Source organism: Sinohyriopsis cumingii, chromosome 5 (assembly GCF_028554795.1).
Source record: "Sinohyriopsis cumingii isolate HCF-2022 chromosome 5, ASM2855479v2, whole genome shotgun sequence".
NCBI classification, from domain to species: domain Eukaryota; kingdom Metazoa; phylum Mollusca; class Bivalvia; order Unionida; family Unionidae; genus Sinohyriopsis; species Sinohyriopsis cumingii.
The window spans coordinates 111,240,141-111,312,229 of NC_142965.1; the positions used below are offsets into that span (position 1 = coordinate 111,240,141).

Here is a 72,089-nt window from a genome sequence, read left to right on the forward strand (position 1 = left end):
TATTGCAAAATTACATTTGACTAGGTTTCATACGCAGCAGGTCCCTGTATATAGGGAGAGTGTCTTAGCGTCAGAGTATTCATTCCACTCTCAAACGATCAAGAAGATGGAAGAGTCAGCACAGATCGACCTGCTGGTCAAATGTATGCTAAAAGTCATACGAAAGCATAATTCACAGGCGAAATTGGCAACAAAACTTACTCTTTTGGTCGTTGATTTGATGAGAGTCATACGAAAGTGTGTAAGTGCTGATGAAGTTTGCTATATCTGCAAAGGTAAATGGGTATTTGTCTCCAGAATACCTGCTTCGTCTAAGAAAGAGAGACAAAAGTCAAGATACCTAATATCGTTGTCAGGAGAAAGGACACTGGGATTCAGAGTACCGTACGAGAAAAGAGAAGAAACAGAAACAAGACGAAAAAGAGAAGAGGGATTCAGAAGAAAAAGACATTGAAGATGAGGAAGAACTTGTGCCAATGAAGACATGGAAATGGAAAAATTGACAATGTGAGCCGATGCGTTGGCCCTGATGTGAAATTTCATACTACCTTCTAAAAGAGAATAGACCAGAAAGAAAACGTAAGTGTCTGTTGGTCTTGACATTGTATAATAAGGATGGCGTGTTTTGTTTTTACTCACACTTTATGAAATTGTGCTCTTTCACCTCTCTCTATCCCTCTGGATCATGTTTTAGTTAGAATTGAAATGGAAGGATGTTTTCCTTCACGCACGCTCTTTAGGCATGCAAGTCGGTAAACAATAGTCAGTCTATTCATCCGTCATTTTGTGTCTTGATGTTTCCTAAATCACACATTGATGCCATAAAATAACGGGTTAAATGGGTTTTGTAGTGTTGGGAGTGCGGGGTGGGGTGTAGGTGTTTGGCAGAGTTGGTCATTGCAGGTGAGGGCTTAGGTGCTTTCAAAAAACTTTTTTCTTCTTCACTCTGTGTTGATGGAATATAATTGGTTATTTTCTTCACTCTCTGTTGATAGTATATATAAAGGGTTATTTCTTCACTCCGTGTGGATAGTGTATAATGGTTTTCTTCTTCCCTCTGTGGTGCTTGTGTGTGTGTGTGTGTGTGTGTGTGTGTGTACGTTGTGTAAATCGTATATTTGGTTGTTTTTTTTTCTTCTTCCTCCCGAGTGTGGATAGTATATTTGGGGTTTGTATGCGTTCGCGTACGTTTGTGTGGATAGTTTATTTGGGGTTTGTATTATCTCCCTTCTGTGTTGATAGTATATTTGGGGTTTGTTTCTTCCTCTTCCCTCTGTGTGTGTGTGTGTGTGTGTGTGTGTGTGTGTGTGCTTCTTTCTTTTACATTGTTTCAGATCATACAGTCGTAATACAGATTTACCCCATAATCTCGAAAAGAAATAACATTCCATTGCCTATGATATGTTAGTCAGTTAGCAAAAAAAAAAAAAACAGAAGTGAGTCTATAAGCACATGATTTCTTTATCTTGGTTAGAAAGTGTGACTCTAAGCCCTTCGTTTTCGTCGCCTATCAAAATTTTTTAAAATAGTGATGGTCAGTAAAAACTGAGTGAGTGTTTCTTTTAGGTCTGTGCGGTTTTATTTGTTGTTTTTTTTTTCTTTTTGGTGATAATATGGATAATGTAAGTTCGGGTACAACGAAATTAAAATAATTAGACCCAGAACTCGGTGTGGTGGGAAGAAATATACGCAGCAGCAGCGGGAGCAAGAAATGCAGACCCAGCTAGTTAGCACTCCACCCACCTCGAGACCACAAATAACATCTAGTCAACAGCCGACTATACCTAACAAACAACCCACCCCGGAAAGAATGGTGGCAGAACAAAGGGCCAATTATGTTAGACAAACGGTATGGCAAACTCAGACTCAATTATCGGAGGCACTAAGTTCTTCTCTCACTCCGCTCCGATACTACAGGCAATCCCAGCTGAAATAACAACCACAACAACAATAACAGCGACAGACATCACAGCAGCGGATTTGAAACTATCTACCTCAACTGAAGAATTAGTATCAGAACCAGAAGAGGAAATAGAGGCGGTTGAGGAGGAGGAGGGGGACGCTGACCCTCGTTGAGAAGTACACCGAAATGGGGCTACATCAAGCATTGTATGACGTCAACAAAGCAAGACAGTGTATAAGAGCCATACAATACGTTGCCTACAAATCTCTAGACACCTTTAAACCAAGACCTTCTCAATGGGGATTTGGGGTCAGAGTTCTCCCCCAATTCTACAGACAAGCCTACACTGGATACCCCCTCAGTCAACTGGTAGAAGCCGCTGCTTACATTGTCGCCCATCATGGCTACGCATTTCCTGATATCAAGAATCATGAGACTAGGAGTGCGGGAAAGATCGTGAGGGCGAAAGAGAGACGTGGTACCTTCTAGCAGAAAAAACAGCCCTTTTTAGGGCTGCAAAAGATTGCCTTTTATTAAATAAGGAACCATATTTGGCTTGGTATCCCTCATTGACTAAACTATTTTCGAAACAAGCTTGACCCATTGGAACACCGCAACAAACTTAACTTGTCAAACCTAACAGTGACAAAACTGGTTTATGTCGCTTAGACATATTAATTTAAATAAGACCAGCATGGTTATTTTTATGTATACTAAGTACTAATATTAGATAGATACGTTAGGAAGTAGGACATTTAACAGACTCGTTAGATCTGAACTAATTGCACAGGTGGAAAACACATTATTGGTACTTTTTATTGTCCATTAGCAAAAACGGGACTTGATCTGAAATAAGTACGGGCTGGCGTTTTGGGGAGTACTTAACATCCATCGCTGGCTTGCTGAGCACCTTTTTTCCTCCTTTACCACGCTCGTACATCGTACACGTGGCAGAATGTGGAACGATTTCCACCTGCCACACGCCCATGTGTCCTAATGTGACGTTATCGCTACCGACCAAACGTAGCGGGCTTTACATACTGCTCGGGTTGACACCTGAGGCATTTCAAACCAACTAAGAAAAATGAGTGTGTGGTGAGACTATTCCCACTCATGTTTAAAGCCTTTCCGTCAGGTTGTTAAGGACTAGTTAGTCCTACACCTTGAGTGGCTAAATTTAAAAGTAGTCTGTGAGTACATAAAAGCCTGGGGGATGAGGCTCTCTTTCCTTCCCCGGAAGTAATTAAAAATCACGCGGTGCGTGATTAAACCAGTGATACATGCTCCATTGGAGCGAAAATCACTTTAATTCAAGTAAGCAAGCAAGCAAGTTCGGGTACCGTCTCTAGCACTCTTGATGACACCAACAGTCTGGGTTATTTTCTTTCTTGCAAGCCCCTATGTTCCACTTCTGTTTGTGATAATAACTTGTGATGCTTCACATTTTCTTAAGTGGAAATCTTTATAAGCCGTACAAAATACAAAACTTATATGACTTTGGCTTTTGACACTTGCACAGACTCTTCACTTTATAAGTGTCACGAGAAAATTGTATATCCAATTTTTACCATTTTCCCAAACACGCACACACTTGCAGCTTGACCAGAAATATGTACATCTTGTTTTGTGGATAAGTCACAGACAAGTCCAAGCATATATAGGTGATTATAAACGTTAGGAATATCCCCTCATTTTTTCAGAAATATCAAAGCTGTTATGTGCATTTTCCCTTTTACACTGTATATTAGTGCTTAGATTTGTTCCAAAAAAGAAAATAGAAACGAAACAATTTAAAAAATAAAATAAAATGAATTTTGAATTCAGATTTCTCTCTGTTTATAATTTTTTCGAGTTGATGGTGCATGACGGATTACATTCGCCTACCTTTCCAAAGTGAGAGACATTTCTTCACATGTCATTGCCTTTGTTAAATTCGGTTTAGTTGGTTAGTTATCGTTAATCTTTAATTTTTTGATGCATTTCTTTTTTATAGAAGATTTAAGGATTTCTGGTGTTGTAACGGTATTTATGTTGTTCAGTCTGTTGATGAAATTATCTATAGCAAAGTGCTTAAGATTTTTCAGTTTTTTATTTATTTCAAGCCCTACAAAAGGAGACCAAGTTTGTCTTGAAAGAGGATTGAAACTCTAAATTACACGGGCGTGAAGGAAAACATCGTTATGTTTATTCTAATCATGCTTGCCGTATCTCTTTGTGTTTTAGAGGTCATATTTCTTCTTAAGTAAATACACGCATCAATAGACAGACAGATTGGGTCATCATCCTTGAGTTTCACTGTACTTTAGGTTCTTTACTTCATACAAACCCCAAATTTATTAGTTTGAAGAAAAAAAAGATAACATGCTCCTCAATACTGTAACACGTCTGTTCTGACTCTACCGATGTGAGTGTGAGTGTTTATGTTAAAATGTTTAAGTAAGATATAAAAAAATTGTCAGCTTGAAAACGCGAACCAATACTGTCACACTCAGTATTTTGATGTGGTAAGAAGAAATGGTACAATACACAAAGAGGGCTTGTAAGTTCACATTCCAGTCTGTCTGCACTGTAATGGTAACAACGCAAGAGCGTAGGGATTATTATGCCACACAGTCTTAGAGCAAAACAATGCATCACCCGTTGCAAGCCATTTCATTGGCTATACTTATTTTCTTACCGCGTTCACTTCGAGTTGACTTGAGTAGCTATTCACACAGTGACGAGAATGGCCATGCTTTACTGGGTCTATCCTATAGGCGATTTATATAAAAAGAAATAGTTAAAAAAATTAAACTAATGCACGGACAATGGTATCATGGGCCATCCCATGGAAATTGTGTCCGTCTTATTGCAAAATACATCAACATTTAATTTAACCGTGCAGATCGCTAGAACAAACCTCTAATAATACACATTTTGAAAAGTGTTGTGTGACACGGATCGCCATTGTCGCTTGGTGTCTGCTTTTTTCTTCGAAAAGAGATCGTTTCGTCTTGACTATAAAAATTTAATTTGACTAAGTTTTACGCACTACTTGAACGCATACATTTCACGTTGTAGGTGTAAGCCGTCGTTCTCAGTTTTCTGGAAGTTCGTTTTTGCGTTTCTCAGATGTGATAGTATTTTTTATGGACCGAACGAAATTTCTTTTGGCGTGAATCAGGACTCGTGGTTTTGTGGCACAAATGGAGAGCATTGATTAAAGCTCAGTTATGTCGTCTTCGAAATCGCTGACACGGATTTTAGCTAACACTTCAGGTCTTGTGTGAGGCGACACGGCACGTCATTGCCTTTTACTTTCTCAATGAAATCGTTTCATCTTATTGCAAAATTACATTTGACTAGGTTTCATACGCAGCAGGTCCCTGTATATAGGGAGAGTGTCTTAGCGTCAGAGTATTCATTCCACTCTCAAACGATCAAGAAGATGGAAGAGTCAGCACAGATCGACCTGCTGGTCAAATGTATGCTAAAAGTCATACGAAAGCATAATTCACAGGCGAAATTGGCAACAAAACTTACTCTTTTGGTCGTTGATTTGATGAGAGTCATACGAAAGTGTGTAAGTGCTGATGAAGTTTGCTATATCTGCAAAGGTAAATGGGTATTTGTCTCCAGAATACCTGCTTCGTCTAAGAAAGAGAGACAAAAGTCAAGATACCTAATATCGTTGTCAGGAGAAAGGACACTGGGATTCAGAGTACCGTACGAGAAAAGAGAAGAAACAGAAACAAGACGAAAAAGAGAAGAGGGATTCAGAAGAAAAAGACATTGAAGATGAGGAAGAACTTGTGCCAATGAAGACATGGAAATGGAAAAATTGACAATGTGAGCCGATGCGTTGGCCCTGATGTGAAATTTCATACTACCTTCTAAAAGAGAATAGACCAGAAAGAAAACGTAAGTGTCTGTTGGTCTTGACATTGTATAATAAGGATGGCGTGTTTTGTTTTTACTCACACTTTATGAAATTGTGCTCTTTCACCTCTCTCTATCCCTCTGGATCATGTTTTAGTTAGAATTGAAATGGAAGGATGTTTTCCTTCACGCACGCTCTTTAGGCATGCAAGTCGGTAAACAATAGTCAGTCTATTCATCCGTCATTTTGTGTCTTGATGTTTCCTAAATCACACATTGATGCCATAAAATAACGGGTTAAATGGGTTTTGTAGTGTTGGGAGTGGGGGGTGGGGTGTAGGTGTTTGGCAGAGTTGGTCATTGCAGGTGAGGGCTTAGGTGCTTTCAAAAAACTTTTTTCTTCTTCACTCTGTGTTGATGGAATATAATTGGTTATTTTCTTCACTCTCTGTTGATAGTATATATAAAGGGTTATTTCTTCACTCCGTGTGGATAGTGTATAATGGTTTTCTTCTTCCCTCTGTGGTGCTTGTGTGTGTGTGTGTGTGTGTACGTTGTGTAAATCGTATATTTGGTCGTTTTTTTTTTTCTTCTTCCTCCCGAGTGTGGATAGTATATTTGGGGTTTGTATGCGTTCGCGTACGTTTGTGTGGATAGTTTATTTGGGGTTTGTATTATCTCCCTTCTGTGTTGATAGTATATTTGGGGTTTGTTTCTTCCTCTTCCCTCTGTGTGTGTGTGTGTGTGTGTGTGTGTGTGTGTGCACAGTCGAATATACAACATAAAAATAAGAAAACACTTAAGATTTATTGAACTGAGTAACTTTATTGCATAGTTTATTATAGACCAGTGTTATATATATATAACAAAATTATATACAGGCCTGTTCAGTACAAGGGAGGGGGTACTTAGGATCCCGTCATGAACTCAGATATTAAAATAAGAAAAATATTTTAACAATAAATTTTAAAATGTTATCCTTGCAGGTGTCTAAATAATGGTAGATTACTACAGGCTTGATATACAAAACTGTACAAAGACGTTTGCATAAAAAAAATAACCTAGTAGTGAGACCCATGGGTCATAATTTATGGATTACCAAAATTTGCAGTTTATATATTACATAGTAAGACAATGTTACTGTTCAAATGGCAACTTATTTAATATGTAGGAACTTTAATTCAGATATTTATTTTTAAGTCTAAAAATAAAAACACGAGTAAACAAGCTTATGAATCTCACACATTCAAAACTCATCTGTGCTATGTAACATAATTACCTATGTCTTCTGATTCGTTTTGTAGATACCAGAAGAGGCCATTATGTAGAGAGCAACCCCTGTGTGTGATGCTTGGACAACCTACCTAATATGGCAGTGATATGGTTGCCAAATAAAAAATATAAGGAAACAATGATTCCAAAACGGTGGAAACTTCCATTAGAAAAGACAAAGTTGCATCACCAATAGATTTTATTTTGATATTCTATCCAACAGTACAATGATTCATGAATATTTCAGGATGGCATGTTATATACTATATGATAAACATTTCTACATTGTCATCAGTTTTAAAACTTCTTGTGTGTACACGTGTATTATCACTAAAAAAAATATAAAACTTTATTATTTTGAAATGATACATGTAGACTAACTCTTCAAACTGTTCTAAAAACATGAATTAAAACTGTTTTCAATATAGACTAAATTAAAACATGTATAAATTTATATATATATATATATATATATATATATATATATATAGATATATATATATATATATATATATATATATATATATATATATATATATATATATATATATATAATAATAATAATAATAATAATAATAAGGACTTTGTATAGCGCCTAATCTTTAGAAGCTCTAAGCGCTTTACAACATTAGACAACACCTATAAGATAAAAAAAACATAATATTATTACAAAAACAAACACCATGAATTCAGAAAAAACATTAAAAAATAAAAAACATGCTGAGAATATTTCAGGTAGGAAACATTATTAGGTCTTTAGGTTTGTTCTTGCAGTCGAAATAAGTGAGTTTTGAGAGCCCTCTTGAATGTGATCACTGTGTCTTTGTGTCTAAGTTCAAAGGGCAATTCATTCCACGTTGCTAGGCCCTGGTATGCAAGAGAACGCTGTCCATATGACTTTGTTTTCATAGTGGGAATAATGAGTATACGATTGTCAGAAGAGGAGCGTAATTATCTTGCTGGTGTGTATACATGGGTGAGATCGGATAGGTATGTTGGACTAGAGTCCGATAGTAAAACGTAGCACAGAGAACAAATTTTGTGTTTGATTCTGGATCGAATGGATAGCCAGTGTAGGGTACAGAGCAGCGGGGAGGTGTGCTCTGATCGTGGTACTCTAAGTATGATCCGAGCAGCTGTGTTTTGAACTTTTTGAAGTTTCTGGAGTAGATATTGAAATGAACCAGACAAAATTGAGTTACAATAGTCCAGTCTTGAAAGTACTAATGAATACACAAGTGTTTTAGTGGCATCAACTGAAAGATATTTGCGAAATGAGCTGATGCGTCTCAGCTCAAGATATGCAGCCTTGCATATGTTCATGACATGTTGGTGCAATGTGAGAGTACTGTCCAGAGTAACACCTAGGTTTCGTACTGATTGTGTGAATTTAATGTTGGCGTTGCCGATATTTATTGTTTGAGGTAAAGGATGTGAATGAAAAAGTATTTGTGTTGTGATCAGAATGGCCTCAGTTTTATCATCATTCATCTGCAGCTTGTTAAATGTCATCCATGATTTCATATCAGAAATGCACCTCTCTACACGTTGGATGGTAGCTTCAACTTCAGTTGGGTGGCTAGATTTGTATATTTGGGTGTCTTCAGCGTACAATTGGTGAGACACTGGATGATGATCTATGACACTTGAGAGCGGCTGAGTGTACAGAATGAAGAGAACAGGTCTAAGAACAGACCCCCTTGGAACACCACAACATAGTTCAACTGGGCTGGAGTGTATTCCATTGGCAGATACAATTTGTGTCCTGTTGACCAAGTGGGACTTGAACCACAGTAAGGCTGTATCATGAATACCAAATACATGCTGGAGACGGTGAAGTAATATATCATGGTCTATTGTGTCAAATGCTGCAGACAAATCAAGGAGGATGAGGACTGTAATCTTTCTGCTATCCAACGCAGAGAGAATGTCATTAACTATTTTTAGAAGAGTAGTTTCACTACTGTGGTAAGGGCGATATGCAGATTGTACATTGCTAAGAAGACTGTTTGAATTTAGATGAGATACAAGCTGGGATAGAACAACCTTTTCTAAGATTTTTTATATGAATGGGAGATTAGAAACTGGGCGGTAGTTCTTTAAATCTTTATGGTCTAGTGTTGGTTTCTTCAGCAGAGGCTTTACAATGGCAGTTTTGAAATATGATGGGAATTCCCCGGATGAGAGAGGGGTATTAATAACATCAGTTAGTGAAGGCAATACTGGATCTAAGCACTCAAGCAGCAGTGATGTTGGAATTGGATCAAGTTCACATGACTTTGGTGCACTCTTCATCAGGATTGTACGCACGAAATCCATAGAGACATGTTCAAATGCTGCTAATGGTTGCCGCTCAAATTCTGTATCCCAACTGTATGGTGACGACGAGTCAATTGAAATTGTGGTGTCAAGCTTATCTCTAATGGTTTGTACTTTGTCACGGAAGAAATTTGCAAACATGTCCGGAAGGTCGACTGGAGAGACAGTAGTTGGAAGTGGTGTTGATTTGTTCCTTGACATTAGCTTGTTAGTGATCTCGAAGAGCTCTTTGCAGCCGGAATTTTCCATGATCTTCTTAGTGTGGTGGGATATATATATATATATATATATATATATATATATATATATATATATATATATATATATATATATATATATATATATATATATTACACTATTTTCTATTGTTGAAGGCTGTAAGATAAAAGCAGCAATATAAATGCAGTTCCATTGTTTGGTATCTCCTTTCACGTGCTATATTATCAGCCGCTCTCATTGTTTGTCCTACATTTTCACTTTTGTGTATCACGTGATACGCATAGCACATTTACATGACGCGTCGCCGATCTCTGCTCTATGGCCTGGAGATTACTTCAAACCAAGAAGAAACCCAACACTCAGCAATGGCTATTTGCCACATTATCGCATTACTCTCCTTGGTAAAACTATATTCACACAAACTTGATCCATTGGATTACCACATCAAACTTAAAACCTTTTATGACCTAACAGTGACTAAACATTGTATATGTCGCTTAGACACATTAGTTAAATAGGACAATTAGGACATTTTTACGTGTACTATGTATTAGAATTTGATAGATTAATTAAGAAGTAGGAAAATTTTCAGACTTGCTGGATTTGATCTAATTGCACATGTGGCTAACACATTATTGGTATTATTTTATTGTCCATTAGCAAAACTGACTAGATTTGAAATAAATACTGGCTGGCGCTTTTGGTAGTACACAGCATCCATGGCTAGCTTTCCAAGACCCTTCTTCCTGACCCCACTCGGACATTGTACCATTGACGGAATGTGGGACCATTTCCACCCGTCGAAAAATCCGGTGTTCTAATATGACAACATCGCTGCCGACCAATCGTAGCGGACGTTACATACTGCTTGGGTTGACACCTGGTGCGTTCAACTGAATTCTAACTTTTCAATCATGAGTGCGTGTTGGGTTCATTCCCACTCATGACGACCCTACATTCAGGTCTTTAGGGACTAGTTAGTCCCACGATCTGATGGACTAACTAATTAGTGTTCTTTGAACACAGAAATGCCTGGGAGCTGAGGCACTAATTCCTTCCCCCGGGAGTAATTAAATATCCAGCTGTGCTGGAATAAAGGTCGAACATGCCCAATCGAGCGAAATCGACATTAATACAATTCAACGACAAGAACAAAAATTTGCGCCATTCAACATTGAATAAACCAAGATTTCAAGTAACCACCTTGTGAAAATGAAGAAGCTGAAAGACGTTGTGGATAATTTGGGCATGATTGAAGAAATGCTGATCAAATTTGATGACGATTTTCACTCTTATCGTCCCCATCGAGTCAAGATGGAAATCAACGACTTGAGAAAGTCAAAGGACATGTTAAAGGAGATGATAAAATAAGAAAAGGAGAATAAGGAGGATGAAGAGGATATAATAATAATGAGGGCATGGAACGAAAAGATAGAAAAGGAAGAGGAGAATGAGAAGAGGAAGAAAGAGGTAGAGAAGGAAAACAGGTGGAGGAGAAAGAGGAGAAGAAAAGTAGACAACAGCAATAGCGAAACTCATAAGATTGTGGAGGAAAAGAAGAAATTAGAAGAACAAGAAGAAGAAACCCAAATGCCCTTTTCAGGGCCACTCATATGCCTCGAAAGGACTTGCTGTAAAGGGGTTTCGTAGACTACCTTAGGTTGGGGAGAGGTGCTCCCAGTATTATCTTTAATTATTACAGAAGACCCACCCTGGCTCGTTTTTGTTAGAAATTGAAGTAGTGATAGAGATGCAAAGCTCCCACCCCCAAGTCAGCGATGTCGACAGTTAAATTACTGAATGCACAAAAGGTGAAATAAACAACACATTTAATGCCATTAAATTACAGATAGTCCTTCCTCAGATGAAATTCAGTATTCAAAACCCTATCACTCGACCAAGTGACGGCCTATTTCATCATCTGACTTAGTGTGATAGATTTTCCCCCTGTCCTGTGTTTCTACTCATCTGTAGTATTTCTTGACTGGTACCCAGTACCCCTTCAGTCCAACAACCACGTCTTTCAACTTTCCACTTCCACCACTTCCGTTCTCTCCTTCTCTTGTCTTCCAGAGACTCGGGACCAACTGTTCCGGGGTATTTCCCTTCTCTGTCTCCTACAGCTCCTCCGGTCCCTAAAAGCTTCCTGTCCGAACACACAGAAGGACATTAGTATATCCCTCTAGCTATCTAGCCTCACACTAAACAACAATCTATCATCAGATAAGCCATTACCTTCTTTGGTCACGCATTCGTGCACATCGAAATACCCATACTTTCCGGTATGGTATACACGGTATCAACTGCTTATCATGCATATATCAATAGATTTGATCACATCGGTATATATAGATTCTCAATCTTATTATACAGAACAATATCACATAATCAGAAGCATTTCTGTACATTACACTTCTACAAAGTGTACACAGATATCCACATATCCATGCGCTGATATATCCTTACACATTATACTCCTACAAAGTATACACAAATAGTCAAATACCCCTATTAAGTAATGTTTCACACTGCAACCATTATACAAAGTTATAATTCAATTCAACATTTACAGATCTAAAATATCACATGAATAAATGCACGAAGTTACTACGAATTAACCAAATAGCGAATTACAATATTAATTCTTTACATAAACATTGGTCATATCTCAAAATATGCATGTAGATCAAACACTACAAATGAATCAAACCCTACAAATGGTAATTCTACGTACTAACGATTCTAGTAATGAAGTGTACATACTGCACATAATTAAAGTACAATTACCTTGCCGTAATAGACTGCGACAGTCGAGCAAATAAGTCACTGATCTTTCCGAAGCTCCTTTGTAATTCCCAGAATAACAATGTTTCCCGCCAATTTCGAATGACGTCGGAGTAGTTTAGAACTTCCTTATGTAATTCCCGCAAGATGGTTTAGCGACTACTGACGTTTATTTTCAAGACACTAGATTTAAACTTGCGATTCCAATGGTGGCCACGCCTTGCTCAGTTCTTAGTGGATGTCGATTCACCTATGGTCTACAAAATTAGCAGACATTGCCCACTCCCCGGCAGTCTGTCAAGGGTGGATTTACGACCCCCACTTGATATTCCTTTGAGCCAACACCGGCAATTCATGCCACTTACCTGTGAATCGCACTCAGCTGAATAAGGCGTCAGTAACAAGTTCCTATGGCCATGTTATATACAAATGGCTTCCCATCCGTCTTTTTGGATGTCGGCTTGCACTCTCAATATTAATGAAGCGAATAATTAGCCTCAAGGTCTAGCATATACATGTTGCAATCTGGCTATTGTTCCTTACTTATAACTTGACACTTGCTTTCTTTCCTAAATTATTTTTAGTCGGTTGTATTGTTTTTGTGTCATAGATTGATGTTCATCCATCTGTGTATGTATGTTGTATGTGTTATATATGTCTATGTCTATGTCTATAAAGAAGTTCTATGTCCCGCCAGTCCAGCCCCCGCCAAGCACTTTTTTATTAGTATAGTTTATGAACTAGCTGAACTTACCCGCTACCTGCTGAACTAGCTGAACTTAACCCGCCACCCGCTGAACTTGCTGAACTTATCCGCTATCCCATGTGATGTGAATGATTGCTGTTTGGCCCGATTGAGGTCAGCCCCTTGCAAGCATGTTACTAATCTTCAGTACCGTGACGACACCTCACCTGTTCCATTCATATTGTCCCTATACTCCACTTTAGCCTGTCCGTATACAGTCCCAATGTTCCCTATTTAAATTCCCATTTTCCGTATATCGTCCCAGGGTGGTCTGAAAAGTCGTATGTATATCTTCCCTGGGAGTTGGATGTCTTGTAATGTATTTTCCCATTGTCTGTATATCGTCCCCATTTACTAATATTATGTGTATTAGCTAGTTTACTGTAAATAGCAGTGTAAATATGGGTTCCAGATAATTTGACAAGTATGTCCAGGAAAGGAATACTTATTTCACACTCGTATTTTGTGAATTTTGTAGCTGGATTAAGTTATTAATTCCTAGAAGAAGTCTTCGTTACGTATTTTTATTCAATATTCTGAAACAATCGTTTAAAAATTTCTTCCAGATTTTTTTATAAATTAAAATAATCCTTAAATTCTTTCCCGATTTTACTTCTGAATCTGTCAAATTTCGCTTCCAAGGAGCCCAAGACGAGACTAACATAAGCTGGTGCCAACTCGATGCCCGCAGCCATGCCTTGTTCCTGCGTGTGTAGTAATTTTCATTAATGTAAAACAATTGAAATACACCTCATTCAAGCACCAGTTTTAGTGGACTCAATTAAATTCATGATTGAATCGTGAATATATGCCTTCGCTTTTGTTTTGCAGAAGCGTTTCTGTTTATATTCCAGTGTCATATGCAGTTCTGCATTGAAAAAAGTGCGGGATTATATAATAAACCCATCTGTGCTTCATCAGCGCATGCGAATCGTATGTGCGTATGTGATAAAGTGCGAATCCTCCCAAACCATTTTATGTCAATACCAAAATTTTGTGATAACATTCGTATGGTTTGTGGATGTTAAAGCGGTATTAAAATTTTAATTATTCCCTCTCCGTGTATCCCACCCCACCGTCACCGCCTTTCTCTACAGAAGTATAAATGTTTAGCCGGCAGCTGTATATCACACCTTTTCCCCGTGTAAAATCTTTTTGAAACAAAGACTGTTATCAAACTGGAAATGACACGATTGTTTTAATTAAAACAATAGATAACATTGTGTTTGCTATTTTATCAACTGAAATTTTTGATTAGCCTAGGCCACGATATCGCTTTATCAGAGAGGGGGTTCCCGTTTAGCTCAATGACAGAAACATAGATTACAAGGTGAGTGGTCTGCAAACAATAGGAGCGACGGGATTTGAGATAGCTGAAACAGATGAGGATAAGTGAAAATATATAGAGGGAAAAAATTATACTGCTGTTCTTTGTAAACGAGATGTTCCTAAATATTTCTCATCTTGGCTCAGATATCTAAACGTAAGTATTTTTTATTGAACTTTTAAATCAACAGGTACTTGTGGTATTTTGGTCAAGGGAAAATGAATTAATGTCTGGGCAACGGAGTTAGGGTACTTAAGATCCAGACTGATCCCAAGATGAGTTTCTCAAAATATAAGTACACATAAGACTACAAGCAGTTGACATAATTCATCATCATGCTTTACTTATGATTGCTGCTGACCGTACGATTGTTTTATCCTCACCCACAAGCTCTCTCTCTCTCTCTCTCTCTCTCTCTCTCTCTCTCTCGTCATGTGGATAAAAGAACCGCGGCTAGTTCACCCCAATTTGACTGAACCATAGACTCTAGTAGAGCATGCCCTTTATGGTGTTACACAGCTAGTGATTCCGGAACATTATTTCGTTTTAATTCGCTTTTAGATCAAAACACAATGTGTTTTTTTTTTTTAATCGCATACTTAAACCAGCCGCCATACGAAAGATTGTTAGCAAACTGACTCTTTGTAGTAAAAGTCGATTCATATTATTATCCTTGTAAGTTAAGAAACCACAGTGGAAGAAAGGTTAACGTGTCCTATATGCGACAAGAAGGATTCTGGTTCAAGTCATTTTCAAAGCAGGTCGGGCTGGCCGCCGAGGTATGTTCCTTAGCACAATATGACCTTTCATGTGGTAACGTGCCGTTAAAACTAACCACTCAACCTGCCTATCATCCAACCAACCAACTCCTTGTATGTTTTCACATCAGATGAATAAAAAGACAGGGTAAACCCAGGTATGGTGTCACATAAGTTGTGGGCAGATCGAGGTCTGCTTTTAATTATTCAGGGCAGACCCGAATCTGCTAGCTCAGAATATGAAGGCAGATCTGGATCTTTACTACTTAGATTGATCTTTAAAAAAAAACTACCGAATTTCTGGTGTAAGAACAATATATTAAAAAAAATTGATATCCAGTCTGCCGTCATATAATCAGCAGCCAGATTTGGGTCCCCGCTTTAAAATTGCAGGTAGGGTAAACACGTATAGGCCTTGTTCTGCTGATACAATGTGTGACGTCATACCAGGGTCTATCTTGTTAACAGATGGTCTGCGTGGCTCAGTAGTTAGCATATAAATGTTGGACTCGCAAGGTCGCTGGTTCAAAACAAATCCTCATACCCCTGATTTGACCTGGGCTTGGCACTTTACTCCATTTGGCTTTGCCATGTATTGTCGTTCATGTGCCGAAGTGCCGTAGTAAACATACAAATAAAACCTGTTGTGTTGAGTTACACATGAATTAGTGCGGTAGATTTTGGAAAGAGGTAAATAATACTCACATATTCAGAAATGGTAACAACTCCGAGAGTTCTGTATATTTTCCAAACTTATTGAATACGTATATTAGACATTAGTAGTCAAAATGGAAACAAAATAGGTTCACCTAACTATTCTTGACATTATGGACTTTATGGTAACGTGACCGTATCAGTTGAATTTTACATGGGATTTAATAAGATTCATGCCGCGATAACATGCTTTTACAACATTTAATATACTGTTTATACGCGCTCAATAGTCGACTCCAAATGCAAACAAAACAATGATGACAATAATGCACCGGCAAATCAGAGTCTATGTTGTTTGTTCTAATGATTACTCCTAACAAACTGCATAGATTCAGATCTGCCAGTTTGTTTTGTAGTTGACTGGACTGATAATAGAGTAAAGACGGTATTTATCACATATATATTTTTTAAATATTTTATGTTGACAATTTTGAAAGACATTCATTTAATAAAAAATAAACGAAAGACAATTCATAGATCACCATGCTTGAAATAAAATAAAAGCACTTTTTATGTTAAACCGCGAAAGACAGTAAACAAAAAGTAAAGGAGATATTGAGATGCACATCCGGGTATTTTGACTGTAATGCGAACATGTGACGTCATGATTTAATAAATTTTGACATGATTAAGTTCAGTAGACAGGATGTAGTAAAATTGTTTTCTTAATTTTAAATTCTTGCAGTAGAGGCAATATTCCATTACTGTATTTTTATCTTTAAGTAATTAAGTATATAATATATTTTAGGATAATAATAATAATAATAACAACAACAACAATAATAATAATAATAATAATAATAATAATAATAATAATAATAATAATCTTTATTAGCAAAAGTCCCTCGGACCAAATATCATGCGTGTATTGAAAATATGGTTCAACCGCAAAAAATGACAATTGTAGGATTAATACATTGATAGTCTCATTTTTGAAAGATTTTTCTGGATAAACAACAAAATTATGTAGGATATTAATATTGGTATTGATTCTCTGGATAAAGTTATAAACCTTGATGTTCTCTGCATTACAATAAATGTATGCAGGTACACAGACCTTTCTCAAATTATCGTACATGGGATATTTAACAGCAAAGTGGAAGTCATCTTTTATATTGGCACGAAAAGGGCATATTATTTCAACATTATGGTAAAGGTTCCACTTCTCGACCTGCACATTAGGTTAACACTGTACAAAGAGTTCAAACAATCTGGATAGTATAGACAAGTCAGATTTATTGTAATCTAATTATACAATCGTAATCTAGGCATTGAATTTAACTCTCTCATTAGTTCTTGTTGAAAAATATTTAAATGCAATAAAATTTTGCTTGAACAAAAACTACGAAAGGCCCGGGTATTCTTACCCCAGGGCCCGTGATCGCTCTCTAGGGTTTGCCCCCCCCCCCCCCCCCATTGTCGGCCCTGATTCTACCTGAATTTCCCGACTTTAGACTTTTTATAGCAAGTGGCACTTCTGATTCAGTGATTTTATCGTCCATATTTTCATGTCGAATATTAATTGTGTCGGTTAATCTAAAATTTTGGTTAAATAACTCAAAAAGTACTGATACTATCCGGTGATGTTAATTATTCCACGGGTGGTGCTTGGGCATTTTTAAAAGTCTCCAGCGTATCAAGTCGTTATCTGAAAGTGCTTTTTTAAGAAATGCCTTTTCTTTTTCTTTGCACATGTTGCGTTTGTGCCTAATTGTGTTTTTGTACATATTTATCTTGTACTTATATAAAGCCAAATTGTCTGCTATATTGGTATGTCTGAGTGCAACAAGTACATGATATTTTGCTGCTTTACAGTCTGCATCATACCAATGGTGTTTGTTGACCGGAAACGATAATTTCTTGTATTGACATCATTTTGACCTACATTCATTTTCTGTGCTGATTCTAACATGCCCTCCAAGAAAGAATTTATAGCAGCATCGAGTTGATTTTGCCTTTTGCTTCTTTGTTTTATTGGTCATTAATAATAATGATAATAATAATAATGATAATAATAATAATATTTATTATTATTATTATTATTATTATTATTATTATTATAAATATCAGTACTGTGTTCTGTTTTACTGATAGTCTTGTATTCATTAACATATTTCTGCTTCCATTCTTTTTGCATTTACAGAATGAGTCCATATGGACAGGAGGGACTGACGTCAATAATCTATGTTCTACTTTAGATATTGAATCCTATTATTTATAAAGGGATTATAGTTGTGTATTCAGAAGAAATTACAGTTTCATGGAAATTTTGCAACGTGTATCGTTACTTTTATACTCTGTGATGAAAATCTGACAACCGTTGATGCTATGAATTATTTGTCTGCCAAAACAAAAGAGAAATAAAAACAAGCACTGGAATTTGTGGTATTCGACGGCCAAAGTTTACGAGCATCCATTTTGTCTGACATTTGTTTATATTTAATATCGTGAATCCTGTCCAGTGAAGCAAGAGGTACATTTTCTGCATACCCAAGTCCTTTTTCGTAAATCCTGTATGGTGAGGTCATCAAAGTTGTCTCTAAAACATTACATCCTATCAGGTATCATTTCGTTGTGGAAAAAAATGTCACCAATATGTCTGTTCGTCACATTGGTGATTCTTCTGAATTCTATCTGGATCGATGCTGTCTCCCTGGAGAAGTGCATTACAGAAGTACAAATAAGACAGGATTATGTTCAGTTTGAGTCGAACGGAATTCCGGTGCCGACCTTCTTTCAATACAGGTAATATTAAACCCCTTAAAAAGTGGTTTCCCTCTTTTACACCATTATGGCTAGGCCGGTACTAGCTAACATCACCAGATCATCATCATTGTCACATATTATCGTCATCGTCGTCGTTGCCGTCTTCCTCCTCCTCCTCAATATCATCATTATTATCACTAATACTCCCAATATGTCACGAGTTTCTTTGCAAGAGTATTTATTTAACTCAGCGCTTTTTAGATATAAAATCTTAATACATTTTATTGATATAACTTTTATCACGTTGATGCAAACCAGATGAAACATAATTTGAAATCCATTGGTATACCAGAATATTGTATCTTGGCCAGCAATATTCCAAGAAAAGAATCTGACGCAAAGTCTACAATCTACGTTGACACAAATTGTCACAAAATAAACTATTTTCTTCAAAACTGACACTTTTGCTATTTTATCACTCATCACCACCTCCTGTTTAATAATTTGCTAAATGTTTCGCAGTGACAACTTATGTAATGTCTATTAGATCTGACATCATAATATTTATGATAATAAGCTACACTATTTTGTTAATTAGATATATGACTTAATTGTGTATCAAATGGTCGATTACCATTTCTTCATAATTAAGTGGCCGAGTGGTCTAAAGCGCTCTCCGTTACGGATCACTGCCATCTCACTTCTGTCTGCGTGGGTTCGAGTCTCGGATTCAGCTAATTTGGGTATGTGAGAAAGCTTGCCAGTAGCTTCTCGTGGGTCAGTGGTTCTTTCCGGGGTTTTCCCGTGTTCTTCCTCCACCATTAATACTGACCGCCATGTATAGCCTATCGTGTGCTGAAAAATGGCGTTAAACCCTACAACAACAACAGCAATCTTCATAATAATTGTCATGCATTTGAACCTCCACTGCTGGAGCACAGTTCTCCCCTTTTCGTCAGTGCCTCTCATTTCTGGTGTCAGTGTTTGTATCAGTGTACATTAATTTTGACTCCAGAAAACAACCCAGATACGAGACGCAAGAAATATTATTTAATGTATGTAGTCTTATCAATATGAAAACGCTTGCTTTGGACAAGATATTTTACCTACGCGACAGAAGCCAAATATTTCATATTTGAACGGACAGGTATACAAATAATTCATGATCACACAGCTTAAGTGCTATCAGTGGCGGATCTAAAAATATAATTTAGATCAGAGGGTGAACAAGAGTTGTTGACTGTGGGAAGTATTAATTGGGGGTCATATGGGGAATTGACATTATCCCGTAGGTTTAAATTGGTGTGACGATATGGGATGGGGTAAAGGGGTAATCATATGTTAAAGTGATGCGTGTGTTTACATTGGTGCGATTATATGGGGTCAAAGTATATGTTAAAGTATTCCATAGGTTTACATTGGTGTGACGGTATGGAGTCAAACGTGTTTATAGGGTAAAAAGTGTTTATGGGATAAAATTAGGGTAAAATATTTATGGGGTCGAAAGTGTTTATTAGGTCAAAAGTGTTAATAAGGTAAAAGGTGTTTATGGTTTAAAAAAAATTAATATAAAATCCAAAACACACGTTGACAATTCAGCACCTAATTTTAGTTACTATCCAAACACACGATCTACAAACCAACACCCACTTTGTGATTACTATCAAAAGACACGCCCATACAATCCAACGAAGAGAGTAAGAAGTGTTGATACACATACTATCACAAATATACACATACAATGACACACAAGACTAGGAAGTGCCTATAGACACGTTACTATATCATTACATAAATACAAACACATAATAAGTTGTAAAAGGGGTTTTATGTTTTTGTTGTCAGCGACATAGACAAGCACAAATATAAACAAATATTTTTGACAAAAAAGTGTCACTCTTTGCAAGAGATCTGTTTGGTTCTGATCAAGGCAATTGGAAGTTTTTTTCACCAGGCTCCCTTAATTACCACTGTAACTCCCAGTCAGGCGACGCAGGCCCTACATCGCTTCATCCAACTTGTCTTGGTGAAGACCTTGAGCCTATAACAAGGCTCGTTGACCTCCTTAGTCTTCCTCCACTGGGACCCAGTCTGGATGACCTATCCGCTGGAACCTTTTGTGGGTCTTCATCTTTGGCGTGAGAAGAGGGATTCTCTGTCGCCCCCATTCTTTTCTCTCCTGCTCTTGAGTCTTCTTTCTTCCGTCCAAGCCGTCTTTATATTCTCCTATTCCTCACGCATCACTTCTCTCAAAAACTATTCGGTGATTCTCAACGAGGTCGCCTCCCTCTCTTGGAGGTATCACTATAATTATTTCAACCCATCAAGCATTGCTCCACTCTTTCCATCAAGCTGATTGGCTTTTGACCTTCATCACAAAGCCCACTTTGTCACGTTGTGCTGTTATTCTCCAATCGCGGTTCAAAGGCGAATGGCACGACTGACTAACTGACTGACTGTCTGACTTTCATATTGGTGTTTTCGGCCATTCGACCATGAACGCATCGCGTATCATTTAATTACTCTCTAATTGGTGTTATGCGCCCATTGGATGCCTTACTTCGTGCACCACGCACTTATTAATTACACATGTCCGGACGGAAAGAGGAGGAGGGCTACAAGTGCTCCCGGTTTAAGATTTTGATTTTATTTGCTAAATGTAGGAAAAGGCGTTGACTTTTATCTTATGTAATATTTATATATAGAATTTTGAGTAAAAAAAACTCCGTACTTATGGTTGTAAGTAATGGTTAGTTGCAGGGTAGTTAGAAGAGGATTATATACATATATGTCTGGCATTATCCATGGATGTTGCACAGTACAAGTTCACTCTGTTCGAATGGCATATAATCGAACTTGAGTTCATTATCGAATTTAAAGGCTTTTATTGGTCTCTCGCTCGGTTTCTGTATCGCATTCTCGTTAGTGTTGAATGTGTACTGTCCTCAGTGCTCAACTAGGAGTTCATTAGTGGGTTTCCGTATTAGTATCCATACTTTTTAGGACCACCGCTAGCAAAACTGATAATAGTTTCTTCTGAGTGCTCGTACGCCACATTGTGGGTAATTTATAAGAGGGCGATGGATGTACAAACATTTGTCAATGTCAGATTAAAGGACTCGTGCCTAATATTCCGTCTTGGATAAGATCGGAAGTTGCCAAAATTTTCACAACAGACAATTGAATATGACTTCGAAAACGATTGTTTTCTTTCGTTCTTTTCCATGTATTCGAAAGTGATGCCTTCTAAGGATCTGTACTGTTTATTCTGTTTTTGCATTTGCCCTTTTCTTATGGAGTCTGGCCCGAAGATAATAAGGCACTTGCTGCTTGTTCCAATTTGAAGAAGTGATCGACGTAATTGCGAAACATCCTTTATTGGAGTAGTCTTCCTTACTTTTTTGCTCTTTGGTAGGAAAGTGACAAATTTCGTATACTTTTAACATTTGGTATACACGATCCAGGGCTAGAAACATTTCGAAACCAGTCAAAGCGCGTTCTTCAGCCTTGATGAAAAATGGTTTGCTTTGATTACATGTTTCAGCACACTTTAGTTTTCCCTGGCAATGATCTGCTAAGACAGGATGGATACAAGTGGGTTGGAGGAAGACTTTGCATTTGTTCAACTCATCGTACTAGAGAATGTGTTCCACTTCCATGTGTTATGTTAATATCGCAAGGTGCCATGTAGAAATTTGAGCAAATTTTCAAACCCAAGTATACAAAGAACAGGCATCGATGTATTTAAGTTCCTATACATGAGATTAAATATGTTGTACAGCAAGCATGGTGGATTTGTTCCTCCACAAAACAAACTGTGAAGTGAATTCAAAGGTTCGATGTTTACCAATAACTGTCGGTAATGCGCTTCAATTCTGTGTTGGTTTCGAAACGTCAATATTGGTTTTCCCAAATTTATATTTTTCATATCCTAGTCTGTCCTACCTCATGCATTGTTGGTATGTTTGTTCGTACAATTCTTCCATAGAAAACTCTCAGAAAGGACTGTTACGGTTTTTTGTTTAGAAAAACACGTGGAGCATTCGTTAAATAAGCATCCCTGCAATTCGTAGACAATCTGGGGCTTTTCCAAATCAGATACATCGACAGAAAAACTTTAAATTATCTCTTGCTCCACCGTTTATAGCATTTTTGTATGCATTTGTATTCACTGTCACACAAGAAACACATCCAACGCAAAGATTTACCGGAGCATCATTTATTGACTGAGAGGTACGACTGAGGCGGTTTGTGGTAAGGTGGCTAGTTTGTTTTCAGGCATGCACTTCTTTCAATAGACCAAACTATATGCTTCAGCAAAAGTTAAAGCTTCTTTCCAATGATCGATACCTCCGTGATCCAGATATGATTGTCAAAAGTTTTCCACAACACCAAAGTAAAATGTCCATCAGATCAACATAGGACTGACAAAGATTCGATTGCATGTAGAGCAACGAATTTGTTCTTTTCTTTCAGGAATGCATGGTTTTGATGCAAATCACCCCACATCATCTCTCTCCGCAATGTATGATTTTTCCCCAAGTGGTAAATCCTTGATCATATTTCTCACAAAACTAATGTTACCCTAGAAATCACATGATGTTTGTTACGAAGTGGTCGGGTTGATTATCGGTATCTAGAGGATGGAACACCATGGTGTTATTGCAAGGAGACAGCAAATAATAAATATTTGAAATTAATGGATGTAATAAACACAGATCTGAACAATGATATAGAATAGAACGCACCGTATGTAAAATATAACAATCGAATCAATTATAATAAACAAAGGTAACTGCTACAAGACTCTTGAAGGAGACCCCTATTAGCAAATGATTGCTCATACATTGTTACAAAATGCAGTTAGTCGTTCTGTTTACACCGATATGACATATTTCATCCCAAAATCGAGCGAGCAGTCGAACTCAGTTGTACCACATGATTGCATAATCTGGTTTCTTGTCGGTCCTTCCAATGTTAACGTTGGTGGTAGGTTAGATTCGACGTACTACTTTTGTTCTCTCTCTCTCTCTCTCTCTCTCTCTCTCTCTCTCTCTCTCTCTCTCTGTTTGATAACCATAATATGGTTGCCTGCTGTCTGCCTTCTGTATATGGTGTTTATAGGAGCTATTTCCCTTTTAAAAATAAATAGACAACCTAACAAGTTTATCAGTCTTTTGCTTCAGATTAGAACTTACTCCTATCTCGCGTAACTTCAGATCTTAATTCAACAGAAACTAAGGATAATATGGGTTAGTGCGCATCCTGACAGCTGATAAACAAAACTATAGTAAAAGAAAACTAATGTATTTCCGTAATGGGCTATTTGGCAATCCTAACTGAACTATAACAGACTAGTCACGATAAATCCGTACGCCACGCCGTGAACTTTAAATCTTTAATGGATTATTTGTAGGCTGTCAAGCTTTTTCTCAGTTAAATAGTTCCAGTTTTAACTTCTCAAAAGAATCAATGTAATTCATTTCTTGTCTTAAGTACAGTATTTGCTTACTCATAATATATCGGCCTGAACATACAATAACCTAGAAGTACTCAATTCATAGAATACAAACTCGTATCAAATAAAAGTAATGTATGAAAATGTTAGAATACATCATTCCTTTAACAGTCAATACCAAAAAGTGAAGCAATTATCTTCAGACTCATATCGAAGAAATTGAATTATGAATTGTAGACAAATAAATAACTACATACTCATATTACCAAAATATCATAAGATCAAGACAAATACCTTGTGCTTTCGAGACTGTGTCGCTTTTATCATGGCATAATCTTTCTGTGCTTTGAGGATCCGATTTCCTCAAACTTCCAGACTCCCGTCCCTATGACAATGTATTTAACGAGAAAAGATACACGCTACTTTTCCTCTTAGTCAAGGCTTTCACATCCGCAGAAAAACTTCGATCGATTAATCTTGAGATGCAGAAAAAATAATACATTGAATTTCGTTAGGGAAACATAGAACCGTTTATTTATCGTCAGGATTAAATTTATCTAACTGCTGAAAATTAATACCAGCCTGTCTTAGTTTGAGAAAATCCTCATATTTCCTGGCTTTCCTAATAAACCGATTACTTATAAAGTCTAATCTTTAGACATATATTTCAACGTGTACATTGCTGTCGCTGCATCATTTCAACTTTGGCACTTTCCGATACTGAGACCCCAAATTCACCTTACATTCTTCAACTGCCTGACCATTACCAAACAGACCCTAATTAAAAGTCAATCCCATTCCAAACTAGAGACATTAAAACCATGTATTCTAACAAGGGCTCTAGCTTTAACACGTTACCTAAACACATTCATCAAATTAATTGGCTATGTGTCATGGTAACCCTGCAGTGTTTACCAAGTTATGTACTCCATAAAATCTTACGAAATTCACACTGTTACAAGCTTATTACACATTGATGTATTTCCGTCTGGGAAATGGTGTCCTAGACACACAAGACTTCCAAGAACCGTTTGAGGGTATCATTCAATGTACAACGAGGAGTCATGACGCCTTCAAGTTTCTGCATTTCAGGACTGCCGTTCACTGTCTCTTTGGAAAAGCATGCCCGCTCAAAAGACATTCTGCATCTTCTCATTGCTTATCTCTGTAAGATTGTCGAATGCTTTCCTATGTTTTTGTCACTCTGCGTTTTCATTGTTCTCAGCATACGTTCTATCCACGAAGATGGCAAGAGCTATGCACATTTTAACATGTGAGTTATACTTAATTATACTTTGTTTGGTACTGTATATTTCATACATCAATAACACTTTTCTTCTTCTGCTACCTCTAGTTCAAACGTGGGTCATGTGAAAAATGTATTTTCCATCGGTCATGTTGAACTCGTCATTGGATTGTTGAATATGTTTTGAATTTTGAAATGTGTCAGTGACTTTGAAAGGTGTAATTTTCTTCATGTGCACTAAACTTGATCTTTAAATTTCATCATCTAGGTGTAAGCCGTGGTTCTACATTTTATGGACGTCAGTTTTTGAGTCTCACAAATGTAATAGTAATTTTAGAGATAAACCGAATGCTTTTCTTTCTTAGTGGATGAAGCTGATGGTATTGATTCTTCAAAACTGTGTTCGGATACTTGGGTAAACGCAGTAGTTAGCGTACGAGGACGATACAGGAAGGCAACATCTAGCCTCTTAGTCATCTGGTTTCGTTTCAGTAAGGTTTCATTGTTTCATCTTTATTCCAGATAATGATTTCATTACGTTTTATACACACTGGCTCTATTATTTCCTACGAGCATATAATTCATTCAATTTTCAAACTGTACAGATTGACGAGACAAAACAGATATCCCTTCCTGGCAGAAATTTACAACATATCGCACCTGTCATCATAATTATTGTGAGATTCGTTCGAAAGGATACTTACGAAAACGCTAAGGAAGACTCCACTTGAAATATAACTCTTGTTCTGTCCGTTAAGAGAAAATATATTCGGCGCCAGTGTCCACAACGCCAGAGCAAACTAAAGACATAAGCAAAGAAACACAAAGTTAAAGATACATGGTATCACTGTTATGAAGAATTACGTATTTATAAAAACAGAAGAATAATCAATACCCGTTAAAATTCAAGACACCTAGAAGTCTGTGAAGAGGAAGAACCCATGCCAATGAAGAAATTCAAAATAGATACAGATCGTGAGAAAAAAAAGCAGAAAGTCATTTGTTATGATGTGTTATGAAGTTTTCACTGAGATTCTGATTTAAGAGAATATACCAAAAAATACGTAAATGTACCATTCTCTTAATTTTAACAGTATGGATAATATACCTAAATAAACTCACACACGCTTACCATCGAACCAGGGGGGAAGGATTTATGTTTTCCTTCATTTGGCAATCATTGAGTGGTATGTCTTTTCTAAGAGATATAGCTGCGCCTAAAATGACCGCTGGTTGTTGCTTGTTTGTTTGTTTGTTGTTGTTGTTGTTGTTGTTGTTGCATTTTGTATTGAAATTCTGGACTTGATATAATCAGCGTTAATTGTTTCGATCCCTTGTCCAAGCCACGCCCTGTTGTTGTTTCTGCATTACCGGGGCAGTAATAATTGCTGCTGCTGCATCTCAATAGCGGAGAGAATGGATATAGTATTGGAAGGTTTAAACATGTTGGTACGTGTAGGTCTCTTTCTGTTAGGTTAAGATAACGAAGAATGATTGTAATGAAGCGCACAGTGTGTTTGGTTTTCTCTCTCTTCATCCTGTGCTTCACAATTCAATTATTTCCTCTTATTTACCCCTTCTTCTCTCCTTCTTCTTTTCTCTTCTCACTGTTGTTGAAGAAGTACAATTTCTTTTGCTTATTTCTGTCTTTGCGACAAAATCTACAGTTCTTTTCCAGTCTTTGTTTTTAAATCATCCACTAGTGCTAGAGGTGAAGGCATTACTACCTTCACATGCATTGTATTATCTCACTCCTAGTACACGGAGATATTCGCTGCATGCGGTTCCTAATGCATCGTCTTCATTATCTCATCCACAGGCATGGTACTCAATGTCTGCCTTAATCGTAAACAGTAGGAATGCCGCTGTGCCTGTATCTTGAAAGTGATGTCACATGTCAAGCAATTGATTGGAAGAGAAACTCCACTCTCTGACTGAATTTTGTGATGCTCGTTTGGATTGGTGGAAGATTTTAATCCATATCAATCCAATCATAGTCTATATATACAAGCTAATTGTCTCATTTTTCTCCTGTTCTCAAGGCCAAGTCAACATGCATATCATGTATATCCATGCCGACTCGTCTACGCTTGTCTCGAATATGGTATGTAACCCTGACTATTTAGTCTATGTGAAAACATCGTGGACAATCACCAAGATTACGGCCCCGGCTGTCTGGAAGAAAGTTGAATAGGGCGATGTCTGTAAAGATTATTGGTGTATGAACCGGAAGTGCGAATAAGTTTGAAGCGTTGTGGCATGTGGTAACTAAGTTTAGTTATCAACTCCAATTGACATTTTCAAGGTCACCTACATCACTAGAAACTAGGGATAATATTATGTGTCGAATAAATATGTTTGATGTATATTTTGTTTATATATGTGATTGTGTGTGTGTTCTTTACAACTAAAGCTTTAAAATCCCACTTACCCATTTTCTTGTGATACTATATCTTTGCATTTAATGATCGATTAGTATGTCCTTAAAAAACAATCTTACCCTCCATGTGTATGTGTGTCTATTTCATCCCCTTTTGTTACATCCTACCCATTCTTCTTTGATAACTTGTTTGTATATGTATGTGAACTGAATCCACAGTGACATATATGGGATATTTTGTATCGCGAAATATTTCGTGTAAAGCTCCCTTGACACTCCGACTACATCGAGTGATTTGGGGTCTCTGATCGTTTTATCTGACCCAAAACCATTTGTTTTCATTTGAGTCGAGCTAACTAAGAAATGTACCCATGATTCATCTCCGGTGAAGATCTCTTTAACGCCACTTTTTACTCTTTTCATATTTGGTGAGTAGCTGTATGGCGATTTCATGCCACACCTGTTTTTTATTAACCGTTAGAAAACTTGTAACCCCATCTTGTACATAAGCTAACTGAGCTTTAAATGATTCTTCATTATATTAAAGTTAGCTCTGACTGATCATGTTGCCTAGCGGTAAGAGCGTCCGCCCCGGATGCGGCAGGTTGTGGGTTCTATAGATGGTACTAACTGCATCGCTAGGAGCTCAGCATGAAGAGGTTAGTGTTAGGAATGGTCGGCCAGCAGCAGAGGGGGCGATCAGACCACTTTAAGGAATGGTCACCCTTGTTTTTATACCAAAAAAAATAGTGACCCTTCATAGAGGTCAATACCACGTCTACGGTTATTGTTTGTCCCCAACATAATTGTAGACGAGCCCCCTCTGCTGCTATAATTAAATCATTATGTTATAATAAAATGGTACATCCGGAATCTCATACTGCAAGGATAGCTCGAGAACGATTAGAAGCAATTAAAAAATTTCTTCCTGTTAGAGATTCATTTAGAAAAAATCTACAAGCGCAGCAAGAAGCTCAAGTTGAGTACGAAGAAGAAACTAAAAAACTGTTTAAGCCCGTCACCGCAGCTACTGAGAAAGTTACAACTGTCATCAAAGAAGATCTTCTTCCGGTATCAAAACAAACTGCGGCGCAGACTAAAAAAATAGCAAGAAGAACTAAACAGACAAAAAGGATTTTACGAGATCTTCCAACTGATATAGCTGCAGCTCAACCTCCACCTGTCGGTGAAGAAATACTTGAAGATATTGGAAAACTTCGTACTGAAGTCGCCGACGTGAGAAAAAAACATGCATCTGAATCCAAACCAGTAGGAGAAAACTTAGAATTGATTGCAAGATTTAACGAAGGGGTTGTTGAAGATATTAGAAATACTGAAAGAGAAAAATTACCTGAAATGATATTATTTGGTATATTTAATAAATCTGGTATTTTAAAAACCAGTCATGAAAAAGTAAATGATGATAATTTTATTAAATGGATATATCGCGTATATTACAACAAAAAACAAGCTAGAGGCCCAGAATACGAAAGTCTTCATGAAGAAGTAAAAAGACTTTATAAAGAGAGAATGAAACAACTAAAACAAGAACAACTCTCTCAGTATCAACTTCCTCCACCTCTGCAACAGATAGAACAACAACAGTCTTCTTTGCCGAAACTTAAAAAGAAGTATCTTAAAAGAGCAAGAAGATCCTTATCTAAAGACACAGAGACAACAGAAGAAAGAGATCCTGACGATGATCCTCCTGGCGCTGTAGGAAGTGGTTTTATGACTGCATCAGGAGAAAATAATTTTGTTTGTCCTGATAATATCCTCAATGACGTGTCACGTTTAGAAGTTCTTATAGGGGGAAAACGTGCAGGAAATAACTCAACAGAAATAACCAATGAAATATTTGATATTTGTCGAAGATTATTTCAAGGTGGTATTATGGATCGCAGCATTTATCGTTCACTTATTGATGAAATTGCTGATGATTATCACAGCGACTAAACAATTAATTAATCAGTATATAAAAATGATTATACATACTGCTCAACGTGGACCGATCATGGTCAGGGTAGTAAACTCACGACTGCCAAATTACAAAGTAATTTACGGAGATGGACTTGGTGATGTTATTCAGGGTTTATTTAGAAGGATGGCTCCAAAAGCAATACCGATTGCAAAACAATTAGGTATGAAGGCTATTGAGGCTTTTCGTGAAAAAGCTCCTGGTGCAATTGTCAATGTTGCTGGTAAGGCGTTCTCGGCGATCAAAGATAGACTAGCACGATTAATAAGACGAAAACAACAACCACCAGTGAAACTGGCAAGTACTGAGGTCATGCCAGCAAATGTCAGTAAAATAATAAATCAAGCCGCAAATCAAAAAGTAGCGGAATTATCTGAAGAAGCAGAAAAAAATATAACAGCAAATTTAATAGCAGGAAGCGGTCTTCGTCCACGATGATTACCATTTGGAAAAATGGTAATTACAATAAAATGTTTAAACGCATGTCCGACCCAGCATTTGACATGGATGCACCGGTCCTCAAAGATGAATCAGTGCGTGATTATCAATTTTATTCCTATGACGCAAGACAACCAAATCAGCGGGGGAGAATCGAATTACAGGTTCATGATACAAGTAGATATTTCTTGCCCGCTGAGGCGTTTATTGAAGTAGAAGGTAGACTTGTAACAAATGTTGTAGCTAATACGCCATATGGTGCCAATTTGCGTGTTGGTTTTGTCAACAACGGGATTATGGCACTGTTTGATAGCGCCACATACATGATTGATGGAAAAAATATTGAATCAATTCAGAAGGATGTCGTTGTTGCTACAACAATAATTGGTCTAGCCAGATATTCTGATGATTACACAAGATCAGCCGGTCAAACAATGATGTTTGCTAAGGATATTACTGACAGCGCTGATCATGTTCAATATACTAAGTTACGAGCACCACAAAATGTTTCAGTTGTTAATCAACCGGTTGACTTTGAGCACGAAGATAGACCAGGTGGTGAATTTGATATTATAAAAAGTGTTAATGCGACTTACAACCTAGGATTTGCAACACGCCGAGCAGCGTTGTCAGGAAATGATAGAAATTTTTCATGTGCAATTCCATTATCCCATATCTTTGGATTTTGCAGAAATGTTAGAAAGGTCATCTTTGGAGCTAAACACACAATTGTGCTCGTAAGAAAAGGTAATGATAATGATGCAATCTGGCGAGGTGCTGGTGTCGCTGATGGTAAAGTAAATATATCAAAGCTTTCATTGTGGATGCAAGTAATGATTCCATCTATTATTGAAGAACAAAAATTACTATCTTTTATGGATCAAGGCGGTAAATCATTGATATCATGGTTAACAGTAACCAAAGATGCTGCTCAAAGTTCTGTTAATGGTTTATTTACATGGAATATAGCATCACAACAAGGCGTTTCTGCCCCACGACATATTTTTATTGTGCTGCAAGATGATGCTCGGACGAGTAATCAAGAACGTTCACATATGATATTTGACAACCTTGGAGTTAATGAAGTTTCCTTGCGGATAAATGGACATCAAGAACCGGCTGAGGATATATTGTTAAATTTTGATCAAAATCACGTAGCGCGTGCATATCATCGTTTGATGTCATTCATGGGACGTGATCAAAACGTAGATACTGGGCTGCAAATATCACAGTTAGATTTTACAAAACTATATCAGATTTATTACTTTTCGTTGGAACATCTTGATTTATCCAAACAATCTGTCGTTGATATACACTTTCGAGCTCGTGTTACTAACCCTCCTCCTGATATAGCTGGTCCACCATTTGTTCGCGGCGCCTACAAAGCAATCGCGGTTATGCTCAGCGATAAAGCCATGTTACTTGAAGGTGGTAGTGGTCGAATGAGAGTCGTTGATGCACCAGTGGAAAATCTTTAATCATGTTATTTAAAAACACGAGTATTATTATAAAATGCCATATCATCACGTTAGTGTCAGTCTGACTCACGGTCAGATTAAAAACCTTCAATCAAATTCAGCAAAAAACTGCGGAATGAAAATATCACTAAAGCGAAATCAGATCACGGGTGGTCAAAATAAACTATCATTATCAGAACGCCAGCTTAACCATTTCAACGACGCTAAACAATCAAAAACAGGCGTCAAACTCAATCTCTCTGCGGGTGCGGTTAAAGACTCAATTAAAACAGGCGGTATTTTTCCACTCCTCGCGGCTATTCCGGCGTTAATAGCTGCTGCCGCGCCAGCCGTAGCAAAAGCAGCCGCGTTAGGTGCTGTTGGAACAGCTGCTGGAATGGCTCTAAAGAAAGCAACAGGGCAAGGATACAAAAAAGGGACGCGGCTTAAGATTGCCAGGATCTCGTTGGGGAAGAGGTCTAAGGCTTCCACGTTAGACGTTCCAGCATCAAATTTTGATTTACTTGATGCTGCTAAACGATTAAAAATAAAAGCCTTTAGAGGTGTTTTCATGCGAGATCAATTACCAAAACAACCAAACAAACTCGAAACAGGTATTATTAATCTCGACGAACGTTCCGGACCTGGTACTCATTGGGTATCATACGCGGTTGATCCACGTGGAATCGTTTTTTTTTATTCATAGGGGTTAGCTCCGCCTGTTGAATTTATCAAGTATGTTGCACCACTTCACGCAAGAACCAAAGTTTGGTATTCAACGCTACCCACACAAACAATGACAGATCCGCCAATATGCGGCCGTGAAGTAATTAATGTACTTGACGCTATATCAAATCATCCAGGCCGCCACATAAAGTCGTGCATGATTATACAAGCAACCGATTCGTTTTAAACAACAGGTCTTATTATAATGGTTGATATTTACGGAAGATCTTCCTCACGCGTTAAGAAAAAGCCCGGCGACATTGATCTATCGAAGTACGCGACTAAGGATGACCTCGCTGATATTATGAACCTGGCTGGAGTTGACCCAGATGAGGTTGTTATTTTTCAGGATCGACATGGTAAACTAAAAAGCAGCAATATCAAATGGAATGATATAATTCGACGAGTACTTGGTACAGTTACGGATAATATACCCGTGTTTACTGACAGCGGTAGAATCAGGGATTCAAGTATATCGTTTACAACCATCAGAAATCAAATTACGGCAACTGTTGCTAATCGCGTAAAAAATACCGGTGACACAATGACAGGTGAACTTAGCATGAACGGAAATAAAATAGTAGTTTTAGGAGATCCAACATCCGGTGAAGATGCTGCAACGAAATATTATGTTGACATTAGCTATGGTATCGTAGATAATAAATTACCCACGCTGAGAGCCGAGTATGATGTTCACGTAGGCGCTTTTGGAAGATTTCGAAGAAATTTTCAAAAAACCGACGAATCCATAGATAAATTCTTCGGCGCTCCGCACGCCGTTGACATGAAACTCGTTGATATCAAAACTAACCTAGACACGATCAAACAAACACAGCAAAACATCGTAGCGGGAATTCCTGAAATCGTTAATAAAACCAGTCTGATTAAAATCCCAGCCGGAATAACTTCCGGGCATATTACCAACATCGTATGCACGATATCATCGGGATTTGCGACATGGTCGCAGCAAAACAATACTATCAAATATACTGCAACAGTCACTGGCGTGTACAGGCTGTCTGTGTTTAGTGCTGAAAAATTTGAAATATTTACAACGTATCCATGGCGTCATTCAACTGATAAGTTTTCCGGGGTTGTATCTGTCATATTAAATAACGGAACCGAGGAAATATTTATTCTGGAAGCAGCTGATAAGAAATTAACCGCAACATCCTTCTGGTGGTGTTTGGAATTTGTAGCTGAAACACCTCAATTGGTTACGGAATAAAATATAATGAGTGCTATCGACGTTCAAGGATTTAGGTACAATCAAGCGCGTGAATGGCAGGCAGCGTTGAAAGATCGAGTCGAACAATATACAGTAAAAATAAAAAAGTATCAACGACGATTAGTTATCATCGACGTTGTTGTTTATTCGGTATCCGCTGTTGTTGCCGGAAGCGGAATAATATTATCCGCGGTAACAATGATGGCACCAGTAGCTGTGACTATTTGTGTTTGTGCAACTACGACAATTGCAGGTGTGTTTAATATCGTTGCAAAAAAAATATGTACTTGCACGAACGAAAAATTATCCGATTACAAGATAAAATTACACATAGCAACTGTCGCATACACGAGGTTATCCTCGTTTTTATCAGCGAGTCTCAATGATGGAATTATATCCGATTTTGAGTTTTCAATGATGATCAGCGTATACAATTGCGCTGGTATTAAAGGTACGAGTATCAATAATGACGGAATTACTGCAGCAGATCGTGACGAACACAACCCCGCACAAGACCACGATGATCTCGCTAGGCTCGATTAATCCTGAATTTAACATCAATTTTCCAACAGCAATTCGCGCGAATGAAATTGCACTAGCACAATTACGAGTATATTACAGCTGGCCAAATATCAGATCAAAATCATTTAATAGTACACCAGCAAATAATTCGCTTGTATTTGCTGATAAAAACAAACCCGATGGAACACCTGACTGGGTTGTTGTTGGAATGCCAACTGGTAGTTATGAGGTCGAACAAATAAATGATGAATTTGCGCGTAGAATAAAATCAATAACCGGAAAAGAAGCAAAAATATCAATTAACGTTTATGAACCGACGCTGTCCTCGACGATTGAAATAAACTCGCCTGATTATACCGTTGATATTTATCAGTCCACGATAAGATCCGTACTAGGTTGGCCTGATGTTCCCCCGGTATATGAAGGATCACCAGAACCAAAATTAATTGAATTTCTTACTGACGAAGCCAGGTTTATAACAACTCCAGAATACCGAATTTTTTATCCATGGGGGTGGTGGGTAATTATTACATTTTGAGAGAGGGTAAAAGATATCCTATGACACCGTTTTCTATCTATGATTCTGATGTGAAAACATCAACTAATATCGTTTTTGAAAGACATTTCAGATTTCATGCTGACAGAATTAGAACTGAATACACAACTACGTTAACGACACTAGCACAGTTCTTTAAAAACTATATCCTGGAACATCCCAATGACGATATAAGACATCAGATCATTGCAACGATACAACATTTAAATCAAATTGTATTGGATCTTAAACATTTTAATCAGACCATTATTGAGGTAATAAATGCTAATAATTATATAGCTACAGCAGAAAAAAATAGTATCAAACAAGCATACATTGATCATTATAAAATAACTGAAGCAGATTTATTAAATTTTACACTACCAGGATTTGAAACTGGCGAATTGATAAGATCACTCAATGATCTTGTCGCGAAAAACTTTTCTGAAATACTAGCTGTGTGGAGAAAAATAGCCCCACCAGCAACTGTTCTCAGACATAATAATGATCCACTCGGCGGCGGCAGACACATATCTCCGGGAATCGTTAATAAAACGTCGACGGTCGCGGTTAATCTAGTTTGTGACGTAATCGAAGGCAGTTATCAAATAGATCTTGGAAAATCAAATCAGGCTCAACAAGGATACATCCTATACACGTTCACACCACAAGTTTCCCCTGGCGATTTGATCGTACAAGTACCAACCAATCCTGTTTATCTACGCACACATAATCAGTATTTGTCACGAATAAATTTCAAACTCACAGACCACCTTAATCGCTTAATTGACCTACGTGGAGAAGAGCTTGTAATAAATCTGTATGTGAAATCGTAGATCTTTGATTTTAAAGATCCAGTAATGTACCAGCACGTGAGGGTTTTTATACACTTGAAAACGCGCGTTTTCACAAACCACAGAGCAATTTAGTTATTGATGAACACGCAAACGAGGATTTCTTATTAACACAAGAACAGTTAGATGAACTCCGTCGAGATCATTTGTAACGGAGATCAGGCGCACTCCTGCATCAAAGTCGATCAACTTAAATAAATAAATATATCTGATGAGGTAATTCATCTTTTTGAAAATGTTTTATTTTTTTCTGAAAATTTGATCATTTCACATAAATCTGAGTACCAACTCACCCATCAAAATTGCAAATTGCATAAATCTGAGTACCAACTCACCCATCAGAGGTATAAATAAATAATAATTTAGAAATAAAATAATAATTCAGAAATAAATAATTTGTAAAATTAAGAAATTTGTACAATTTTGTTAAATTTGATGGGGTAAATGGTAGTCAAAATTAAGAAATTTGTACAATTTTGTAAATTTGATGGGGTAAATGGTAGTCAAAATTAAGAAATTTGTACAATTTTGTTAAATTTGATGGGGTAAATGGTAGTCAAAATTAAGAAATTTGTACAATTTTGTTAAATTTCAGTAAAAAAACAAATTAATTCAGTAAATAAATAAATTAATTCAGTAAATAAATAATTTGTAAAATTAAGAAATTTGTACAATTTTGTAAATTTGATGGGGTAAATGGTAGTCAAAATTGAGAAATTTGTACAATTTTGTTGTATTTTGTGAAATAATTAAGAAATTCTTCATTTTGATGGGGTAAATGGTAGTCAAAATTAAGAAATTTGTACAATTTTATGTTTTTGATGGGGTAAATGGTAGTCAAAATTAAGAAATTTGCACAATTTTGTTAAATTTCAGTAAAAAAAAACAAATTAATTCAGTAAATAAATAAATTAATTCAGAAATAAATAATAAATCTGAGTACCAAGTAGCCCATCAAAATTATGAATAAATAATAATAATTCAGAAAAAATAAATAATAATTCAGAAATAAATAATAAATCTGAGTACCAACTAGCCAATCAGAGTTATAAATTGCATAAATATGAGTACCAACTGACCCATCAAAATTGCAAATTGCATAAATATGAGTACCAACTCACCCATCAAAATTGCAAATTGCATGAATCTAAGTACCAACTAACCCATCAAATTCAGAATAATATTTCTGATCAAAGATCTCAGTCATCTTCATCGGAATTACTACTTTGGATCGTTTCACCAACTAGGTTACTCGCTAATATAATTTTTCTTAATAGTCTTATGCGAATACTAATTGTTTTCTTTTCCTCGTACTCGTGGGATAACAGCGATCTAATTTTTTCCACTGCGGCTGAGAGAGGAACGAATTCCTTCACCTGATTATCTTCTACTGTAGCTAGCGACTGAAACATTGCCGCCTGAATCCGTTTCATGAGCTTATATTCAGATGATAGTGTGTGTATTCCTTGGCTTTTACGTTCTTGTAAAATCTCAAAATCAGAAACTATTTTTTCAGGATTTAGTTCATTAGATATATTAATTCCATCTTTTTCCAATTTTTTAATAGCAACAATTACATCATTGATATTTTCGTAGTTCATTATTTAGTATATATATATTTAAAATAAAAAAATTATCCCTATAGAACCCCTAGCGAGTGTTTAGCGAGTTCGTCGGGATGTTTCAAGGACAGCGAAAACATATATTATGAAATGTGAACCTCTATTCGAGTCTTTTAGCAGGTTTAAGTATGCGATGAATGAAAGACAGTACAACCAAGAACTCATAGCTTGCCATTGCATTCTATCAAGTTCATCAGGCACACGAAATATTCCTTCTACGAGAGCTTCTAACCCGTCAAACAACGGTCTAGAGGCCCAAGAAGGGGGACGGCACAAACATATATTATGGATGAACCTCTATTCGAGTCTTTTAGCAGGTTCATTAAGTATGAAATGAAATGAATGAAATGAATGAATGAATGAAATGAAGTGAAATATATATAATGAGATGAAATGAATGAATGAAATGAATGAGGCCATTTTCTCCGCTCAACAGGACCACCTACCCCAATAATCAACCCGTAGGTAATACAAAACATGTATTAACCACCGGTGATATGTGGTTTGGATGGTTTTGAGAGCGGAGAGGGGCTGGCGGAGCCCCAATTAACTATAAAAATCGCTAATATGCGTAACCACCCGACCAATTGTCAGTCATGGGATTCGATCCTGGACCGCGAGCCTCACAGTCCAATACGATACGGATTGAGCTATCGAATTCATCTAACACTATATGTTTCGGAAGTTAATATATAGCTACAGCATTTCTGAATTAAAACAGCGGAATAGTTTCTACATTTAAATAACTGTTTCTACATTAAAATGACGGTTTCTGAATATATCTGTATTATAACAACGTTTTTCGTAACAGACTGCAAATACAAACCTGCGTATCAGTCCTAAGCGGTATGAATACACCTGCATATCGATTTGTGCATAACAACGGTTTCAAAGCAGATTGTAAATGCAGCATGTTCTGCCTACAACTACTTGCGGATCAATAACAACGGTCAAGTTACCTCAGTTTCTCGCTATGTTGTATGATGGGAAATTTCTATTTTGTAAGTTAGAAACCATAAATATACTTCTACGAGTAATTAATTACGACGTAAATGGTTAATCTGACCATAAAAATCGGAAATTTACGAAGAAAACTATATATTACAAAGTAATCTCCCTTTTGCATAATTAAAAATTCAGTAGTATAAGGGGGACATACAGCGACTCCAAATAATAAATATAATTCGAGGTGGTTATGATAGTTAATAATGTGGTGATGATAATTATTGATACTGAAAGGTGATTTTCTGTTTATATACTTTTGAGAAAGTAGATTTGGTTATATTTTCTGCGACGTATTTTACCACACGCGAGTTAACATCAAAATATTTCGCAGCCGCGTTCATAGACTGAAATATAATTTCTTTGCCAGTTTCTGTGTTTGTAGCCTTGATCACCCTTCTAGAAACTGTCTTACATCTTCCAGTATTACCACGTGCAGAGTTCACGCTTTGCGTGACAACACGAAGGTTGGATAAGGAGTTGTTCTGAGGATCCCCGTCAATATGATCAATAACAAAACCATCTTCGATCAATCCGTTGTGACACTCGAAAATAAATCTATGACAGAGATAATTTTTCCTTCCAGCAGTAAACATTAGATAACCAGTATTAATGACAAAACCAACCGGTCTTTTAAGCATACAATTTCTGATCATACCATAAATATTTGATTCGTAGTTTGTTACGACAGGATGTGGGATAAATATATTTTGCTCCATATATGCAATAATATTATTTGTTTAAATCATTGTTTGTCTGAAAACTTAGTTAGATAATCCTCCACGGATTTTATAGCATTTTCACTATTATTATTTTTTTTGTCATAATATCTTTTAAGCTCTCTGAACCGTTTCCCCCCGCACTTTCCACATAATTTTGTTTATCCTCGCACTCCAGTACCACATCGCAGACATGGTATTGGTCCTAAGCTTCCACGGTTAACGCACTGCATGTGTTGTCCGCAGAACTCCTTTTTACAGGATTTATTACAACGAGTTAATGAACCCACCATGAGCCATCTGCATTGAGACATTGTATACATAATATTTTAATTTAAATACTTGTCTGAAATATAGTATGAACGAATTCGATAGATTATCCCGAATAAAGCCCTGGAGCGTGGATAAATTCAACCTCGACAGAATATCTCCAGACTTACCAGTACGAGATCTGGTTGATCCGCAAAATAAAAGTTTGATTAATAAAATTCACGACGCCAAGAAAGAATTTCACACAGATGGTGCATCTCATGTCTGGTCAACGTTCAAGATTATACGCGACAAAAATATCATTAACGCTATGATGAAGGACAAACGAACAGCAATTATCGTTAACTATCTTGATAATCGCAAGTATCTTCTCAGAATAAAATTCGTCGTGTTGACAGAAACAAATGATTGGATTATCCGTGACAAATATGATCCCGTCCACGGTAATAAAAAAACTGTCGTACTAAGTAAAGATTCCAAACCAGGTCTATTGACAGGTATTGACAAACCGTATTATGAACGAGCATATCCTGTGACCGCGGTTATCTATGGAATCTATGTGATGAATGAAAAACCTAGCGTTGATAAACTAGCGCCGATGAAATTTTCAAAAATAAATTGTGTGGCTGAACGAGTAACAGAACATTTTACCGTTTCGACTCGTGGAAACGGTCTAACGGAAAAAAGACGTAAAATAATAAACACGTGGGGAGAAATGGTTAAAGATACCGGTGCGTCTATTAAAAATGTCGCTGAGTTAGGAAAAAAATTAAAATTTCCAATAACCGTAGCGACGATAACAGGAGAAATTTTGTATGAACCAAAATATAGATCAAAAGGAGCTTCGATCGAAATTATTGATCATAACGCACACGCGTGGACTAACGCAGTAACAATATTTCCACGAGATCGAACTGTTAAATGTTATCCCAGAGACGTGTTTGATTTTATTAACGAAATAAGTAAAAACGATCCCGTGTCAGTATGGTTATTTCAGTCTTGCGTGGAAGAAAATAATCAATTTGATCAGTTTGTGAGACCAAATGGTGTTATTTATCGAACAAATCCTCTTCACGAGAAAATGAAAAATCTTGCACTGCAATACACTGATGACACTGACGAATTATTGAGCAACTGTTTTACTGTTCCGTCAGTTGCGGCTCATTTTGCTAGAAAGAAAAATTCGTGGAAACCAACTCGGTTTGATTTTCTCAATGACATAGTATCCAGTTGTGTCGAATATGGACACGGCGGACTATGGAATACTAAATACGATCACAGAGATGTTATTTCAGTTGATATGGTTGCGTGTTATCCGGGAAGTTTTCTTGGATACGGAGATTGTTCTGTGTATTTTGAGCGATTCGGTCATCCGACGAACGAAATGACGCGAGTATCGATAAATGGACCATTACCGGATTTTGACCTGACTGGATTTGCTCGTATCGAGTCATTCGAAATGTCTAAAGGACTCCATGCAATTTGTTATGTTTGGTTTGGAAAACATTTTTCAGAAAAAATGTGGACACCAATAGTACTATTACGGTATATGCTTGATTGCATGATGTTAATATCGCTGACGATCAGCGAAGCAATTATATCATATCGAAAACAAACCGAAGTTTGGTTACCACATTCGAATGAAACCGATTCGAAGGATCTTGGTAGAAAAATAATTGGCAAATTTACCCAAGGAGCAGCATATGATCACAGACGACATTGTACAAGATTGATCATGGACGACGCTGAGTTAGATTTTATAATCGCTGATACAACGAACAAGAACACGTTTGTGAGTCGGGAAACAGTTTTCTTGTCAAATGGAAATAAACTAGGTACCATTGTGAACTACATGGACGGTCAGTCACCTCATTATACTCATTTAAGATCATCGATGCTCGCGTATGTTTCAATAAATCTATTATCGATGATAAATAAGGTTTATACGCATGCCGTCAGGGTTGCTACTGATTCGTTCTATATAAGTAAAAAACATTCAATACTGTTAGAAAAATTAAACATAGGCACTTATGCATCGTGGGGTTCGTGGAGAATAAAAAAGGAATATATGCTCGATTATTCCGAATCCGCTGATGTTGCGGTTAAAGATATTTACTGTAAAAAATATCAAACGTTGACAACTTCGTTGTTACCATCGGTATACGATCCAATAACTAGACACAAAACGGTTTATCTAAACGGACCTGGCGGCAGTGGTAAAACCACTCGAGCTATCGAACTATTTCAGAACTCGGATATGATCGTGCTAACACCCACACATAGACTCGCGCGAGAGATGAAACAACGCGGTGTTAATTCCTGTACTTATCACAGCTTTTTTCGATGGAAGGGTGATACATGGACATCTTTAAGGATGGGCGAGAAATACATTCCAAAGATTATAATATGGGATGAAATATGCACTGTACCGCTAGAAACATTAAAAACATTTCTTGATTGGTTGTTAACAAGAAATACTGCTGTGATAATGTGCGGCGAACACGGTCAACCACCACCTGTAGCTGGACCATCTCCACATGATTGGCTGAAAAATTTCGTTGATCACGCTGAAGAAATAACTGATGATCATAGAGCACTTGATGCAGCGTTGAAGGAATTTAAAAAATTAATCAGACTACAACCGAATAAAATACAGTGTGAAGTAATGCGCATGATAATTTCAGAAACACCCATGAAAGACTTTCTGCAAACGTGGCGACCAAACGATTTGATAGTTGCAAGTAGAAAGATAGTTCGTGATACACTTCAGCGGGAGTTGTTTCAGTTACAACGAGAAAAGTTTCCAACGTTGTCAGTTCCATTATGTTATCGACCAGCAGATACGCGACGGCAAAATATCGACGTTGATATACCAGGAGAGTCAAAGAGGAAACAGAATCTTGTATTGAATGATATTGTTGCAGTCGACGTTGATGTTGTTGAAGATGCTCTACGTGCTGATAAATCCCCGTGGACGCTCGCATACGCGATGACGATTCATTCATCTCAGGGATTAACTATTACTGATACAGTTGTTTGGATCGTTGATGATCGTATCGAATGGTCGAACTTGGTTTATCTTGCAGTGTCTCGAGTTAGAAAAATATCTCAGTTGAGACGGATCGTCATGGACTCGTCAGTGATTAGTGATGATGATGTTGACGGTGATATAATAAGAAAAAAATTATCTGGTTATAAACAGTGTGATAAAAAAAATAAACGCAATTTTGATCTTGATGTTGATTTTATTAATGCGCTGAAACAACAACAGAATAATCATTGTGCAAGTTGTAATTGTATAATGTTATGGCGGTATCTGAAAAATGATCCAAGACAATTTACCATAGATAGAAAAAATAACAATCTTGGTCATACACGAGAAAATATCATGTTGACCTGTTTTGAATGTAATCGACGTCGTGGTGCTGGCACCCTTGGTGCTAGTTAAGTGATTTTGGTGGTAATTGTATATCCGTGGGGATTACTTGTAATTGTTCACGTACAAATCCGCGTTGAGGAGCAGCCGAATCTAGTCTGTAGATTGCGGGTCTACCTGAGGATCTAGTTACGGTTTATATCTTATGTGTGGTAACACTCCAAATAGGATCAGTCGCTCTTTTGTTACCACCTTCGAGTTCGCCGGGCTCATATAAATACCTTACAGTGATGTTACCTAATAATGGTTGCGCTGAAAGATCACGTCGTTGTGTAGGTATGTGCGCGCTTGCAATTGCATTAATAGGTTTCATGTTGGTCGTTCGAGTTACTTCATTATTTAACGCTGCTATCACATTTGATAATCTTGCCACCCATTCACGAGATCTTTTATCCTGAATCAATTCCTTCGCGTATTGATATCCAAATAACCGCTCAGCGAGTGTTCGATTAAGTCGCTCAACAATTGCCTGATCACGATGTATTGCAGTATGTCCTCGTCGTATTTTGGTATTATGTTGTTTCATCAACGATGATACTGGACCAAGAAATTCCTTGCCAGGATCAACCTGTAGCAGCTGTGGCCATCGTAATGGTCCTCGTTGATAAGTTCGTTTAAATGCATCGGCTTCTTCAGCAGCTGTTTTAGTCGTTAACGGTTCTGCTTCTTTATATCTACTTGCAACATCAACAACAGTTAGCGCGTATTTGTACGTTTTTCTACGTACAGTATCATATGGTAAAAATAAAATATCAGCTTGATGAACTTCATTAGGAACACTGACACTGAAATGTGCAAATCGAATTTGCTTAGGACGTGGTAGATAAATTTGCCATATTGCCTGCCTGGACAACCACGTTTTAGCAGCAGAATGTTTAACCGCTGCTGCATCAGCGAGTTTACTAATTGCTGCTTTACCCTTCCAGTATCCAATTGGTGAATAATAAATCGATTCCATCTATATATTACCAGCCCCTAGCGCTAATTTACTTTTCATCGCAGATCTTACTAACCAATTAGCTAATGACTCTCTGATATTTTTATTTTTTATGGAATTTAATGCATGAATTAATTTCACATCTGCAGTATGCCTATCTTGTAGATTTTTACTCTTATAAGCTACATCATGAACATGACAAGCTCGATCAATAGCGTTTACTGGTTCCTCGCCTGGTTTTGGTTGATCCTGATTATCAAGCCTGATATCGAGTCGAGTACCAGGACCGCAATAATTATATCCTGGTAGATGTTTTTCTCCGCTGTATTTAGCCCATGGAGCACCTGGAAACTTTGACATCAAATTAGCAATATCACCACCGCGCCTATTAGGTAAAAACGAAAATTTCTTTCTACCGCATACAGAACATTTTCCACCATACGCTATTTTTTTTATTTTTTGTTATAACCGTAGCTAAATCAGTGGTTGGAGTTTTAACTTTACAGCGTAAACAATATAAATTCATGTTATAATATATATGGATATAATTGATTTCTCAGCAACTCGGCAGCGAGAGCCAGTTAAACACCATCCTGCACTACCGAATTCCATCAGAATGATTATCATGGGACCAACTGTATCGGATAAGACGCAATTATTACTTAATCTGATAATGAGATGGTTGAAATGGGATAAGTTGTATTTGGTAGCACCATCCGCTGATGATCAACGATGTTATGAAGTACTTAAAGATTTTAACGAAAACGCGCGATTACTGGACGAAAATAATGATGTTATAGAGTTTATAACAGATATTGATGAAACACCGTCCGTTGATGTTTTAAACGGATTTATTAATAATTTGGTTGTGTATGATGATGTGATGCTAGATAAACAGTCAAATCCAGCTAGGATTTTTTCCCGTGGTAGACATAAAAATACCGATGTTATTTACGTTACTCAACGATACACACAAATACCAAAAGTGATCAGAGATAACTGTAATATTTTAGTTGTGTTTAATGGCGTAGACACACACACGTTGCGAAATATTCATCAAACCTGGTGCAGCGGTGACATGGATATAATTAAATTCAGAAACTTTTTTTCACGAGCGCAAACTACTCCGCACGGGTTTATAACAATAAATTTGCACGATCCTAGAACAAGATATCGTATTGGACTTGATAAAATATTTGGATAACAGGGGTGATGATAAAATTAAACTGAATTAAAAAGATATCATTAATATAATGAAAAATTGTGCGTGGCTGATTCAATTAACCACTAACAAATGTGATAAAAAATGTCGTGGAGAATATTGCAAAAAACATAATTATCTTCTAAAGAAAAATCCTCATGCTGGTCCACGAAGTTGTGTTGGTTGTAACAACCGCGTTAGAGGATTATATCAGATTTGCAAAAATTGCGGTGGAGATCGATACAGAAGTTTAATGATATATTACAGAAAAAGAAAAAACGTAAATCCAAAAATAGAAAAACCACCATCAGAACTTGAATATTACTTGAAACATAGAACAAATTCCCAGGATTCAGATGAAGATTCCCAAGATTCAGATGAAGATTCCCAGGATTATTGAGCAGCAGAGGGGGCTCGTCTACAATTATGTTGGGGACAAACAATAATCGTAGACGTGGTATTGACCTCTATGAAGGGTCACTATTTTTTTTGTATAAAAACAAGGGTGACCATTCCCTAAAGTGGTCTGATCGCCCCCTCTGCTGCTCGGCCTGGTGTCAGGATAATGTTACTGGTTGGAATATCATGCTACATGTCTGCGGCATGATGCCCCAGTTCTAGACGTCACTTTAAACTGCCAGGCTGCAGACATCGTAGCGATAGGACAGGAAAATTGTTAAAGCTAAGTTAAAAATCTAAATCACACAAACACACACACAAAGTTAGCTGAAAAGGTAATGCCATTATACCTTAATTGTCTTCCGCTGTGTATGGACTATCTTCATCAGTTTCAGAATCAACCTTTCCCACTCGTCAGTTCAAAACGTTTCCTTTGATTCACGGCCACCATTAAAATTACAAAAAAAACCATCTCTAAAGTATATAATATGATACGGAAATAGATCCGTATATATTTTTCATATCGGCTTTGATATCAGTTCATGAGTACCCTAAGTGTGATCTGTGCAAACCAGCAGAATCTGTGTTTTTCTCTTATTCTTCTCAAATAATTTAGGTCATTTTCTCTCACCTTTGTTACGTCACATGCATACATATGCGGGCATCCTAGGTGTTGTAAGTGCTGCTGCAGATCATTGAATAGAATCGGTCTTAATTTTGTCCATCGAGTGACACTTAAGTTATCGACAAGTTAAACACATTTTATTGCGAAATATTCAGAACGTTTCAAATACTCATAGTATTTACTGTGACCATAAGAAGGTGTTTGAGCCCATTCTTGTTCTGGTTTCAGATTCCTGGAGGATCAGACTCAGAGTGAATGTGTGATGGATACATCGGACTTGATTCAGAGCTATAATTTTACACAGGAGGTTCAAGTTGGCTATACTATCGTAGAATGTAAGAAAAAACCCATTTACGTTACATTTACACCATATAACGCTCAAAAGTATACCAACGTTGTAGGGTATCTACGTTTTCAAAACTGTATCACTAGCCTGGAAGGTATTCAAAGGTTTGCAATGGCTGTAAATGTCCGTGTGACAATCCTTCGGCAGACATTGCTGATAGGGTCGTTGGATAAACACAATATGTCACAATATCAGGATCTTCGAAATCTTACTGCAATCTGGTTCGAAAACTACCAAAATCCTCCGCCAAATTTCGCCGATATTCTTTCATTTACAGACATGTTTCCTGAAATTGGAGAGGTAATTTTCAAGAACATGTCTTGGGAAAGTCTGCCCGATTTTGTTCAAAGAACTTTCACAAACTTGCAAACGCTGGATATTCCTTATAACAGATTTACTGTGCCGCCATCCTTTCCATGGACACAGCAGGTGCTGACTCTTCCACAGAATATTTCTAGAACAGTTTACTTTCAAAATCAGTATCTTAAAGCCTTCCATCTCGACATTCCACCAAATATTTATAGAAGATATCTAAACTTAAATTTTAATAAGATACATGACTTAAGAACGCACACCTTTCGAGGTTTCTTGCATATGTTAACACTGAAAGGGAACAACCTGACCCACTTAGGCAACATCGCCTTTAATCTTACAGGTCTTCAGCATCTAGACCTTTCAGAGAACCAACTTGCCAATCTTCCAATGGGAGTGTTTAAAAATATGAATACTTTGCTTCACCTAGACATCAGTTTCAATTGTATTAAACAACTAGGTGCTGGAATATTTGATGACCTTGTGAACCTACGTTATCTATATCTGGCTAACAATTCTATTGCAGCCCTACAAAAGGGTATATTTTCTAGACTTCGTAACTTGACAGAACTAAACCTAGAAGGAAATTATATTTCTTTCATAGATGCCAATGCTTTTCCCATAGATTCCGTTGTTCTAAATGAAGTGGACTTAAGTAGGAATCTATTAACTTCTCTTCCTGAATTCGTGTTCTGGATTCGTAGCTTGCAAATTGTCAAATTTAAAAATACTCACATCTCTTTTCAAGGATTTGAGGAAATGTTGAATTGCGTGCCATTTGTCAACTTAATGAGGACGGTTATTCACTCTGTCAGCAGTTCAGAGATAAATATTCAGGAGAAAGGAGACTTCCTTCGCACCATAGACCTATCGAATTCCAAAGTTGAGGATATGTTCAAGGCAAACATGTCCGATGACCTACGACAAAAATTTATATTGATACTGCAACATTACAAATTTGTTCTTGATGGGAATCCTATTCGATGCAGCTGCAAAATTCTTCCTATACAGACATTTATATTGGGCTTGGTTGCAAACAAAACCTTCAGTGGAGACGAGTATTATTTCAGGGAATGGAGATGTACTGATCCGGTTGAGCTCAATGGCAGAAGTATAATGAATGTGAAGCAAGAAGAAACGTACTGTCCAACAAACATTTCAGGATGTCCAGAAGATTGCTCTTGTTATGAACGATCGATCAGCAGAAACGTGATTGTAGATTGCAGATGGCGCAAACTATATGAATTACATCACGTGATGCCAAGGGGTGAGCTTGAACTCTGGTACGGTGGAAACGCCATCACGTCACTGGTTGATAGAGGGTACTTAGCCTTCGTTGCAGTTTTAGACCTCAGAGAAAATAAACTCAATCATATTGATCCCAACGCAGTAGGACGGCTTGTGCATATTAAGGACTTACGCCTTGATTCCAACCTACTCGACAGTTTACCTAGAAACGTGGCGGAGATCGAATGGGGGCATCTAACACTGCAGAACAATCCCTACAAATGTGACTGCACCACTCTTTGGATGAAAGAATGGATCATCCAGCACAAAAGCGCGATATCTGATTGGAACAATATTAAATGCAATAATAAAGACAATGGTGGGCTAGAGTTTGTCTTTGTCCCTAATGAAGAATTCGTTTGCGAAAATTCTGAGTCTCAGTTTGATTCGATACGCAATGTAGTAATTCCATCAGTATCTACAACTATCACAGTGTGTGTTCTTTTAGCTCTATCCATTATTATTTATGCGTATCGCCTTGAGTGTAAAGTTTTTATGTATATCTATCTAGGTATACATCCTTTTGACAGGGATGCTGACAATTCAGAAGAAGAGGTGGACGCACTGATAGTTCATTCTGGGATGCTGACTGACTGGGTGATGCAAAATATTGTCGATATTTTAGAAGGGCAGGATTATAACTTTAGGATATGCGATATGGCTCGAGATTTTGTCATTGGATTCTCCTTTCAAGAAAATTTGACACAAATTGTACGTCATAGTAAAAGAATGTTACTACTTGTTTCCGAAGATTGGAAAACGGACGATGAAACTTTCAAGGTTACGTGGAACATAGCTCAGGAAAAAATTAAAGAATCAAAGTCAAATTATGGCATCATTATCAGCCATGGAATCACACCGAAACAAATAAAAGACAAAACGTTGTTAAGATACCTAAAAAGAGGAAGATTCATCGACTCAAGAAACCGGTTATTTGTCGAGAAAGTCTTGTATTCAATGCCAATTAAGATCGACAATAATCATGGATGGCGAAGAAAACCCAATGCAAAGACTTTCATACAAAGAGAATTTTCCATAAAGGAGGATCACGTGGAGGACAACAGGATCCATGTTTTCATATCGTATTCAGATCAGGATCTGGAATTCGTGACAAAGGAACTGGCCCCTGAGCTGGAGAGGAGCGGATACAGGTTATGCCTTCCCGACAGGGACTTCATACCCGGTGCTTCAAAGGAGGAGAACATTCTGAAAGCCATCGACGTGTCACTAAGGACGGTATTTGTGCTCTCCGGGCCACATATAAAGGATGAATGGTCCCTCTTCACCTTCCGATCGGCATGCGAGAAGTCTTTGAGGGAGAAAACCAACCACCTGATTGTCATCGTACGGGACGACGCTGACATAGACACTATGGATGAAGAGGTTAAACATTATCTCAAGACATACGTCAGTCTTCATATAGAGGACAGGTGGTTCTGGTCCAAACTTCTCAACGGTTTGCCACCTACTGGACAGAAGCGCCGAAGCGAATTTACCTCGCCACTTTCCATGTCACAATGTGCAGCTCCTGATGCCGTTACCATAGAAATGAAGGAAGTGCTCCAACGAAGTGAAAAGAGAGTCGTCACTCGGTTTTGATAAAGCCATTCTTTTCTACAGCGAACGCGTTCTTTGTTTCTACATACATTTTTTAAATGTTAAATATACCTATCTTAAAAATTAATAATACGGCTTAAAGAGTAAAGATATTTCAGGGACTTTATTATTTTGCTCATTTGCTTTAGTCCATATTATGTCAAGAGATGGGTGTCAAGTGCATGAAATTTAACAAGCCAAACTTTTGAATGAGTATGTTTTTATTTTATTTGGTTTTCAAATTAGAAAATATGTCAAGCATTTACTACGCAGATTTGGAATATTATATGGAGTGTCTTAGTGTGTACATACAGTGTGCATATGTTTGTCTGTGATGAATTCATCAGAAGTGAAGGACCATACAAAAGCATAAACGTAACAAAAGCTGACATTGTATAATAGAGGTGCCCTGTGTTGCTGGTATACCGGTTTACCGCGGTATCTATTTTGGGCAGTATGTATCACGCTACGTTTTCATCGTAACGGTACATTGGTAGCTTGTCTCATCAAACAACGTCCGTGAATTCTTTAGCAATCATGTTACGAATTAAGTAATATCAACAGCATGTTTTCATTTTCGAAGCCAAATAATTCAAAAACGTATTATTATTTTTCTATAACGGTTGTTTTGTCGCAACTTAGCTTGGAATATTAAAAACATAACTATATTTATAGACAATTAAACACATGTTCGACACGAGTCAAGAATACCACCACTGTAGCCAAATGGGATAATTTTAAAGAAATTTAGGCCAAATTCAAATTACGGAAATATTTTATTTTTATGCGAGCGTATGTTAATGTATTACGTACATGTATTCCTTTGTAAGAATTCGGATCAGCCTAAGACTTGCAACAGAGCAGTTGTTTTACGTTTGAATTTTACCTAATTTCTCAATTCCATAAAATCTTTTCTCGTTTGTCGAGTGTGTTTTATGTTTACTGGACCTACCAGATGAATATTCTGATCAGGTGTTGGCATCGCATTCAAAATCTCACTGCCGATTACACTAGTAGTAAGAAATTGGTTCTTTAGTGTCAACACTTCCTGTATTTATCAGCAAGCACTATAATGGTAGCAAAGAATCTTTCACAGTTAGTACGTTATAGTGCAAAATTTTATATTACAGTTTATACAACAATTAAAATAAACATAAAATTCATCTACTATGAGGTATTAACCCATTTATTTTAGGGGTGGGTGGGACTGTGATATTCGTTTCAGCTGATATAATTTATTTTCCTTTTCTCAAAATATTTTTTTTATAATTAATATAATGATTGTAGCATGATGTTAGTTTGTTATGAATCAAGGCAATTCATTTTCCAGCTATTGATAATTTCGACATGACATCATCTCTGGCATTCAACCAATTAAACACAGCTCTTTGCCTCATTCCAGTAGGAAATTGACTCAGCTTTTATCCTTTCAGATCTTTGTTTTTGACAGACATGAAAAACCTTCTAGGCTGCTATTTTCGTTTTAAAACTAAATATTTCTAATCAAGGACATGTTGAAATGTATTCCCAAGATATTTCAATGTTCATTTTGAGAATTTCTATGATAATGAAATTAGACCCTTGTAGGGCACGATCAAGGATAAGACCTGAAAAACAAAATTGTTCTCCTACCGGAACCGGGCCTGTTGTAGCGCGTATGTTGAAAGTACCAAATGACAGGTGGAAAGTTTTAAAGCAGGTGCACTTAAATTTTTGCCCCAAATATAATTGTAGCATACCGTGGTAGGTATGGCAATATGTTCAGAAATTTGCAAAATGTATATTGGTACCCAACTCTGTTGTATATGACGTTTGTATGTTATTCACACAGTAAGCGACAGTTGTGGCCGCAAGTGTTTCAAACTGTCGCAATATTTTATGACTATATCACATATTTAACACTCCAGTTATTAGTTAACAAACGAAAGGCGTCGTCTTTATTTGCTTTGATTTACTAAATGCTGTAATTCTAGTCTATTTGTATTTTTTTTTAATTATAAAAGTACTTCCGTATTTTATTTTCTCACCCATGCAACAGAGAAATCTACATGTTCTACTAACCTTATTTTTCCTATCTCAGTCGGGTTATCTCAGACCATCGTCTTCGTAATAGTGTCCACACCCTAGGGACTACTTTATTAAAGAATTGTCTTTTGCTTGGCCTGTTGGAGTTGTTTTCTGATCAAAGAAACCCGACACTTAGGGAAAGTTACCAAAATAGTATTTGGAGGAGAGAAACAAAATAACCTTCAAAAATAAGACTTAAGTAAAAAACGATAAAGACAAGACAAAAAGAAAATGGACTGCATGCTTGGGAACATCTTGACTCTCAAATGTTTGTCCCATTGTGCCCCAGTTGAACCAAACATCAATGAGAATAAATCACTTTCCAATCTGAGGGAATCATTTTACGTCCACACGTTATTCCATAAGCAGATTTACCTGTTGCATATCCTTCCACTACTAATAGGAATACTTGCCTATTTCCAACACAGAAAATATAATTTATCCAAGAAACCATGAAATTCAGAAGTCCATCACATGGTTATCCACTAGGGTCTGTATTTGGATGGTGTTTCATATACGCGGATACTTTTGCAATTATTATTAGTTACAACACCAGTATGCCACAAAGAGTTTCACCTCCTCCAAAGAAAAAGAGAGTTATATACAATAGTGGCACAGATCTCTAATTACCATGAATAATCACTCATGTTGCATATTACTCTTCGTTATGGCCTATTCTCGCTCTAACCCCGTGACAAGCTGTATCCCCCACGCAGCCCATGATATTTTGGTTACCTTTTACCGAGGGCTTGATAGTGAGGTAAACACCCACGAGACGCGAGTGTGTCAGTCATGGGGGTTAGAGTCTCGTATGGGTTTCCGTGTCCCCATAGGGTATCGAATAAGGTAAAACTGCTCTTCCGTACTTCTCACTGTGCTTGTCTGTAACAATCGTTGATAGGAAAAATCTTTGAAGAGAGAGTGGGTGTTGATCTTCCTGCACTCAAATAGGCAAAAATCACTTTATGGTAGCGATCAATATATACACGTTGTGTGAAAATTTTGTTTTGACTTGATTTTTACTGTTTGTAAATCTGCAACCGTACGGTTTCTTATTTGTGCTTGGAGTTGTTTATGATTTTCCATTACTGTCAGCACAGTCTCCAAACTCAACCGCACTGATTATTTCATCCTAGATTGCTACCGATTACAATTTCCTGATCGTAATTGCTTCCGCGAGCAATACAGAATAAACGCGTATTCGAGAATGCAGTTGCATCGAGATTATCAAACTTGCGTCATGAGAGACACAGGTTACTGTTGATATAGCTCCAACAATAATACTGATTGGTGCAACTGCAATGGTGATATTGTTGTGATTCCAGTCAGGCCAAGACCGACAGTTGATGCCGTAGTGAGCCCGAAAATAGCATCTGCAACCAGACAGACAAGTTTGTATTTCACAGTAAAATTGGTTCACTTGGTAATTTCTCGCAGCTGTTGTTCCGCTTGGACTATTTTAACGACGGTAAAATGTAGGGTCTGTAATAGTTCTGTCAATAATACAATCGTGTATTTTAATTACAAGACAGGTAGACCTTGCCCGGTATCATCATCACGCATGGGCTCAGTACACATTACGCATGTGCACTTCTAGCCAGCTATTCCTTTTGACGGGCACAATGGTCATGCAGTTGTAATAGATTTCTACCCCGGGAATACTTTAATCTCCGGCGATGGTGCGTTCTGGTGGTTTGGGATCCTCTCATACAAAAATACACCGATCACTCCAGAATGTTTGAGATTGAACGATCGTCTCCGCCCAGTAACTTTGGGCCGAAAAAGTGCGCACTTGTTGAATAAAAGTCGAGACCTTTCTTATCTCAGCTGAGTGACTGTGAGTTTAAAATATTCGATGGTGAACGTAAATAGGGTGGTACATCGGTGAATGGCACTATGCCATTGTAGAAACAATCTCGAAGTATTCCAAGCTGACTTCGAGTTGGCAGCAATACGTCAGGGTGATTCCAAAGATCAGTTTCTACTTGACTCTTAACAAAATTATATGACAGTTCATACGAGGTTTGTTTACACCCCATTGACAGAGACATTCCTCGAAAAGTGGAACAAAATTGTTATGGATGTCAACATCTGCTGCCAGCTGATCCAACTCAGATGTATATTCCGCAACCACATCACCACTGTCAGATAACATTAATTAAACATCTATTCTTAAAAATAAACGCCAAAGATGGTTTAGTACCCGTCATGAGTAACGTTGAGGGCTTCAAACTGAATTTCATCTCCAACAACTTGTGATGCTGACATTGCAACTATGAAATCGTTTAGAACATCACTGCTCGATTTCTCAATATTTTATATTAGTAGTACAAATTTAACACCACGGGGTCGCTTAACACATTAACCCCTGGAGCTTTTTGTCATTTTCGCCTGAAAATCGAGTAGGAAACACATTTTGAAAGCTATTTTTGAATAGACTCGAAAACCAAATCCCCGGTCATCTTTCAGTCACATACTGACTAGTTGTGTTAGAAACATCGTTTTTCATTGGCTATTTGACTCGCGCATGACCAGACGGATAAAAGTTGGAGTTCTTTTTTTTTTTTTCTTTTTCTGTTGCTGCTAAACGGAGCCATTATTTTTGTATGGAGACCACTCTTTATTCTAAATGCCCGTCTTATCCTACTTTTTGCAAAGGCTCATCAGTCTGTTTGCAGTTCATACCGGTTTGCCTTAGATCTGAGACCAAAAAAGTCTAAAATCCAGACACAAAATCAGATTCCGACCATGGGCGAATTTTGGGAAAAAGAAAAGTCGGGTCCAAAAAATGAGGTTTTTTTTTTAATCTGTATTTTGTAGTGCAAGTAGATGTTCCAGATTATTTGGTATCATTGTAGAGCTACATCTGTCTACCTTTCTATAATACCACCCACTTTAGTGTATCATGCATGACCATGACGCTACAGAGCTCGGCAGTAGGCTTATACCTCCTGCCCCGTTAAGTAGTCGCTAGGGGTTAATGTGTTAACATTTATTGCCAGTCCAATTCGACCCTTTATGGCTATCAAGTATAATACACAAGTATGTTCCGGACTCGCGAATCTTTAAGACGTGATCTTTTGGTCTATCACAACAATTTATTCCAGTAGTGAAAATAAGTCTACCATTTGTTCAGGTTGAGGAACCAAAAATTTCTATTCCTTCTTTGATTAAAATTCCCCATTGAGTCAAATAAATTACGACCGTGATTTTGAGCCGGTTGTGAAATAATTCGTGCGGGATTGACTTGATTCTCGAGCATCACATCAACGTACACCATCAGATTGTTTTTGTTGACAAATCGTCATTGGTATGGGAGTCGTCGATGGTACAAAACAAATCGATGGAACACTTGTTGCCCAGTCTTAACGCTTTTTGATCATCTTTGAGCACATTATAACATAGTTGATCATCGGCCGATGGTGCAAACACGTACAACCGATTCCGTGTTAACCATCGTAAAACCATATTCAGCAATAGTCATGTTTTACCAGTCCCACAGAGCCAACAATGAGTTCCCGATCTGAGTTTGGAAACACGGTTCCATCGTATTTCTTGGACGGATTAAGCTTTGTTTGCACGGACAAATCGATGATGTTGTAAATATCGGCGAATTTTCTTTTCTGTGTTGCCAATGAATAATTGTCTGTCGTTATAATACAATCATGTCTTCATATTGCTTGCGATGTCACGCAATACCAGAAAGAACGATCAGCGGTTACGATAACTGGTACTCGATGTGGAGCAAATACATTTACGTTTGTACGGTCCAGATTAAAAACGTCAACTGCGTTTAAAAACGTCAGTTGCAGCAGTGATATCGCGGCTGTCTTACAAAAGTAAATATAAGGGCGAAAAACAACTTCCTGGCCATAATTATTGCGTACCAGTTACGCCCTTGATCTATGACTCGATGTACACTACCAACCCAAGCCCGCTCAAGCATCTATCAAGCGAATGGCTGGACACAACATCGTGCCACTGACCCGGTATGGTCTGTGGGCGAATTTGTCATTGCGTTTCCGGTTGGGATCATCGTCTGGCACAACAATACCTCCCTCCCGTACAAGAGAAACTTCAAGTCTTTTTAGCAGACACAGCACTTCCACCAGGATTTATGTTGACACTTCGTTAACCCTGTGTCATTTGCAATAGCGCAATGACCAAATGCACAAGTGGTGATACCATCGGGGAGCATACATTGATTGGTATCCAGCGGGGACAATATCGCTTCGGTGCGTCTGTATGCATCCATATGATGGTTCTTGGACCGAATCATATGTGCCGTGTGTGCGATGTGTGGTTTGATTTTGTAACATAGCTGTAATAATTTTTCACTCATATCGCTACGATGTCTGCAGTGTAGCAGTTTATAGTGATGTTTAGTGCTGGGGCATCATGCCACAGACATGTAGCATCCTGCCCCACCCAGTCACATTATCCTGACACCAGACTGACCAGTCCAACCACTATCCACGTAACGCTGAGTGACTAGAGAATCAGCAGTCATTGCCATTTTTATAAATCTTTGGTACGACTCTCCCGGGTTTCGAACTCGAGACCTCACGGAGCAGAAGCGGACGCTATCAGGACTAGGCCACCGAAGCTGTTGGTGTGCCGTGTATAGAAAGATATCAACCACGCACTGTACCTGGAATGTCTTCGAGACCGTCGTGGTATTTTATTTTATTTTTTTTTTTTGCCGTGTGCATAAAACTACGACGGTCTCGAATACATTCCAGGACAGTCCCAAGACGAAACGCAACTGTGTACTGAACGTCCACACCTTAAAACTGTACATGCATTTGAGTATGCGTCTGACCAAGATCCATCTAGTGCTCAAATTATGCCTGCAGATCGGAATGGCCACGTACATTCAGATGAACACAGACCGACGAACCAAGGCCGCACTGACTATGAGAATGGCTTTTTCTCGCTGGCCAGGTATAATGCCGACAAGATGGACCATTCAAAACATCGATTATCAAACTTCATCATTTTGACTGACCTTGCTGGGACACATTTTATTATTGCCATGTAAATGGATCCACGAAACGGGTGATACAGCTAGTGATGAACCTCAACCTGGCTGCATCTTTCGAGTGTCCATCCTGATCCTGCATTGGTGCATTTCTCCAGCGTTCTATACTAATTTCGATGCCTCTTCCAATTTCATTGCTGATGGCGCTGCTGTCCTTGCGGTTCAGAATCTTGTGTGCATCACTGGAAATCCACGGAATAGTAGTTTTTAATCCAAATTTGTAAAGACTAAGTGGCCTAACCACATGCCAAGAACAACGTCAGCTTTGATCCCAGCGTGAACAAAACTTTGTAAGGCAGCTACGATTCCAGGAATCAAATTGGTCAGCAGTTGTCGAGAGTCTTTGCTTGGTGTGTAGGTTGACGGGATAATGGTCACGTGATGTTGCAAATCACCGCTGCGAAATTTCAAATTGGACACTTTTGATTGTTGTGCTTTTGCATGAACGTACTCAAGTATGTCTGCTATTTTATCATGTCTTGCATCCAAATGCTATGGGACTTCTGCGTTCCAGTGTCATTGATATTCTTATTTACATACGTGCGAATGTTTATCTAATTGACAAAACATGGCATCATTGTTGTCTTTGGAACATTCCCACTCGTTCCCACTCGTACTCTCAATGGAAAACATGAAGCTGTAAATCAATGTTTGCCAAAAATTGACTACGCCTATCTCAGAGTAACCACATCAGAAACCTCATGCACTGTTAAGTAAAACATTTTCAGAAACGAGTTCGCTCTACAAGCGTAAATGATTCATCATCGAGTGAAAGAGCAACAAAAATTGTGTCAGGCGATCATTACAAGTACTTAATAATGTTGAAATTTGCATCGAAAATTCATCCACTTTGTCCGTAAAGAGAACGTCTGGACATTTAATCAGATACTTGTGCTGCAATTTCTTTGCGGTGAGGTAATGTGTTCTGAAACGTCTTCGGAGTTGACTTAATCAAAACCATCACTCGATTCAGACGCAGTGGGCGAGTTATCCTGTTTCTTTTGAGGACATACTATTTCATGCACGATATTCTTCAGTTTCTTATGTGTTTTATTTTCTTCATAAATCTGCCTAAGTTTGTTTTGTTCCATTTCTAAGGTCACTGCCAAATTTACCAGCTTTTTAGTGTATTCTGACTTTGTTTCGGGTAATTTGTGCAACATTGTTTGGGACTCTTTTATGAATCTGTATGACGCATTCAAACAATACAGCGATTTTAGTCTTTCTGCTGCATTTCTGATCTTCCGATCGTTTGGCAGGATTACGTCATTACCAACGATTTCAATGAAATCATTCATAATGCGTTGGCAATCAATTCCCTGTCTGTAGCCCAATATTTACTATATCAAGCCACTCCTAGCATTTAATACAAATTATATTCTTTTAGCGCGCACCGTGGAAAAAGTAAATGCACAGCAGGCTTAGTAAGCTTAACAGAATGTATATATTGATCGCTAGCATAAATTGATTTTTGCCTGTCTGGGTATCAGCACGATCATCTCTCTCTGTCTCTCTCTCTGTCTCACTCTCTCTCTGCGGTTATTTTTTCCTTTCCTCTATCACTGCAGATTTGTACAGTGAATAGCACGGAAGGGACCGTTTTATCTACTTCGATACCCTATGGGGCGACGGACACTCGTACGAGTCTCTAACCCCAAGGACTGACACACTCGCGTCTCGTAGGTGTTTACACTACTAAAAACCCCTCGACAAAAAAGTAACCAAAACATCACAGGCCGCGTAGGAGGGTTAGCGGCGAGAACGTAATTATCACCACCTTCCAGTAGGTATTTGGTACCGTTGCAATTATGCCTCTTTCTCTTTCCACATGGCACAAACGTCATTCCCACCACCCAATGTCATAAGCATACGGAATATCTCAGACCTTTAATCGGTGAACATGTGTGTCCATCAACCGCAACAATTCAAAGTTTTAAAGAAATCAGCACCGCTCAGGCGAGAAATTTTTCCAAGATAAGTCGTTAGTACTTCTTGTGTCTTCTGTGTGCTACCTTGTTTTGGCAAAATGTGGCTGTAGCAACACGATATAATATTCCAGATGCACTAATGCAGAAGCTTTTTATTTCACTTGGTTTTCTTTTCTAAGCGCCTGAGTTTTTCAAACACTGACCAAACGCTGACCAAATGCTTAAATTGGCTTAAATTTTAAACTAACGCAGAAAAGCAAAAAGTGGATTTTTTTCCAGATATCCGTAACAAAATATGGCGAAAAAGAACATGTGAGCAAAGATAATAATTATACCCAACATCCAGTCTTCAAATGTATTGAATTAAGCTCCAAGGCTTGTTTGGTAGCAAATCTTCACATGATTCGGATCTCCCAAATTTTTAGCACAACTAACACCAAGCTGCCTCAACCTTTATTCGAATGTAGATGTGACCAACAAATAAATATAGATGTTCTGCACAAATGTGCAGTGGCTTTACGACCATGCTACCCTGCTCATTGCGGGTAATACGTTAATGAATCCGCCAGGTGTATTTGCAATCCGATGCTTCAGAACTGTCATAGGGTCGTACGGAGTCTCCTTCCGCCCAGAGGCATAGTAACTGGAAAAACACGCACAAATATGACTGCTTGTCTGTCTGTCTCTCTCTGTCTCTCTCTGTCTCTCTCTCTCTCTCTCTCTCCTTACCAACGAAAATATACGGGCAATAGACTATTGTCAAACACACATATTTTATGCTGATATAGAAACGTAATTACATACCAAGAGAGACGGGAAGACATGGAAAGACAGGAGGTATTTATATTCATTCACAGGCGGCGAAACAAGAAACATAGAGGACAAGAATGAAATTGATAATGACATACAGTGATACATGTACAAACAGGTGTATAGAAAGCTTAAATAATAAACGAGTGCACAGAAACACACAGCGCAAAAGAGAGTAACAGTCATTCGACTTTACTAAAAAGGCGTTCTCGTATTCGTCACTGTATGTTCATGTATGTATTAGGAATAGGAGTTTATGTCTCGACAAAGGATAACCAAATATTTAAGCCCCCTCTACTCACCTGCCCAGCTTCGCTTCATAACCAGCTCAAATGTCAAATTTTATTTATACATATTCTGTATTCGCTTTCACTACCCTTTTTACGAGAGAAGGTAATAGCTCTACTTATTCTGATGTCATTAAGACTTTTAAAGTACCTTGTCTTTTCTATATCAGTTGCATATCTGAGTGGGAATAGGTGTTCCTAGATGCATCATTTCTTTCTGCGTATTAACTGGATTAATTGCTTCGTCTCTCTTTTGGAGTATGGATTTGTTTTGCCCATGCTTTTAATGAGATCATGTGATTATCGGATTCGTTCCATCCGTGTGCATGCGTGAGTGCCTTCCTGGGCTTGGGCAACTCAGACAGGCAACCGACCGATTTAGTCAATTCAGTTACTGTGGTCAGGAATATGTTATCCCCAGCTGGTCACCTAAACGACTAATCGAACGGACCGCTCATTCCCATGAACTTCATTGCGAATCTCCATTATTTATGAAGCCGTCTGAGTCATATCGGCAGAGCTTGACCTGCATTCCATAATTCGCTGACTGCTGACAGCATATCCAATGGGCTAAATGGTGGTGGAAGCTGATGATACTTCACCATCATTTTCCGCTCATGACGGTGATGAAACATAAATGCCGGAACATGCCAATCCGACAATGGACCTGAAACTTCTTTGTTTACTCAGATTTGAATCACATATGGTCTCAAAACAATAAGTATTTCAAACCGTGTCAGTTGGTCTCCGCATTCCGTTATCCGACCTCTCCAATCTCGCTTCCCTAGTTCATGAAGGAAGTCCCAAGTAATCCCATCAATGTGGTGTTACTAGACAAGAAATTCCAGCTTTTATGATCATGATAAAATGGTGTAGATAGTAAAACAAACTGCAGAAATCCGGGTTCTGCTCCCGAACATTTCTGGTTACGAAGTTCAGTGGCAATTGAGACCTGCGATACGATAGAAATGCGACAAGTATGTGATCAGTTTTGACATGTCCGACATGCACTTCCATATACCAATTCATGTAGTCCCAGTCTCAACCTTTGGCGTTTACTAAGAGTTCAGGACGTCAGCTTAATACACGACGACGTTTGGTAGGTTTTGTTATTAGATACCGACATAAACAACCTTACTTTCCTCCTTGTGTGGTGGATAATCAATTTCGATAATTTGCCTCTTGTTCCGTCTCAGTATTTTGGAACATCTAAGTATGGAGCCATTTACAGTTGGCGCCTTTCTACCAAACACATAGAAAAATATCGCTCATGCAACGGAAAGGCACCAACGAAGACGTTAAAGATGCATCTTCAGTAAGGCGTTTGATGAAGGACATCATCCACAGAATGGGTGGCGTTCTTAGACAAAACACAAGAAAACCATATTGTATTTATAGCGTTTGCTCACGAGGTGAACAACCTTACTTCTCGCTATCTCAGTTCATGGCGAATAATCAATGTAGAAAGGTCGTAACTTGTCCCTTCTCTACATTTTATCCATCTTGATATTCAGCTCTTAATACATATTATCTTAGCCTCTTTTACCCGTAAGCATTTAAAGTATAACTCGTGTGTTGGAAAAAAAACATCATACCAGACATTGTTTAGGCGATGAAGTTTCTTACAGCTCCCTGGCCTATTCTATGTGAGGGTGGACCCATTTTAATGCCCGCTTACTACTGGATCTGCAACAATCACTGGCATATGGATTCGTCAAGAAAGAGCTCTCCATATCAACATCTTGGAAATGAAGGCCTCTCTCTATGCTTTCAACGCGTGGCTCGAACATATCCATAAAACACGGTCTTGTTAATGCATGACAGTTCGCTAAAGGCGACACGCCTTTGAAAGAATGAGAATAATCACCAGAACTTTGCCTTACGGTACAGGAATGTCTTCATGGTTACTCTTAGTATCAGGAAATATTCAAAATTCAGACTCATTTTTGTCCCGTTCAGTGTCCTGGTTGGCTCCTTATCAAGAGAGGACAACTGATTCATACAGAATTGTCCGTTTAGAAACCCTTCGTTAGGTCCCTGCCAGTTGGGCCGTTTGATGATTAACATTTCTTTTTCGTTTTTCCCCGACCTCAAAGGCATAAGCTGTATGTGGTATATTAATCGGCTGGGTTGTAATAGGGGTGTACATCTTTCCTCCACTAGTTCTGTTTGTGTTACCTGAGACGTACGGAAAATATTCGCATCAACTGTGTAAGACTGTTCCTGTCGCTGAAGGCAGGAATGCAAGACGTAACCCCCCTTCCCCTCCCGTTACACCCCCCCCCCCATGACGAAACACACCGCTTGGCTAAAGGGGTTATTAAATCAGGTACACAAATCAAGATTTCAGGTCGCAAAATACGAGCGAATTCTATGCGCGTGGCCCTGAATGTAACATCTATTTTTGGGACATAGATAAGTAAGCTGATTGCCACGCCCAGTCTGCCTTTATTAGCTTATATTTTCATGACATGGTATTGATAAGGATGGAAATGAATATCTTTGTGTTAGTGGCATCTGCACAAACAGTGATCACTCTCCATTCATGAAAACTCAACCTTTCACCCAAATATTTATTTGCCACATGTATAAACGAATTGTCTCTTGTTGTGCTAGACCAACCTCAGAAATAAATGCATCCATTTAGTAAAGCAATCATGCTCGCACTGGGCGACACGTGTAAAAGTAGGATGCTCAGACTTTCCTCCAACTCTGACCTATTCTCTTAAAGTAATTTTATCGGATGCTGTATTTGACGGAAAAGCAAACTTTTTAGTAAATCATGTTTCTCCAATAATGCGCACCTGATCACATTACAATTGGTCCCTCTCACCCCTTCCCGCGATGCGAGTATCATTTAAGGTGTCGCTCAAGCAAAATACTACTTTAAACCGGGTATAATAATGGTAGCATGTTTTTCAGTGGAAAGGAGAGTTAACAGGCAAGAGTTGCTTCCCTTTTTCTATCTAATAAATAGAAAGCAAGAGGTATTTCTGACTTTCCGAGAGGAATGACAGAGAAAGTTCGTCCTAATGTAATGTAATCAGGTAAGTATTGTCCGAGAATTAATTTTTTTGAAAATTTGTGTTCTATCCACAAAGGTTAAGTGTAGAGGACACTGCTACCTATAGTATTCCAGCTCAGTACATTAAGACCGTTCATATCAATTTGAGATATTGGCATCTTCATAATTATGTATTGCGAAAGCAGGATAAAGATGACGAAACACACTAACATAAGATCAACCGAATATGTCTACCCAAGTCATAGACATCACAACCTTGATCCTCCACTTGCCTCCTGATCACGATTGATAAACCGATCTCTCCAGCAAAGACTCCCACGTATCCTCCTTGCACCGTTTAGATATATTACATCATTTTCAATGCCATAGAAGTGTGGGTTTTCCAGTCAGCTTGGCTGTTGGAGAGATACGTTTCCTGTGGATACACCTTACGTATAAAGGCCCAGCATAGTATTATTTTAAGACTGTATTTAGGCCCATTTCAGTAGATTTGGCGCCAATGACGCCAGCATAAAATTTCCTTGTTCTCCACCTGATAATCCCTACAAATACAACATTCTGATCACCCTCAAATTCAAAATTGTCATCATCGTCATTCTCAACACCACCATAGCATCTTTCGCAAAGAGAACAACAACAAGTTTAGTTTCACGTAATATTCTATTATTTGATTGTTTGTTTATGCAAATATGTTTGCTATGACTTGGTTTCCATATTATGTATCGTTTATTCAATTCATGGAATTGCGTTGATGCCAGTTGTTATACAATTTATTTTATTGAATTTCATGGAAAGTGTTGATGCTAGAATTGTTATGCAATTTACCTTTCAATTTTACAGTTATTAATTCATTGGTAGAATTGATTGCATGCGATCCAAATGTTGATTTATGTAGGATTACATAGGATTAAATCAAAAAAACTTCCTTTGTTTGTTAGGACGATACAGATCCTCCTGAGTTAATGAAAATTAACTAATTATATCTGATTTTGTAATGTTTGAATAATCTTGTAGGTTAAGGATTGCTGTGAGTTATAATTTGTGAATTTTATGCAATAGTAATCGAACATGTAGTAGCATGTAAAAGAATACGGTAATATTCGATAGACACTTACGTTGTAATTTAAGACCTGCCGCTGGAAGCGAGGTCAATGTCCTACTGTACTAAATCAGAAGTTACGCAGTGTGTGGATAGCCAACATACTCTGAATAACGTCAGAAAATTGTATATACGTCTTAAAGAGTGGGGTATACAGAATTGTGGGGTAAAATTTTGTCCTTTAAGGAACAGCTTTCTGAGAGAAAGACGGGACAGTCTTGAGTCCGAGAAAAGAAGGACGATGTCAAAATAAAAGGACCAGGAAGTCCATGAAGGGGCAATGCATAGAGCTTAAGAAGGATGAACTTGGAGACGTTGATATAAGGTCCAGACAGGAAGGTGATGCAAATCGATCGTGGACATTGCGCTCTTTTCACTTCTCGTTATGATGATGAAATAAATCCAAATTAGACACACCTGCTAAATTCTATTGACATAATCTAACTTGCATTGGGATTACCATTATTAATTTGTTCGGATTAAATTTGTTATTTTCTTGTAAAAGGGGGGTCGTATGGCTTTGTTTCTTCCCAGTATTCTCGCTCAGTTCTCTGTTGAAATTCCATTCTTCTTTCACTCCCGCCGGGCTATAATATCGAGGGAGGTCATTCTCTAGATAACACTAGCCAAATCCAATTAACCACCCCTCTTACTAAGAGAACGACGTTACAATTACAATTTGTTGCAAACTCTGGCATTTTTAAAATACGCACCAAAGCTACTTTGTGTGTCTATGTACACGTTTTAGAGAAATCAAAATAAATTTATATGGCTAAAGGAAATCAAAATAATTCAGAATGAATTATAATTGAATTGATACCACCAGTACCGAGAACAAGCTGTTAATGTTTATACTGTATTTAAAGCATCCAAAACACAGTGAAGAGAATCTATATGGTATGCGATATACTGAATGGCACATCAATATACTTACTCACTCTCTCTCTCAAACACCAAAAAAAATGTTTTTATTTTGTATATTTTCCTGTACAAAAATGTTGTATTCTGTACACATAGCACTTACATATGTAAGTAAACAAAATGTAGGAGCTTAAGCATAGCAACCACTATTCACTGACATAGGAAGATGCAGTTACATAAATTAAAATATAAAACTCAATATTCAATGTGGTCAATTAACATTCATGTAATGTGGGCATTTTCATCTTATGATACAACAGTGTGGATACATTTACATTGATATTTGACTACTGAGAAACACAAGGTAAATTCAGTACTATTTTCAGTATGCTCTTCAGAGCACCAGTTAGAGAGGTGACTCGATTTCAGACATAAATAGCTGTTTGAAAATTGAAATGTCTATGCCTCTTCGTGTATAAAAAGTTGTATACCGCTCTTTAAAACATTCTTCATCATCTCTGTAGAGATGTTCGTATGCCTGTCTGCAGACAAGTTTAGTAAAATTCAACGTATAACTTTTTTCCATAGAATACAAAGTGAAAATTTAAATAAGAACTTACAGTATTGTGAATTAAATCCCACATGATCGTAAAAGTCATTTCTCAAGTTCAAAGTGTTCTTATTAAACTACAGTATTGAATGTGTTGATGTGCAAATAGTCTTGATGTATCACAATAATCGCTTAAACGTTTTTGAATGATCCACACTAATCCCAAATTTGTGATTTAGTCCAAGTTATAAATGTACACTTTGTAGTTTATTTGAATTATTTTAAAATAATTAATTCCTCTAAAATTACATCTGAACACAACTGAACTTAAAGTAAGAATGAGTTGTGTTTGCGTCATACTTATATAAAAACCTAATACACAATTAGATGACCATGATATGGGTCACTTTCCCATCAAAATGATAAACAGGTTCTCTTTCAAAAATCTTCTAAGGTTAAAAGCCATGTAAACATGTTTACAAATGTTGTCTAAATTTTTTTCTACAATCATGGACAAAAGTTTGCTTGTAATATCTTGTTTATAAAATTATCCTTACAGTCTACAGTCTTGGAAAAAGTTAAACATACAATATAGATATTATAACAGTCTTAACAAATACACGTCTTAAAACAAAAGAAACCGCAACGATGACCACAATATGCTACAAATTCTTAGAAAATTTCAAAAACATATTTCAAAAATACTCAAAAATTATTTTTCTACGTGAAGTAAAAATGTATCCCAACACAGAATGCCGCACATGCTCTGATCATTGTTTATTTTGGTGCTTTTTGCCTTGCATCGTTTTTTCATTCATTTTTCGTTTCTCGTCGTTTAACACTTTCGAGGCAAAACCATTATGTCAATATACAACTGAGCTTCCATGCAAATTTATCTACTAGTTACGATTTACTTAAAATAGCTTGACTTTCATAGCTGAATATTAATTATAGTAGAATATTGTTTTAAAAATTATAAGACATAAAAAATGTATACTTCTGCCATTTTACTATTTTTGGGACATGACTTCACCGTCATTTTGTCGTCCGTCTGCTTTTATGAGGTATTTTGACCTATGATCGCTCCCTGTGTTTTAATAATATCTTGTATAATTAAAAACTGTCATGCCTCGCAAAATGTTGTCATTTTTACGAAGGCGAACCTTACAGTAGTGTTAGTGGTATGATTAATTTCAGCTCTTTGACAAACATTTTGATGACTTAGAGATGGTGCGAATAAAAAAATTTGATCTAAATAAATTAAGACATCGACATTTGTTTAGTAACAAATAATACCTGAAATATACCAGGTACCTCTGACTTTACAACAGTTACATGAAATCACAACTGTGGGCACGATGGAACAAAAATCCTGCTTTGGTTTTCCAATATAGTAAATTCGACATATGTTCTAATTTCAATTAAAATGTATGAAACTAAGTGGAACGAACAAATACGTAATATTTTATTTATTCAGTACGAAATATACTGATTACATTGGGTGATAACATTCAGCACAACACTAGAGTGAAATGACTTTGAAATACATATGGAGAACTCTATCATTACGGGTTGTTTTGTTGTTGTTTTTATCGCCTTGTATGACGTCATAACGTCAATTGAGATTTTACGAAGGGTTATTTCCTGTGTTCTGTATACAAAAATATGAATTGTGCAACCAAAACAACACGTTAGTAACGCTAATCCTTACTTCCGCTAACGTCTCCTTTATGACTAAAGGGGAGTTATTGTGATTATCATCAGTTAAGAAGCGGGATCATCTGCAATTGATATCAATAATAAGAGGGAATGATTGTGATTATTATCAAAAACAAATGAGGGGCTATGCTGCTTACTATCAGTGATGACGGTGGAGCTGTGACTCAAGTCAACAAGGAAGTGAGAGTTTTGATTACTATCAACGGCGAAGGGGAGTTCTTGTGATTATCATCAAAACGGAAGGGGGGTTATTGTTATTATTATAAAAGAAGAAGCAGTACATCTAGACATAAAGAGTGGTGAGGTATGCCCATTGTCACCTAGCCGGCCCTTAGGGGGAGTCCGTTAAGAATTTCGGACTAGAACCACCTGTATTTCACGTGAAGACTGATGTATGTCTTGAGATAATGTTTGACCTCTTCATCTATTGTAGCTAGGTCAACGTCTTCCCGCACGATGTCAATCAGGTGGTTAGTCTTCTCTCAGATAGAATTTACTCAAGCCATTATGAGTGACCACTCGTCTATGATGTGTGACCCTGACAGGATGAAAACAGTCCTGAGTGACAAATATATCGCTTTCAGAATATTGTTCTCTTTTAAACCACCGGGAATAAAGTCTAGGTCAGGGAGACACAGTCGGTAGCAGGGAGGGCGAACAGCCTCTAATTGGATCACCTGTATTTCGTCAAAATAAGCCTTCCTACGAGATCACAAAAATCGTTTTAAAAAATGCGATATCCAGCGTAAGACAACTCCGTCGATGACAAATTGGCTTACCTGTTATCGCTGATATGTTTTTTTTTTGTCGCATTCAAGGAAAAACGCGATATTGTCGGTGACAATTTGGAGGCGCGCCCTCTCTGCTGATATTATCCAAAAATTTTATCTAACCCGATTCGATACAGTGTTCGAGGATCGTGTAAATTTATTGTTATAAATCCGTGTGGAGTTGATTGAGTACGACTAAAGAAATTTCTAAACTTATTTATGTCCATATCACCGCTACACCAGGTCTGATGAATATTTCGTAACGTGTGAGTATCAACACCGTTGAACACGGCAAGGATATTACGATTATCTCTGATCACTTTAGGAATTTGGGTGTTTTTGTGTCTACCCCTGGAAAATATCCAAGCTGGATTTGAGTGTTTGTCCAACATCACATCATCGTAAACAACTAAATTGTTAATAAATCCATCAATATCATCAATACTTGGTGCATCATTGATGTCAGTTATAAATTCAACAACATCATCACCGTCGTTCAACAATTTTGCTATTTCATTAAAATCTTTTAACACTTCGTAGCATCGTTGATCATCAACTGAAGGTGCTACCAAATACACCTTTTTCCACTTCATCCACTTCATTATTAAATTAAGCAACAACTGCGTCTTACCACTCCCAGATGGACCTATAATAATCATACGAACAGAATTTGGTAGCACTGCGTGATGCTTAACTGGTTCTCGTTTCCTTGTAGCAGAAAAGTCAGTTATTTCGATTAGAATAATATAAAATAAATATGGATCTATATAGTGTGAAATGCAGGGCGCGTACCTCAACAGGTGATCTAACAACTATTACAACAAAAAATAACAAATCAGCACTTACAGGCAAGTATGAGCGATGCGGTACAAAGAAATTTAAATTTATCTCCATTGACAAGTCAGTGCAGTCAGGTGAAAACCCAGCGCCAAAGCTAAAACCAAAACCAGCGTCAAAGTCAAAACCAAAATCAAAACCAGCCCCAAAGTCAAAGATAGCGCCAAGTAAAAAAAAAAACGAGGAGGTGATATTGCAGCAAAATTAGGAAAATTACCGAGAACTCCGTGGGCTAAATATCCAGGAGAAAAACATCTTCCAGGATATAGTTACTGCGGTCCTGGAACTAGACTTGATATCAGACTTGATGACCCAGATGAACCAAAACCAGGTGAGTATCCGATAAACGATATTGATAAAGCGTGTCATGCGCATGATGTAGCTTATAAAAGTAAAAATCTACAAGATAGGCATCTCGCGGATGTGAAATTAATTCACGCGCTAAATTCCATTACTGATAAATCTTTCAAGGAGAGGTTAACTAGCTGGTTAATAAAATCCGCAATGAAAGGTAAATTAGCGTTACGTGCTGGTAATTAATTATAAATGGAGTCGATTTATTATTCCCCAAAGGGATACTGGAGGGGTAGCGCAGCAATTAGTAAACTCGCTGGAGCAGCAAAAGTTACACGCGTTACTGCTAAAATGTGGTTATCCAAACAGGCAATATGGCAAATTTACCAACCACCGCCTAAACAAATTCACTTTGCACATTTTGATGTTAGTGTTCCTAATGAAGTTCATCAGGCTGATATATTATTTCTGCCACATGATACCATTAAAATCCGAAGACATCAGATTACATACAAGTACGCGCTAACCGTAGTTGATGTTGCAAGTAGATACAAAGATGCAGAACCATTAATGACTAAAACAGCATCAGAGGTTGCTTCTGCGTTTGAACGAATTTATCAACGAGGATCTCTACAATGGCCACAGTTGTTACAAGTTGATCCTGGCAAAGAATTTCAGGGTGCAGTATCATCGCTGATGAAACAACATAATGTCACCATCAGACGAGGACATACTGCAATTCATCGTGCTCAGGCAATTGTTGAGCGATTTAATCTAACACTTGCTAAGCGGTTATTTGGATATCAGTACGCGAAGGAATTTATTCAGGACAAGAGATCACGCGAATGGGTTGCGAGATTACCAGGTGTGATAACTCGAACACCCAACATGAAACCTATTAACGCAATTGCCAAAGAAAATATACCCGTACAGCGACGTGATTTTTCAACACAACCAATACTGGGCAATGTCACTGTGAGATATTTATATGAACCAGGTGAACTTGAAGGTGGTAAAAAAAGAGCGACTGATCCTATCTGGAGCATCACGACACACAAGATATCTAACATATCTAGATCTACTGGTAGACCAGCAATCTACAGACTGGATTCAATTGCTTCTCAACGTGGATTCACACGTGAACAATTACAAGTAATTCCCGAAGACACACAATTACCGCCCAGATCACTTAACTAGCACCCCGACGTCGATTACACTCAAGACAGGTCAGCATCACATTTTCTCGTGTATGACCGCGACTGTTATCCTTTCTATCTACAGTGAATTGTCTTGGATTATTACTCAAATACTGCCACAACATTATACAATTACAGCTTGCACAGTGTTGCTGTCTCAGTGTCATGATAAATTCAACATCAAGGTCAAAGTCGCGATTAATTTTTTGGTCACTCTGTTTGTAACCAGCTAATTTTTTTGTTATTATATCATTGTTGTTTTCTTTTTTAATTTCATGAGCCATTGACTCATCCAAGACAATTCTACGCAGTTGAGATATTCTTCTGACTCTGGACACAGCCAAGTAAACTAAGTTTGACCACTCGATACGATCATCAATGATCCAAACAACTGTATCAGAGATGGTCAGTCCTTGAGATGAATGTATCGTCATTGCGTATCCTAGCGTCCACGGGGATATATCAGCGCGCAGTGCATCTTCAACAACATTGATATGAACTGCAACAATATCATTTAATACGAGATTTTGTTTCTCGGTTTGTCCTGGTATGTCAACGTCAATATTTTGCCGTCGCGTATCAGCTGGTCGATAACACAACGGCACTGGCAACGTCGGAAACTTTTCTCGTTGTAACTGAAACAACCGCTGTTGAAGTGTGTCTCTGACTATCTTTCTACTTGCTACTATCAAGTCGTTTGGTCTCCACGTTTGCAGAAAGTCGCTCATTGAAGTCTCTGAAATTATTTTACGCATTATTTCACATTGAATTTTATTCGGTTGTAGTCTGATTAATTTCTTAAACTCGTTTAATTATGCATCAAGCGCTCTATAATCATCAGACACTTCTTCATAATAATAAACAAAATCTTTTAACCACAAATGCAGAGATGGAGCAACAAAAGGTGGTGGCTGGCCATGATCGCCGCACATTATCACAGCTGTATTTTTTTGTTAATAACCAATCGAGAAATGTTTTTAATATTTCTAACGGTACTGTACATATTTCATCCCAAATTATAATCCTTGGAATATATTTCTCGCCCATTCGATCAGGAGTCCATGTATCGCCCTTGTATCTGAAAAAAACTGTGATAAATGCATGAGTTAACACACGTTGTTTCATCTCTCGCGCGAGTCTGTGTGAGGTGTTAACACGATCATATCTGAATTCCGAAATAATTCAATCGCTTGAGTCGTCTTACCAGACCCTCCCGGCCCATTGAGATAAACAGTCTCGTGTCTGGATACTGAATCGTACACAGATGGCGCACTCGACATTTCTGATGATTCTGATTTATAATAACTGTCTTTGATCTCAACATCTGCGGACTCACAATAATCATATACCATTTCTTCTTTTATTCTCCACGAACCCCATGATGCATCATCAGTTGTAAAAAAAGTTACCGAATTAGGTATTTCTTGTTGATGTAAAATGAGTCCGTTGCAACCCGAACTGCAGTGTCAGGGAATCTATTTATCATCGATAGCAAATTTATAGAAACATAAGCTAGCATCGAAGATCTCAAATGTGTGTATTGAGGAGATTCTTCATCAGTATAACTTACAATTGTGCCTAATTGTGTTTCGTCAGATAAATTAGCTTTTTCTCGACTTACAAATATATCTCTCGCGGTTGCATCAGCGACCACAAATTTATACTCGGCGGGAGCCATAATTAGTCGTGCATGATGTCGTTTATGATCATATGCACCGCCTTGAGTAAACTTGCCAATTATTCTTCTAACAAGATCTTTCGCGTTTCTTTTCTCTTCGAGGTTGGCGATTAATGTATCATAATCATCACTTTCGCAATCAACCAGTTCAGGTGTTGGTAACCAAACTTCAGTCTGTGCCCGATATGACATATTCGCCTCACTGACCGTCAACGATATCAGTATTTTACAATCAAGCATATATCTTAATAAAACTATTGATGCCCAGCGTTTTTCTGAAAAGTGTCTGCCAAACCAAACATAACAAGCCGGACAAAGACCCCTAGTAAACTCGAATGATACTACAGGAGCAAATCCGGTGAGGTCAAAATCGGGTAATGGTCCATCAATGGCCAATCTTGTCATCTCGCTTGTGGGGTGTCCAAATCTTTTAAAGTATCCAGAGCATTCTCCCATCCCGAGAAAGCTTCCTGGATAACACGCAACCATATCAACTGATATCATTTCCTTGTAATTATATTTGGTATTCCACAATCCACCGTGGCCGTACTCACAACAACTTAATTGTACATCTTCAAGAAACTCACTTCGGGTTGGCTTCCAGGAATTTTTTTTCTCTGGCAGCATGGGCTGCAACTGATGGAACAGTGAAACAATTAGTTAGTAATCGGTCAGTATCTTTTGAATATCTCAGAGCAAGTTTTCTCATTGTTTCATGAAGAGATTCTTTACGGTATATTTCACCGTT

The 72,089-nt window shown here is 37.7% G+C and overlaps 1 protein-coding gene across 1 annotated transcript; it reads left to right on the top strand.

The window, feature by feature from the left end:
• Positions 1–14,443: 14,443 nt before the first annotated feature.
• On the top strand, positions 14,444–49,299 carry LOC149799995 (uncharacterized). The gene is made up of 3 exons (XM_089959531.1): positions 14,444–14,583; positions 18,043–18,644; positions 45,867–49,299. Exons 2-3 carry the CDS (start codon positions 18,415–18,417, stop codon positions 49,180–49,182), a joined length of 3,546 nt encoding a protein of 1,181 aa, XP_089815657.1. The 5' UTR covers positions 14,444–14,583; positions 18,043–18,414; the 3' UTR covers positions 49,183–49,299.
• Positions 49,300–72,089: the final 22,790 nt, after the last annotated feature.

Excerpts from the sequence above, each read along its gene's own strand:
- LOC149799995 (XM_089959531.1), top strand. The coding sequence starts at position 18,415 with ATGGTGAGGTCATCAAAGTTGTCTCTAAAACATTACATCCTATCAGGT. Across the intron at positions 18,645-45,866 it reads CCGACCTTCTTTCAATACAG|ATTCCTGGAGGATCAGACTC; the intron begins GTAATATTAAAC and ends TTCTGGTTTCAG.